General features: G+C 37.6%; 2 protein-coding genes and 1 long non-coding RNA gene across 3 annotated transcripts; 2 read left to right on the top strand and 1 right to left on the bottom strand.

The window, feature by feature from the left end:
• Window positions 1–11,069: 11,069 nt before the first annotated feature.
• LOC107805441 (prolycopene isomerase, chloroplastic-like) lies at window positions 11,070–17,250 on the top strand. Its single transcript, NM_001325775.1, is given in 10 exon segments — window positions 11,070–11,205; window positions 12,087–12,310; window positions 13,670–13,780; window positions 13,917–13,970; window positions 14,164–14,451; window positions 15,372–15,563; window positions 15,671–15,829; window positions 16,151–16,387; window positions 16,772–16,913; window positions 17,078–17,250. Coding segments are annotated over 10 exon segments (1,716 nt in total).
• Window positions 17,251–41,921: 24,671 nt separating this feature from the next.
• Window positions 41,922–43,080, top strand: LOC142174424 (uncharacterized). The gene is made up of 3 exons (XM_075240217.1): window positions 41,922–42,303; window positions 42,454–42,665; window positions 42,925–43,080. The coding sequence occupies exons 1-3, from the start codon at window positions 41,922–41,924 to the stop codon at window positions 43,078–43,080; spliced, it is 750 nt and encodes a 249-aa protein (XP_075096318.1).
• A 13,276-nt stretch (window positions 43,081–56,356) lies between these two features.
• LOC107763600 (uncharacterized) lies at window positions 56,357–57,190 on the bottom strand. Its single transcript, XR_001643069.2, has 2 exons — window positions 57,030–57,190; window positions 56,357–56,921 (listed from the first exon to the last, which is right to left on the bottom strand). It is a non-coding gene; the product is annotated as an uncharacterized LOC107763600 (long non-coding RNA).
• Between the last annotated feature and the right edge of the window lie 14,899 nt (window positions 57,191–72,089).

Raw genomic sequence — 72,089 nt, 5'->3', positions numbered from 1 at the left:
TTCAAGTAATTCCCTTACTAGCAACACGTGCATAAATCCTACCTTATGTTGCCACATGCACATCAACCCCTATCCTTATACCGCTGTATGCGTATCAATATCACAACACAATAACAACTCGCACTAAATGTGCCCATATGCCACAACTTGCCAAAATCAACAATACCAATGTTACCAAAATATATACCCCACGACTCAACAACAATGTGAATAAGAATATCAATGATAGCAAAATGAATGAGAAATACTCAACAAGGAATGTTATCTCAAAAATCAACAACTTCAACCTCAAAGGGGATAATAGCTTTCATAACTTCAACATCAATAACCCAACAAGAAGATATTCCCACGAAATAACACCTTCAAGTAAGAGTAATTCAACAATAAGAGAGGTAACAACTTCAATTAAAGCATGTAAGAGCAAATATAAAAATAAAAGATAGAGTAAGTGCTAATAACGACAAATAGAGCATGAGTAAATTAAACAATGAAAGATACAACATGTTATGAATAATTCAATTAAATGCATGAAAGCAGTCTAAAAGTCTAAATCGTTCAAAGTACCACACATAGCTCGTGTACACGATCTCTACATAATACAAATAATGCAAACAATACAAATCCTAATGGGTACTTCCCCCACAAAAAGTTAGACGAGATACTTACCTCAACAAGGCGAAATCAACCCTCGAAATATCTTTTCCCCCTAAAATTCCCCTCCACAAAGCTCAAATCTAATAAAAATGACTTAATATTATCAAATAATGCAAGAAAAATCAATTATGATAGATAAAACTATGATCTTTACACAATTCCCCAAAAGTCAACAAAAGTCAATCCTGGGCCCATCTGATCAAAACCCGGGTTCAAAGGTAGATTTCGACTATGCATAACTCCACGAGTCCATATATGTATTATATTTTCAAATCCGAGTCTAAATCGACTTTCAAAACCCAAAATTTCATTTTTCAAAAATTTGACAAAAATTCCCAATTTTTCTCTTGATTATCTTAAATTTGATTTTAAATCTAAGATATAATCATGAAATATAGCTGAAAATTGATTAGAATCACTTACCCAATGTTCGTAGATGAAAATTCCCTCTCCAAATTGCCTCCTACCGGGTCTAGGGTTCTAAAATGAGAGAAAATGAGATGAAATCTCGCCTTTCTAAACTTATGTTCAGTTGCATATGTCGCAATTGCAACACTGGGTTTGAAATTGTGAACCCTCACAATTGCGAAGAAAGTCTCGCAATTGCGACACATGCTTCGCAAATGCGACCAAATTATCGCAAATGCAAACTAACCCACCTAAGCCTAACCTTCGCAAATGCAAACCAGGTATCACAATTCCCCTGTGATGATCGCAATTGTGATGCTGGTGCTCGCAATTGCGATAACTGCAACACCATCACACCAACAGCCTGTATTTGAGTCCTAATCTTTTCGGAACACGTCTGAAACTCACTCAACCCCTCGGGGCTCCAAACCAAACATCCACACAATTCTTAAAAAAAATACGAACTCGCTTGCGTGATCAAATATAAAAATAAAATATAGAACTACGAATCGGACATCAAATGCATGAATTTTAAAGAAAAGTTCAAGAACCTTTAGAATTGCAACCAAGCGTCTGAATCCTATCAAATCAACTCCACCAATCAAGTTCCAAATAGCAAAATGGATCTATTTCAAATCCCAAAATCAAATTCCAAACTGCTATAGCCAAAAAGTCAACCTACGATCAAACTTGGGAAAACTTCTAACGTTCAAATTGCCTATTTTCGGCAAAATAAGCCGAATCAACCTAGGGACCTCCAAATTCAATTCCGGACATACGTCCAAGTCCAAAATTACGATACGAACTTATCAGATCCATCAAAATATTATTTCGGGGTCGTTTTTAAAAAAAGTCAAACTTTGGTCAACATTCTAAACTTAGGTTTCTAAAACAAGAACCAATGGGTCCAAATCAACTCAAAACCTTTCGAGAACGAAACTAACCAATCACGCAAGTTATTAAACCCCAAATACATATGTATGAAGCATCAAAAGGAAAAATAGGGCTCAAATACACAAAATGATCGGTCGAGCTGTTACAGTATTTAGCACTCTTTAGAAGCTCATGTACTCTATGACACCAGTCTTAGGAGGTGTGTATGATGGTTGTGGTGGTTTTGGACTTTTTATGTTATTTTCGTAGCTTTTATACTTTTATTTAGAATATTCTATTATTAGATGTTTAATTATGCTTATGTTATTGTTGTTAATGTTGGCTTGCCTAGTAAGAGATGTTAGATTCCATCACGATCCCTTGATTGGATTTTTGATCATTACATATCGGCCAATAATTTATTAGTTTATTTTCTAATTTTATTCATCTAGATAGAGAAAAAGTAGGGCATAATGGCTTGAGGGTGATAGTTATGATAAAATTGGTGAAAGAGGCGGAGATGGTGGAGATGAGGCAATTGACGGAGTTGTGGTGGAGGTAGAGATAGTGGAATAAGATGAAAGCACATAATTCAATTTAAAATTAGCAATTTGATAAAATTATTTTTTAAAGGTGGACTCACAATTAGATGTAAGGCTAAGTATTTGACTTATCATTTAAGTAAGTGCACCTGAGACACGCGCATGATCAAAAGTGTTTGTTAGTTGTTATACTCAACACATCAAGTGAAGGTGTAAAAATATGACAAACAAAAGTTCATCTACTAAATTTAAAAAGGAAAAATGACCAAATATATCCTTCTACTTTTGGATATTTTATATTTAACCTCTATTATACTATGTAAACAAATTTACCTCTATTGTTATACTATCCGGCCAAGTTAGCCATACCATCAGCAAACTTTTAAAAATTACTCCTTAATCTGTTAAGTAATCCAAGATCTCCCAATTTTCTTTTATTTAAATCACTTGTTATTCTTCTTGCTCCACTATTTTCAGAAATTGCTATTGTTATGAATGCTAAGGTAATAGGCTATACAAATTATTCATTGTATTTTTAATTATCAATGCACTCACTTCTCTTGTGATAATGGATTTAGAATTGGTTTAAAATTTAATTTACTTTTTAATCATATACATACCGTAGAATTCAGTGGGTCTACTTATTGTATATTATAGGCAGTTGATCATCATGTATATACATGTATATTCGAATATATTTTGTTATTGTCTGGTTAGTATTGAGTTCGATCGACTAACTTAAGAGTGCACAATGCGTAAGCATTTGATTAAAGTAAAGTTAAATTCGACAATGTAAAGTCTCCAAAGAACTTCAACTTCTATCACTAATACTTGCAAAGTCTTCATACCTTTAATGCAATAAATCTACGGAAAAGGGTCATATTTGTCCGTGTACTCTTTAAAAGGGGTTATATTTATCCTTCGTTATACGTTTTTGATATATTTATCCTTATCGTTATACTTTAGGATCATATTTGTCCTCGTACTCTTCAAAAAGGGTTACATTTTCCCTTCGTTATACTTTTTTGACATATTTATCCTTACAATGATACTTTAGGATCATATTTTTCCCTCATCAATTAAATCCCCATGTCCTACATTTGTTTTCCTACATGGCGCCTATGTGGATTTTTTCCCCTTCAATTTGAATATGGTCACCTATTTAAGATAATTTAACCTGACCACCCAATTAAACCAGACCCACTAACTAAAATAAACTGAAATCCTAATTCCCAACCCCCCCACTCATCCATCTCTCTTCTCCGGATCAACTCCATATTTTTTGGATAGCAGCGGCAACCTATCAAATCAAGTCCAAGCGAGAAAATTTTGGACAGTGAGTGAATGAAACTATAGTGTTACCTCTAATTCATCCGACAACGACAACTCGGTTCAGTCTCGCTTATAGAGGCTATTCAAAACTTCACTCATCTTGACATTTTCTTAAATAAACTTGAATGTTTTCTTCGAGTTTTAGGCTTCTGTCAGTGCTCTATTCTAAGCACTGACCTTTGTCATTAACTCCATTATTGTGCAACTTCTCGTAATTTACTTTGGCTACTGCAATAATAGTGAGTTGTATCATATTAGTGATTTTGAGTTCAAAGTTCTTGTTTGCCAATATGTTGCCGGTGTTATCCGAAAAACATGGAGCTGAAAAAGAATTTTATCTTAAATATGTGACCATATTTAAATTGGGTGGGTAGGTTAAATTATCTTAAATAGGTGACCATATTTAAATTGGAAGAAAAAGAAATCCACATAGGCGCCATGTAGGAAAACAAAGGTGGGACATGGAGATTTAATAGATGAGGGGCAAATATGATCCTAAAGTATAACTGTAAGGATAAATATATCAAAAAGTATAACGAAGGGCAAATGTAATCCTTTTTGAAGAGTACAAGGGCAAATATGATACTAAAGTATAACGGTAAGGATACATATATCAAAAAAGTATAACGAATGGCAAATATAAACCTTTTTTAAAGAGTACAGGGACAAATATGACCCTTTTCCGATGAATCTATTAAAGTTGGGATGTTGTAAATACTTTTAAAATTTAGATAAGCTACCTAATTTAGATTCTTCAATTTACTATACTTTGTTTACTAACCGTTGTATTATTTTAATATTTATTTCTCTTATTTTTTTCTAACTAAGAAAGTAGGTAAATGCAATTTATTTCGAAAATAGTGGATCAAGAAGAAGAATACGTGACTTAATTAAAATGGTTTGGGAGATTCTAGGTCACATGACGGGCTGAGGGGTAATTTTTAAAAGTTTACTGATGGTAGGGGTAAATTTGGCCGGATAATATAATGGTAGATGTAAATTTGGTCGGATAGTATAAACGAGGTTAAATGTAGACAATATCAGAAAATAAAGGGGTATATTTGGCCCTTTTTCCATTCAAAAATCGATGCAAGTTTAGGGGGCTATTAGGTCATTTTGCATAGTTATTTTTTCCTACGGTTGAAGGTAAATTTATTGTTCGAGGCTTTTTAAGTTGTGGATGTTATAAATATATTATATTATGGATGTTCATTTAGTACTCCGTTGTAAATAATCTTCCTGAAGAAGCTTATCCATATGGGACTCCACCGTAAATATGTTTATCCATTTCGTACTCTATTGGAAATAAGCTTCCTGAAGAAGCTTATCACTTCGGTACCCGGTTATGGATAAACATTACCCTCGGTAGAAGATTATCCATACCGGGTATAATAAGCTTATCCATTCAGTACTCCGTTATGGATAAACATTGCTCTCAGTAGAAGATTATCCATACCTGGTATAGTAGCAACTTACACAGCAGCTTACACAGCAGCTTGTAGTAGCAGCTTACACAACAACTTCCTTTCTTCTATAAATAGAAGAGATTTTAGTTCATTATGTACATCAGTTTGAATTCGAATAATATATCAGTTTCTCTCTATACTTGTCTTTACTTTATAGTCTTTATTTTATAACACGTTATCAGCACAAAACTCTGACATCTCGAGCAAATACTTTAAAAGTATTAGAGGTAAGAACTTTCTTTTCCTAAATAATGTTAAATCTTTCTAAACTTGAATTTGTAGCCCTGGATATATCAGGCAAAAGCTACATGTCTTGGGTGCTTGATGCTGAAATTCATCTTGATGCGATGGATCTGGCAGACACCATCAAGGATAAAAATCAGGCATCAAACCAAGACTGTGCCAAAGCAATGATATTCTTACGCCATCACCTTGATGAGGGCCTGAAAATGGAATATCTCACTATTAAAGATCCAGTCATACTATGGAATAATTTGAAAGATAGATATGACCACCTGAAGATGGTCGCTCTTCCACATGCACGTTATGATTGGACTCATCTAAGGCTACAAGATTTTAAATCTATCAGTGAGTATAATTCTGCTATATTCAGAATTATTTCCCAATTGAAATTATGTGGTGATAATATTACTGATCATGATATGTTGGAGAAAACTTTCACCACTTTTCATGCCTCGAATATGCTCCTGCAGCAGCAATATCGAGAGATGAGATTTAAAAAGTATTCTGAACTTATCTCACATCTTCTTATAGCAGAGCAACATAATGGGCTATTAATGAAAAATCATGAAAGCCGACCTATTGGTTCTTGTCCATTCCTTGAAGTGAATGAGACGAACTTCCACCAAGCTAAACGTGGAAGAGGTCGTGGCCCCAGTCGTGGTCATGGCCGTGGTCGGGGAAGAAACCCCAATCATGGTAATAATAATGCACCAAAGAAGCCTCCTCGCCACCAACAGTTGAAAAGGAAGGAACAAAAGTATGAAGCGGTGCAAGCGCCAAATGTAGAAAATGCATGCTATAGATGTGGAGGAAAAGGGCACTGGTCACGTACCTGCCGTACGCCAAAGCACCTGGTTGAGCTTTATCAAGCCTCCCTGAAGAAGACAGAGAAAAATGCTGAAGCAAATTTTATTTCTGAAGATAATTTAGACTTCATGCATTTGGATGTAGCTGATTACTTTGCACTCCCAGAAGGAGAAACAAGTCATGTAATCGGTAGTGAATCTGTAGAAATGTAAATATTTTAATTTTTGTTGTTTGTAATAGATAGTATGGTTATGTAATTGTTGTACATAAATAAAAGTTATGCTTTGATAATGATGTTTACTATAATATATTTTATTTATGTTATTTTGAAGAATATGGATAACCCTCAAATTATGTTTGGATCAAAGACAAATCATGAAGATATTTGTGTTATTGATAGTGGAACAACTCATGCCATATTCAACGATCAGAAATACTTTTCTTATTTGCATAAGGAAAAAGCAAATCTTTCAACAATTTCTGGTAATATAACTTTGATTGAAGGCTCCGAAAGAGCTATAATATTTCTGTCTAAGGGAACAAAACTTATTATAGATAATGCATTGTTCTCCTCCAAGTCCCGAAGAAACTTGTTGAGTTTTATAGATATCCGCCGAAATGGGTATCATGTTGAGACAATAAATGAAATGAATAGGGAATATCTTTGTATTACAAAGAATATTTCTGGCCAGAAATGCATTGTAGAAAAGTTACCAACTTTATCTTCTGGCTTATACTATTCAAAAATTAGTACAATTGAAGCACACTCTATCGTAACCCAGAAGTTTACGGATTCAAATACTTTTGTGCTTTGGCATGGCCTTTTGGGCCATCCCAGATCAATAATGATGAGATGAATTACTGAAAATTCGAGTGGGCATCCATTAAAGAACTTGAAGATTCTTACAAATGACGAATTTTCTTGTGATGCTTGTTATCAAGGAAAAATGATCACTAGACCATCACCAATGAAGGTTGGTATTGAATCCCCTGCCTTTTTAGAGCGTATACATGGGGATATATGTGGACCTATTCACCCACCAAGTGGGTTGTTTAGATATTTTATGGTCCTAATAGATGCATCTTCAAGATGGTCTCATGTGTGCCTACTATCATCTCGCAACCTGGCATTTGCAAAGCTATTAGCCCAAATAATTCGATTAAGGGCACAATTCCCAGATTATCCTATAAAGGCTATTCGCCTTGATAATGCTGGAGAATTCTCATCTCAAGCTTTTGATGATTATTGTCTATCCGTTGGGATAAAAGTTGAACATCCTGTAGCTTATGTTCATACTCAAAATGGCCTTGCAGAGTCATTTATTAAACGCCTGCAATTGATAGCAAGACCACTACTTATGAAAAACAAAATTGCCCACTACTGCTTAGGGCCATGCTATCTTGCATGCAGCATCACTTATCCATCTCAGACCGACACATTATAATAAATATTCTCCGTCACAATTAGTTTTTGGTCATGAACCAAACATTGCCCATCTACGAATTTTCGGATGTGCTGTATATGTGCTAGTAGCACCACCACAACGTAGTAAGATGGGACCACAAAGAAGGATAGGAATATATGTTGGGTTTGAATCACCCTCTATTATTCGCTATCTTGAATCATTAACAGGAGATTTATTTACTGCTCGATTTGCAGATTGTCGGTTTGATGAAATAAAGTTTCCACAATTAGGGGGAGAGAAAAAGGAAATCAAAAGAGAAATTGTGTGGAAAATTTTATCATTATCTCACTTTGATCCTCGTACCCCTATATGTAATCAGGAGGTCCAGAAGATCATCTATTTACAGAATATAGCAAATCAAATGCCAGCCGCATTTACTGATTTGAAAAGGATAACTAAGTCACATATCCCAGCAGAGAATGTGCCTATCTGAATTGATGTCCCAGTAGGACCATCTACTAGCATGAGAGATAGTGAACCTAAAGCACGCCTGAAGCATGGTAGGCCTTTGGGTTCTAAGGATCGAAATCCTCGAAAAAGAAAATCGACAAATGATCAAAACGATACTATGAAGGGATCTCCTGAAGAGACCCAAAATCTGATTAGTTCTGAGATTCCTGAAGAAATTAATGAACCCGAAGCTCATGTGAGTGAGGAAATTTTAATAAGTTCGATCAGTGATGGGATTAATTTAAATTGATCTGAAATAGTGGTAGATAATATTTTTGCATATAATGTTGCACTTAATATTATGCAAGATAGTGAGGATCTTGAACCTCGATCTGTCGAAGAATGTCGACAAGGATCTGATTGGCCAAAATGGCAAGAGGCAATTCAATCGGAATTGAAGCCACTTGCTAAAAGAGAGGTCTTTGGACCAGTAGTCCAAACACCTGCTGGTATAAAATCAGTTGGTCATAAATGGGTTTTTGTGCGAAAAAGGAATGATAAAAATGAAGTTGAAAGATACAAAGCTCGCCTTGTTGCACAAGGATTCTCACAACGACCTGGAATCGATTTTGATGAAACATATTCACCTGTTATGGATGCCATAACATTTCGATATCTCATCAGTTTAGCACTACATGAAAAACTTGAAATACATCTAATGGATGTAGTTACAGCTTATCTGTACGGTTCACTTGATAATGAAATTTATATGAAAATCCCTGAAGGATTTAAAATGCCTGAAGCAAAATCTCAGGAAATGTATTCAATCAGATTACAAAGATCTTTGTACGGTTTAAAGCAATCTGGGCGCATGTGGTATAATCGCCTTAGTGAATATTTGCTGAAAGAAGGTTACATAAATGATGTTATTTGTCCATGTATTTTTATAAAGAAAATGGCATCAGAATTTGTTATACTTGCTGTTTATGTTGATGACATAAATCTTGTTGGAACTCCAAAAGAGCTCCAAAAGGCAATTGAATATCTTAAGAAAGAATTTGAGATGAAAGATCTTGGAAAGACAAAACTTTGTCTTGGTCTGCAAATTGAACATTTAGCAGACGTGATCTTTATCCATCAATCAGCCTATACATAAAGGGTCTTAAAACGCTTTTACATGGACAAAGGCGCACCCATTGAGTACACCAATGGTTGTTCGATCACTTGAAGTGAATAAGGATTTGTTCCAACCTCCAGAAGAGGACGGGGAACTCCTTGGTCCCGAAGTACCCTATCTCAGTGCAATTGGTGCACTAATGTATCTTGCTAATGCTACAAGGCCTGACATAGCATTTTCTGTTAATTTACTAGCAAGATATAGTTCTTCTCCTACACGGAGACATTGGAACGGGATTAAGCATATATTGCGATATTTAAAGGGAACTCTTGATATGAGTTTGTTTTATGCTAACAAAGATAGTGCAGACCTTGTTGGTTATGCAGATGCAGGTTATTTATCTGATCCCCATAAAGCTCGATCTCAAACCGGCTACGTCTTTACATATGGAAGTACTATCATATCATGGCGCTCCACAAAGCAATCTATTGTTGCTACTTCTTCAAATCACGCTGGGATAATAGCTATTCATGAAGCAAGTAGGGAATGCGTATGGTTGAGATCAATAATTCATTTTATTCGAGAAAAATGTGGTTTGGAATGTGAGAAAAGACCCACAATTTTATACGAAGACAATGCTGCATGCATAGCCCAATTGAAGGGAGGATTTATAAAAGGAGATAGAACGAAGCACATTTCACCAAAATTATTCTACACACACGATCTTCAGAAAAGTGGTGACATTGATGTGCAACAAATCCGTTCAAGTGATAATCCAGCAGATTTATTCACTAAATCTTTGCCAACTTCAACTTTTGAGAAGATGGTATACAAGATTGGAATGCGGAGACTCAAATATTTGAAACAAGGTTTTCATCAGGGGGAGTAAAATAGGCGATGCACTCTTTTTCCCTTACTAAGGTTTTTTCCCATGGGGTTTTCCTTATAAGGTTTTTAATGAGGCACCTAGCAATGCGTATTACTAAATATGTGTACTCTTTTTCCTTCACTAGAATTTTTTCCCACGTGTTTTTTCTTAGTGAGGTTTTAATGAGACACATTATCTTTTAATGAACATCTAAGGGGGAGTGTTATAAATATATTATATTATGGATGTTCATTTAGTACTCCGTTGTAAATAATCTTCCTGAAGAAGCTTATCCATATGGGACTCCACCATAAATATGTTTATCCATTTAGTACTCTATTGGAAATATGCTTCCTGAAGAAGCTTATCACTTCGGTACCCGGTTATGGATAAACATTACCCTCGGTAGAAGATTATCCATACCGGGTATAATAAGCTTATCCATTCAGTACTCCGTTATGGATAAACATTGCTCTTAGTAGAAGATTATCCATATCTGGTATAGTAGTATCTTACGCAGCAGCTTGTAGTAGCAGTTTACACAACAACTTGTAGTAGCAGCTTACACAGCAGCTTGCATAACAGCTTACACAACAACTTACTTTCTTCTATAAATAGAAGAGATTTCAGTTCATTATGTACATCAGTTTGAATTCGAATAATATATCCGTTTTTTTCTATACTTGTTTTACTTTATAATCTTTATTTTATAACAGTGGACCTTTTATGATCTTTTCTTCTTTGGTTTCTCTGGTGCAGAAACTTAGAACGTGGCCACTTCCAAATGCAATATCAACGACTGCTATACAACAAAAATTAACACGTGTACATGGAGAAAAATATAGTGACACATTAATTTGTGCTAGCCTATTAGCTGCATTGAGATTTGAGAATCAAGAATCAATGGCGTTGAGGTTTCAACCTTTTTCTCCCCTTCTCAACTTCCGCTCCACTAAACGAAGTCGCACAGTTTTGGCGCGCAACGAAGTCTCTGCCACTTCTAACGGCTATCCTTCCTCCACTCTTACCTCAAAACAAGGTTGGGCACTTTCTCTGTGTGTGTGTTTTAAGTATTGTGTCATTGTTTTAGCTAACCGAGAGTCAAATTAACTACATATTGACTACGGTTTTTTAACATATGCTTGGTACTTTGGTGTAACAAAAACTTTTAGTAGTAATTTTAGTGTAGTTTCTGAATATGTAAACTTCAATTTAGGGAAAATGATAGCTCCGAAAATTGGTCAAAATAACACTATTCAACAAGCCAAAAGTGCCAAACAAATTGGGATGGGAGAGAATGTGCTTACATGCTTCTCAATTTTGGATATTCTAAAATGTATAATTCCTATCTCTTTGAAAAAGATTGACAATATTTTCTTAGTTTAAAAAAAATTGATACTTTTCAATATTTACTTAATAAAAAGTATTTATAGCCACACAAGTGACATGACAGGCTTCAGATCCCAAGCTTAGTAGTTTTATAAGCCACATAAATGTTATGGCTTAATTAAGACTACATATCTTAAAAGTTTTTCTTTTTGAAAAGGAGGGGGTCTCAGTTTCTTGTAGCTGTCTTTTACAAGTCACATTACCATTCTGTGTTCCATCAAATTACATGGGACAAATGGAGTACTTTTTCCTTATAAAAAAAAAGAACAAATCTATGCACGATATGTCTGCCTATTAAAAATTCCTGGTTTCTAATGTCTGTTAAAATTGTTCTCTTCATGATAACTGGTGATGTATCTCATTGTTAATCCATGAAATATGGACCTCAGCGTAAACTGACATTCCAGCGAAGGAAAAACATGTACTTCTGAAGTAATACTATGAGAGGATCAGCTTGTGTAGACTTCTAATGCAGATAAGTTGTCTCTCTCTACAGGAACATGTTTTTTTGACTGCAAGAATTATGTGCAGGCAAGCCAGAAGCAGATATCATTGTTATTGGAAGCGGTATAGGTGGGCTATGCTGTGGTGGACTTCTTGCTAGGTATGGCCAAGATGTTTTAGTACTCGAAAGCCATGATGTAGCTGGGGGTGCAGCTCACTCTTTTGATATTAAAGGGTACAAATTTGACTCTGGTCCATCATTGTTCTCCGGTTTTCAATCAAGAGGTCCTCAGGCAAATCCATTAGCACAGGTTACACTCTATCTGCTTACAATTTTGCTTTGTTTACTTAGAATGTAAATGAATTCAAAGATAAGGAAAAGAGGTTCAGCAGTTGGTGTATTTGAGACAAAGATACTAGCATTATTTCCCCTTTTCATTCCTAGACCTTCCTTCCAAATGTAGCATTCGTCTTATGTGGATAGAACTCCTCTTTAGGGCATCCGATATTAGCATTTTCTTTGTCGCATCGACATTCTTATGCTACCACTCATGAAATAAAATGTATCAGATGTTAACAAATTAAACATCCGCGGAGAAGCTGAAGACAGTTTACTGGCTTTTTCTCTACCTAGAAGTTCATCCTAACGTGTTGTTGAGCACCTAAGAAGCGACTGATCAATCATGAATAGCAATGACCACAAAAATTGCAGCAAATCAGTACTGTGAAACTTTGAAGAGCTAGCTATTGACGTTTTATGCATACGTTGAGGACGGAACATAATTATGGTCTTCCTCTTAATAGTTAAATATTTAGGATGTGCGTGAGTTACAAAATTCAACAGTACGTATAACACTGAACTTAATCTCCTGGAATGGCTGATTGTGAAATCCTGTCCATTCACTATCTAACTGTGAGAATGAAGAATAGTGCTGGAGCTGACAAACGTTTTAATGGGATCAGTTTCACTAATATATATAAGAAAACATGTATGTTAATGTGAAAGGTTATGGTGGATGTAAACCATGAGAGGCCAAGCTGCTACAATCAACGGGCCAGTTTTTTTAATTGCTTTCAAACACTTTTTATGCTGAATTCTGGTTTAATTGCCTTTGAATGAACTCTTTGAATTTATTTTTTATTTGTCAGTCAATGTGTTTCATCACCTTTAAGTTGGATGGTCTTAGAAACCGGCTTTGAGATACAATTTGAAGAACCTACTAGCTTCCTTTCCCTTGGATAGCCAGATATGCATTTATTAGTGCAACATGCTTTTATTGACAATATGTGCTACTCTTTATGTAAAACTACTCTATGCGTTGTATTCTGTAGATTTTGTTTCGGGGTGGGAGGGTAGCAAGCGGGATTTGAAGTTTTAGGACAATAGCTTCAATAAGTTCAGGTCACCAATTTTCATTTCATTCTTATTTCTAGAAAAGTTGACGTGTCCTGTTGCACTGCAAATCTGGTAGAACAGATGGCTTGACGACAATATGTTCTTGATCCTTCATGCCTTTGTTCAGTGAGAAATAAGTGACTTGCGGCTCCATTTTTTTAAAACCATTCTTTGCTTGGCCTAATTAACTAGTAATTCTTTACTGCAATTTATTGGACATTTAGTCTGTCTTCTTGTTAGAAAATGCAACTCAACTTATTGATATGTTTCTCAGGTTCTTGATGCATTAGGTGAATCAATTCCCTGTGCAAATTATGACTCATGGATGGTATATGTACCTGAAGGTGAATTCTTGTCACGCATTGGCCCAACGGAATTTTTCAAGGTCTGACCTGCTGGTTGCTTTTGGTAACATGTTTCATGGACATCAGTAAAAATTTATCCTGTGTGTTTTCATTGTTTGCAAGCTTCACATTGTATTTCCTTTAACATGCTTCATGATAATCTTTCTCACCATTCAGGATCTGGAGAAGTATGCAGGACCAGATTCAGCGAGAGAGTGGAGGAAACTTCTCGTGAGTATTGGATACTTTCCTTACATGTTTTCTTACATGATTTATTGCTCGAATACTCAGAGACTGAGAGACACATTTTTACAATTTAGCTGACATCTCTCGGCAGTCCCTTTCTCTCCAACTTTTGTAAGAGCTCTTTACTGTTCTCTGTTATCGAATCTTATCTCATTTGCATAGAGTGTTGTTTTTACAGGACGCAATACTTCCAATCTCAGCAGCTGCAATGGCTCTACCTCCTTTATCCATCCGAGGTGACTTGGGTGTTATTTCAACTGCTGCTGCTAGATATGCACCTTCTCTCTTAAAAACTTTTGCTCAAATGGGACCTCAAGGAGCCCTTGGTGCTACCAAGCTTCTCAGACCCTTTTCGGAAATCATTGATTCTTTGGGGATAAAAGAACCTTTTATACGAAATTGGCTGGATCTCCTAGCCTTCTTGCTTGCCGGGGTCAAAACTAACGGCATACTCTCAGCAGAAATGGTAATTATGGGACATGCATATTACCTTTAGAGATATTTCTTGGAAGTTAATGTTGTTTGCATCTATCAGAAAAAAAAATTGATTGATCTTTGCTCAATTGTCTCTAAATCATGCGTGTTGCTTCCTCCATGATGTTATTTGTAAAAATATGGTGACAAGCTAGCTGTTTTTTCTCTTAGGATTTTATAATTCATCAGTTGCACTATAGACATTAAATACTGCATTCTACTTCTACAGTAGGACCTCACACAGTAATATTGGAATCTGGAAATTACCTTCTAGATTAATATGCTAATTTTGGTTTTGCGCACACTGCAATTGTCTACTTTTCTCTTGCTTAAGATTTTGTTGGTTTTGCCGCAGAAATTAAGAGTTTCTTAAAGTTCACTTTTATAATAGGACCTCAGTTCCATCCTATGATTGAAATCCAAAAGGTGGTCTTGTAGATTACTGTCAAATTTGAGCATATTGCCTACTTATTTTCCAGTGAGTACCAGAAATTTTGAGCATATCCCAGTAAGTTTATCCCTTTTATGGATTTCAATACCGAGTTTGTATTTGTGGTTCACACTATGTGAGAGCTCAATTCGTACTAGAGGTGATTCAGTTTAAACTTAACTTGTTTGCTAAACATGAAATATGTTCATACCTAATGTCAAAGTCCAAAGCATGGGAATCTTTCCCCGTTTACACTTCTCATTTTGCATCACTATTGACAAATGTGATGGCTGCAACAACCTACTTTTGCTGAATGAATTTAATGGTTTTCACTTGGTTGGCATGCATTGGGATTAAGCCGATCTTGTATTAATCTCATCTTCATGTCTCACAAATTCTTTATTTGATTTTATGTTTAACCTTCTTCTATTTATTTTTCTTATTCATTAATGTAGATCAATGTCATCCTTTATGCTTCATAGGTGTACATGTTTTCAGAATGGTATAAGCCGGGTTGCACTCTAGAATATCCACTTCAAGGAAGTGGAGCAATTGTTGATGCTCTTGTTCGAGGATTACAAAAATTTGGTGGGAGGATTTCTCTCAAGAGTCACGTAGAAAACATAGTTGTTGAAAATGGCCGAGCTGCTGGAGTCAAATTAAGAGGTGGCCAAGTGAGTAAATAAAAACTATGATGCATAGTGAAATGATACACGACATTTTGATTAAGGTTGTGCTTTTTCCTTGTCAAAAACATAAACCAAAATATTTGATGCTGCAGTTTGTTCGTGCCAAGAAGGCTGTGGTTAGCAATGCATCTATGTGGGATACCTTGAGCTTATTGCCTCCAGAAGTTGTCCCAAAATCATACCGAGACAACATCAAATCGACCCCACAGTGTGAATCGTTCATGCATCTGCATTTGGGTTTTGATGCAGAGGTAAGCTATAGCATAACGATGCATTGTTGAGAATTCTATTAGTAGGCTGTGGCAATGCAATATGATCTTCATGGATTGACAGTAAAAGACCACATAAACTGGACTATCCAATCATATGATATAATGATTAGAAAGGTCATTTTCGAGGTAATTATGTTAGTACTATTCTGCTTGTTCCATTCTTTTATGCTCTTCCTCTTGTGGGTGGGTTGTGGAGATATTTCCTTTTTTTCTGATTGACATTGCTTCATAGCCATTAAAACATGTCTCTGGGTGTCGCGTTTCATGAATTCTTTTATGTCCATTGAAATGGATGTTTAGGGTATACCTGATGACCTGGGAATCCATCATATAGTAGTAAATGACTGGGACAGAGGGGTTGATGCTGATCAGAATGTTGTGCTGATATCCGTGCCTAGTGTGCTCAGTCCAAATCTTGCTCCACCTGGAAAGCATATTTTGCATGCCTATACCCCTGGAACTGAGCCATTTGAAATTTGGGAAGGTCTTGATCGCCGAAGCAATGAGTACAAAAACCTCAAGGCTGAAAGATCTGAGGTACTCCTTGTTCTCTTATTTATTGATGATAAACAGTGGTCCGGCTTCATTATCTACAAAATCTTGAGATGATAGTATTACTGATCAATTTGCATTATTTATGTCTCATTAGTATGATGTTAGCTATCACATTGTTAGATGCTGCGTCTTTTATCTTGATTCAGAAGTTAAGCCACAATGCTCAAGCGATTGTGCATAGCCTATTTATGCTATAGATATTTCCTGTTAAGTTTATTCTCATTGACTTTTCTTTTCCTTCTCTGTGTTTATCTTTGCAATTTGTGACCTTCAGTCAAGAACTTGTTGAACTTTTCACTTCAGGTAGCTGTAAATAGGTGTGCATATTGAGGTCCCTTTTAACCTGATTTTCTGTTTACATGGCAGGTATTGTGGAGGGCTGTGGAGAAAGCACTTGGTCCAGGGTTTAATTGCGAGAAGTGTGAGGTGAAATTAGTTGGAACTCCATTAACACATAAAAGATTTCTTAGAAGAAACAGAGGGACTTATGGGCCAGCTATATTAGCAGGTAAACATAGGTGGATCTAGGTCGGCTTCAGTGTGTTCATTTGAACTCATTGCTCTCGATTTTATTAACTATGTATATATATGCAAAAAGAATTAAAGTTAAATTGATAATAAAATCACACTCATTCTGAACCCACTGACCTTATCTTGGATTCTCCTCTGCAGGTAAAGGCACATTTCCTGGACATTCAACACCAATTCCACAACTCTTGTGCTGTGGAGACTCTACTTTTCCTGGCATTGGAGTGCCTGCAGTTGCTGCTAGTGGTGCCATTGTTGCGAATTCGCTGGTTTCTGTGGCAGAACATTCACAGCTTCTTGATGCTGTAGGGATATGAGGAGACTTTTAAGCTGGTTTAAAGGCCTGTTTTTTGATTCATCCTGTACATTGGTTATACTTTGTACAGTTCTTCCTTTGTTACAATATTGAATCTAGCATTTTGATTCTTCTGCTCGAAACTAGTCTGAACTGCAAGTTATACTCTCCACACTTTTGTACTAGTTTTTTCAGTTCTTATTGACTAACAAATGTGAAGATATTCTCCAATTTTGCCCTCTTCTCCTTGGTCCTTCATCACTACTGACTCCCATAGGGAAAAAAAAAACAAAGAATTTACTGAAGGCTATTATAGTATTTCCTGAGCCTTTGGCTTTTCAGTAACTGAGCTTTCACATGCATGTACTCGCTGATTATTTTATGTCTTTGTAGCAGTTAATGGCATTAAGAAGAACTCAATGAGAATAGAGAAACACTATGAACAAAACTTCAACAAGGTACGTAATGTGCTTACATTCTGTTAATCTCAGGGCAGTTTAATTTGTTCTAATCTTGACTGGATGATCAGTTGGAATAGCTCTTCTCTAGGTATGAACAGTGAGAATTTAGCCGTTGGATTCGGAGCCGAGAATTTTAGATGCGAACCAAAAAAGGAATTCTTGGAAGTTGGAGATCTCTCATTATCTGTTAGTACATTAGAATGGGTTTAGGAGGTCAATGGAAACCTCAAAGTAAAAACATTTTTCTTTGAGTTGAAATTATTTTTAGCGGCGACGTTGGCATCCACAATATTTAAGGCTTTAACAACACACGGGTGACCATAGAATAACGTAACGACTTATTCTGTGCATTTGAACTCCATTTTCCTATCTAATGCTTCATGTATGCTTGTTTGTTGTTTTGTAACTTGTGAGGATGGTTGTTTTGGTTTCGGGAAGGTTTGGGAGTGAATTGAAATACTTAGTTCTATTGTTGGAAGCTTAAGTAATAAGAATTGATCAAGGTTTGACTTTTGTGTAGACGACCTCAGATTAGTGATTTGATTGTTCCAGTAGGTTCGTATAATAATTTTGGGCTTAGTGTATGTTCAGATTTGGAGGTTCCTAACATGTTTTGGCTTTATTTGCCGAAAGTTGGCTACTTGAAGATTTGGAGAGTCATAAGTTTGACCGCGAGTCGACTTTGATGATATCGAATTCGAATTGTTGTTCCGAAACTTGAAATAGGTTCGTTTAGTGGTTTGGGACTTGTGTGTGAAGTTTGGTAGGAATTCAGAATGTTTAGGCTTGGTTCGGACATGTTTGCAGAAATTAGAAAGTTTGAAACTTAAGAGATTGATTTTGATCGTCGATTCTTGATTTTGATATTATTCATAGTGTTTTGAGCATTTGGATAGGTTTGGATAATGCTTTCAGACTTGTTGGTATGTTTGGATGGGGTCCCAGGGAGGGGGACTCAGGTGTATTTCAGATTGATTTCGGATAATGTTGTTGCATGTTGGCAGAATTGGTTCTGGTGCATCAACATGCGCAACTTTTGGCGCAAGTGCGAGGTCGTAGAGGCGGAGAGGAGGTCGCAGAAGTGGAGCTTGGCTTGAGCTTGGGAGTCCGCAAATGTGGACTTGTCTGCGCGGAAGCACATGCGCAGATGTGTGTTGGAAGCGCACCAAAGGCTCCACAGGAGCGGATGGAGTGCGCAGAAGCGACTGGTTGGCTAGTTAAGTGATTTGCATATCTGCGAGGATTGTGCCATGCAGAAGCGATTGTTTTGTCCGCAGATACGGAAGTCATTGGCGGGAGATTATATTTCGAGAGTTTGGCTTATTTTCATTATCTTGAGTTTTGGAGCTTGGCTAGAGGCGAATTTTTGAGAGAATTTCTTCACCACTTTGAGGATAAGTGATTTCTACTTTATTTTGATATTATATCTTGTTTTCCCATGGATTATTGCACATAGATTATTAGATTTGTTAATTTGTGTGAGTCCGCCAATCAGTAGAGTACCTAGTCCTCTACGAGATTCTGCTAAGAATACTAATAAAGCAATATGTAAATAAGGCAGAGTGGAAAAAAACCCACACAAGGGGATCAAAAAACCATGACCTACACGTGTAGGCTTTCAACTTCACTAACTTGTAAAAGCCTATTACAAGTCACTTTGCAATGACTCCATTACAAAGAATTTACTCAACTAACTTGTGGTACTCTTACCACAAGCCACTTTGTGACTTCCTTGTTACAAAGACTTTTACTAATTTGTGATGCTCTCACCACAAGCCACTTTGTGACTCTATAGTTACAAAGGCTTTTGCTTATGACTAAACCTAGTCACAACATAAACTCAAGGAGTTTATGGATTTACAAGAGGATTCCTAATCAAACTCTTCTAGCTAAGCAGTTTAGGAGATACAATAAGTACAATCACAAAGTTACAACTCAACTAGGACAACAACAAGCTATCTTTAAGAATTGGTCCGTAGTTGCGTTTAACTTTGTTCTTCAAGCTTGTGAGGATTGATTTCTCTGTTTTTGGCAAGAAGCTTGAATGAGAAACTGAAACATTCAGGTGATATTTTGTATAAAATCATTGTAGGTACACTTTGATCACATCACTTGAAATGATGTGAGCACTTTAGTTGGTCAAAGAATGAGTGAGCGCTGGAAATAGTGCAATGTGGCAGAAACAGTGCAGTGCAGTCAGTCACTTCATTTCCAGGTGTGTCCAATTGACTTTGTACTGTGATGCGGAAACCACAAGGGTATCAGATCCCTTGTTTGGATTCCTAGCTCCTGAAGCTGTAGCAGTTTCCATTTAGATGGAATTAGTTAAGCTTGCAGTATAGTCCGAGTAGGTCAGGTTCCCTATCTGGTTCTTAACAGTAAGTTTGTTAGATCATCAAAACATAAGGCAAGAACATTTAAAACCTATCAATTTCCCCCTTTTTGATGATGACAAATTTAACATTTATAGAGTGGATTTAGAGTAGTAAGAACCGGATTAAGTAACAGGGGAACACATGTCCCCCCTGACTCTATGCCTTTCGTAACACATGTGTTCCCCCTGAGTTGATGGCCATATTATTTTTCCCCTTTTGGCATCATTAAAAAAAAATACAGACAGAATAACAACACAAAGAAGTCCAGCTAAGCTAACTCATGCCACATATGTGCACACAATCATGATAGAGAATAGAAACACAGAAGGAGAGTACTGACATAATAAAACAAGGATTGATATTAATAAAACTTTAATATGCCTTTGCTTTGAAAAAGCGAAAGGCAACATTGGACTTGTTAAAACGGGAGCAGTAGTGTTTCATCCCAACCACGTAAAAAAAGGAAAACAAAAACATCTGCCAAAACATAAAAGAAAACTTAACAAACATTTCCAAAAACTGGTCACTGAAGGGGTACTTAGGGGACACTAGGAGTAAAGGGTATTTGGAAAACGAGGTCTATTCGGGCATTTTCCGACTTTTGCTCATTGAGCAGTTCTGCTTTCAGGTTCTCTACTTGCGCGCTGAGATCAACATTCTCCTTTGTCAAACAAGCTACTTCATTATTTGACACCGGAACCCCTTGGGCTTGCTGACCTTCCAGGATAGCATTCCTGGCCTTCAACCGACGAATTTTCTCAACTGTACTGTTCTAAGCATTACTAAGTTGTGAGACGGTTGATGTACTTTTTACCCTCCATTCTTTTCTATGTACTCACACTCTCCCAAAGTTGTCTGTGAGAAAGTCTGTTTCCTAGTCCCCACTTTGCCTATCCCCAATGGAATTCAAAGAATTTGAATATTTAAGTAAGCAGGAACCCATAGGGAAGTCCATGATTACCATCTTTGAAGGTGGCAAACTTTTGCATGTGTTCAATCATAATAGTAGGCAGACTCACAAGAGTAAAACTATCCAGTTGCACCATCAAGAATAGGTCAGACTTAGAAGTCACTGACCTCATCTCAGCTCGAGGCAATAGAACTTTGTTAACCAATTCAAACAGCAGCTGATAGATAGGGAGTAGCGCTTTCTTATGGATCTGGTCCCCCTTCTGGTTTGCATTATCTTTTAACATGGCATTTCTGAAGTTAAACTGACATACATCTTTTACACTGGACACACCAGCTGTAGGAACCTTAAGAATATCTCCAAGCAACTTTACATCGAACAAGATGTCCACCCCATTGACCAAGGCACAAATGCGTCCAGTCTCAACGGGAAAGAGGCTAGCAAAGAAGCTTTGTACCTCATCCTCATATACTTAGGTGCATCAATTTGAAATAGATGCCCCCAGCGTTGAAACTCGACCATTTCCAGAATTTGGTGCATTCCAGCCATCTCAGAGATTGCTGGGTCAAACATACGACCCATCAGAACTTTTTGATGCCTCAGGCATTCAGAGCTAAGGCTGACTTCACTTCTCATTCTCTACACAGAACCATGTTCGTCAAAAGTTTCAGACTTGCGTTTGCCGGACTTCTCTCTACTGAATTTTCCTTTTCCCTTGGATTTGACTAACACATCCTCATCAGACATAGAAAACTCACTCACCACCTCCTTCATCTTGGACCTAGATGTTGACCCCTTCTCTATTGAAGCAGGCTTCATCTTTTTCAAAGACCGTCTAACAAGTGAACTAGGTTCATCTGGGGTTTCCTCTTCCACCTCGACTACAGGGATCGCCTCATCGCTTACAGGTACACCGTCTTTCACCAACTTTCTCCTTTTCTTCTTACTACTCTTCTTGCTCTTTTGAAGGGCAGAATTGTAGGCCACCTTAACTTGAAGCCTGGTAGTAGGTCGTTTGATTTCAGACTCAGGGGTGGACACAACCCTTCGCTTACTTATGAATGCATCAAGAGCCACATTATCTAGGTCTTCTTCATCACTGGATCTCATTTCAGGTGCTTGAATTTCCAAGGGCACAACATCGAATGCAGGAACAACACTGTCCTGGGAACAAGGGACCTAACCTATCCTCCGGAGAGGGATCAGGTTCCTCATGTGATGCCCCAGTAGTATCTGCTAGTGCATCCCCTTCAACAATTACAATGGCCCCTTCTTCCCCTATACTTTGTGCCTCATTTTTATGAGAGGTGGTCTCATGCAGTACACCATTAGCAGACACCACAAACATGGTTACAACATTTTTCTCTTATTCAAATAGTTCTACTACCACCATGGAATCGGTAGCAATGATGGAAGAACTCTTTGTGACCTTGGGGTTTTGACCTTGTTCTTTACTTGGTCTTTGACTGGTGAGAGCCTCAGACGATGGGGAGAACGGAACAGCAGTTTTAAGGGTTTCTGAATTAGGAAGAGACTGGGAAATTGGGTGAGGTGTGACTATAGCGACCAGAGTAATAGTGGGTGAGGAAGGCTCAGTAGGATCAGAAGGCTCCATAGATTGATTAGTAGTAGTTACGACTGAGGTAGAGTGATCGGAAGTTGTCTCAGCCATTGAGAAAAGTGGTACGACGATGCTTTTGGGAAATTTTAATGTAAGACTTATGGTTAGGAAGAGCAGGAAAGAGGGTTTTTAAGAGGAGAGGATAATTATGAAGAGAGAGGAATAGGCACCGGATCTAAAACGGCGGTTAAGTGTGGAGAATTGCAATGTTTCAGAAGGAGATGGAACGATTTGAAATGAAGAGACGTGACTGAAGGATCTGAAAAGTTTAATGACATGGCAGTTATGTTTTGTACCCTTTTTAAGACGTGTATTAAAGGATGCACAGAACTACTAACCTTTGATACAAGAACTAGATTCTTTACCCTTTATTTGAAAGAATCAATCCTCTTTTATCATTCATGCACTGCATCTACAGCTTCTATACTCATCATGCATGTTTACCTGCAATGGTATTGAAGTGAGTTAGACATGGCCAGAAAACACTTTTAGCCAGTTATTTCTTGAAGGTGATTTTCATAGTTAGATAAAGATGAATCAGGTTCTCAATTGGGCTTTAAAAGCCCCAACTTCACTCTGTTTCTTTCAAATTGTTCCCTATTTAGCGCCTTGGTGAAAATGTCTGCAATTTGATCCTCTATGCTGTAGAACTTCATACATATCAACCCTTTCTCCACATTGTCCCTCAGAAAATGATCCCACACATCAATATGTTTTGTCGTTTTGTGTTGAACTAGATTCTTGGCCATGTTGAGTGCACTGGTGTTGTCACATAGAAGGGGCACACTCTCAGTGAGTACCCCAAAGTCCTCCAGTTGCTGCTTGATCCATAAAAGTTGAGCACAGCAGGATGCTGCGGCTACATATTCAGCTTCAGCTATTGAAAGAGCCACTGAATTTTGCTTCCTTGTGCCCAAAAGATAAGACATGAACCTAAGAAGTGAGCCATTCCAGAAGTGCTTTTCTTATCCACAAGATAACCTACATAATCTGCATCAGCATACCCAATCAAATTAAAATTGTCACATGACGGATAATACAGCACCAGGTCTTGTATTCTTTTGAGATATCTCAGTATTCTTTTGGCAGCCTTTAAGTGAGATTCATTGGGATTTGATTGAAACCTTGCACACAACCCCACAATAAAAGCAATATCAAGTCTGCTGGCAGTGAGATAGAGGAGAGACCCAATAATGCCTCTATACATGGTTTGATTCACAGGAGATCCAGTTTCATCCATGTCTAGTCGAGTGGCAGTAGCAATGGGAGTGTCTATCACCTTTGATTCTTCCATGTCAAACCTCTTCAAGAGCTCCCTGATGTATTTTTGCTAACAAATAAATATACCCTTTGAGGACTGTTTTACTTGAAGACCCAAGAAGAAGTTCAGTTCCCCCATCATGCTCATTTCAAATTCACTTCCCATGTGTTTTGCAAATTCTTCACACAGAGAATCAGCTGTTGCTCAAAAAATGATATCATCAACATAGACCTAAATAATGAGTAGGTTCCTTCCTTGTTTCTTTAAGAAAAGAGTGTTGTCAATTTTCCCTCTTTTAAAGCCATTTCCAGAAGGAACTTTGACAACCTTTCATACCAAGCTCGAGGAGCTTGCTTTAGCCCGTACAGAGCTTTGTCCAACACATATTCAGGGTGCTCATGACATTCAAACCCTGGAGGTTGCTTCACATAGACTTCTTCCTTAAGGAGTCCATTCAAAAATGCACTCTTGATTTCCATTTGGAACAAGGTGAATTCCATATGAGATGCAAAATCGATTAGAATTCTAATAGCTTCCATGCGAGCCACTGGAGCAAACGTTTCATCATAGTCAATCCCTTCCTCCTGATTGTAGCCTTGGACCACTAGCCTGGCCTTGTTCCTTATGGTAATTCTATGTTCATCGAGCTTGTTTCTGAATACCCACTTGGTTCTTATAATGGTTTGATTTGGGGGTCTAGGTACCAAGTGCCACACATTGTTTCTCTCAGACTAATGTAGCTCATCTTGCATGGCTTTAATCGAATCTGCATCTTTCAAGGCTTCCTTGATATTTTTGGGTTCTATCTGGGAGAGAAAGGTTGAGAAGGCAAGTGAATTTCTGGCTCTCGACTTGGTTTGTACTCCGGAATCTAGAGGAGTAATAATGTTATCTATTGGATGAGAGCTTTGGTGTCTCCAGTTAGACGCCTGAGGTTCATTCTGAGAGGAAGAGGGTATGTTTGGCTGATTTTCCTTTGTCCTTCTCTCAGGTGCTAGTGGAGTTCCCTGAGCTGCATCAACCACTCTTTCTTCAGCTTCAGTGATTGTGATTGAGGTGCTTGGTTCTATTGAAGATGAGGCATCGTTGTCTTCATTTAGCTCCTTTACTTGACTCATCATATCTGCCTTTCCGTTTGTCATGTTAATGACTTCTCCAGGGACTAGTAAGGGTTCTCCATCTTGATCTTCTTCAGCACTCTTCTCACATGATGGATAAGACTCATAAAAAATAACATGGACTCTTTCCTTAACACATTGAGTCCGCTTATTATATATCTTGTAAGCCTTGCTTTGAGAAGAGTAGCCTAAAAATATTCCTTCATCACTTTTGGCATCGAATTTACCAAGCTCATCATTTCCATTATTGAGAATATAACATTTGCACCCAAATGTTCTTAGGTGAGTCAGTTTGGGTTTCCTTCCATTCAACAATTCATACGGGGTTTTGTTCAGAAGTGATTTGATCATGCACCTGTTCACCAAGTAGCAGGCAGTGTTGACAGCTTCAACCCAGAAGTTCTTTGCAATTCCACTGTCGATCAACATTGTTCTTGCCGTTTCTTCCAGAGTTCTGTTCTTCTTTTCTACTACTCCATTTTGCTGGGGAGTTCTAGGAGCTGAGAAGTTGTGAGTGATGCCATTTTCATTGCAGAATTCATCAAATTTGACATTGTCAAATTCTTCCCATGATCTGATCTAATACATGCGACTCTAGACTCCATCTTCACCTGGATTTTCTTCAGAAAGGCCACAAACACCTCAATAGTTTCATCTTCGGTTCTGAGAAACAGAGTCCATATGAATCTGGAGTAGTCATCTACTGTCACAAAAATATATCTTTTTCCTCCTCTGCTTTGCACTCTCATAGGTCCACATAGATCCATATGCAGAAGCTCTAGTGGCTTTGGGGTGCTTACATTGCTTTTATACTTAAAAGAGGACTTCACATGTTTTCCTCTAGCACAAGCATCACAGACTTTTTGCATCTTGAATTGTGACATTGGCAGACTATGGACCAGGTCCTTTTGAATTAGTTTGTTCAGAAGGGAAAAACTTGCACGGCCCAGTCTTCTATGCCATAGTTCAGCATCATCATCAACAACTTTCAGACAACTCAGATTACAACTCTGTAAGGACTCGAAATAAGCAACATAGATGTTCTTGTATCTTTTGGCCACAAGTACTATTTCACCGGTCACAAGATCAGTGACTCTACATATTTTGGACAAGAATTCCACCTTGTTTCCTTTATCACAGATTTGAGAGACACTCAAGAGACTGTACTTAAGGCCATTGACATAGTACACATTTTCAATAGAATGAGTGAGTGACTTCCCGACTTTTCCAACTCTAAGAATGTACCCCTTTTTTCTATTGCCAAAGGATACACTCCCTCATTGTAGGGATTTTAGTGTAAGAAAGTCCGTGGTGTTCCCAGTCATGTGCTTTGAACACCCACTATCCATGAACTATTGTTGACAACTTTCTTTCATTGTTCCCTGCACAAGGGATTAAGAGTTAGTTTTAGGAACCCAAGAAAATTTGGGTCCCTTGTAGTAGACAAGAGGATGAATAAGAGTTCTCTTAGTCCATGCAGGTAATGTGCAATTTTTGTGAGTGGAACCTGGTTCCTCTTTTGTAGTCACCTTTTCAGCAAACACTTTGTTTTTCTGAATCGATTGATTCTTGGCCTGGACATCTTCCTTGAAGTGCCCAGTGTTCCCACATTGGGTACAAGGCCAGTTATTAGAGGCAGTGATGTACTTGCTGTGAGGGTTATGAGGAGTTTTCTCCCTTTGGAACCCTATTCCCTACCTGTTTTCACAATCATTAGTATGCAAGGCAGTGGTAGCTTCTGAGGATCAGGTCCACTTTAGGGACTTTTCAAGATCATTCTTTACTCTTTCCAGATTAGTTTGGAGTTGCTCGTTTTTCTCAATTTCAGCATACATCCTAGATCTCATAGCTTTTACCACATTTTCAAGCCTAATGTGTTCCTCACTGGCTATCTCCTTTCCCTTTCCAGAATTTTTAGGTTTTGACTTAGTCCATGGTTTCACTATTGTTTCCCTTAGGTTTGTAATTTCTGGCAACAGATCATCCTTTTCTTTTTTGAGAATTTCAATGGTTTTCTTATGGTCAATAACTACAGCCACTAAGTTGTCTCTACTTTGTTTAGATTCTCCTAATTCTAAGGTCAAAGAATCCCTATTCTCCACAAGACTATGAAAAGCAATGATTAATACATCAGCTAAAGACATGAGTTTTATTGGAGAATAGGATTTTAGATTTCTATGAACATCCCTAAAGTTTACTTCTTTGTTGCCATTGTCTTCATCATAATCTGATTGAGCCATCAAAGCAAAAGTTGAGTCATATCCAAGCTCCTCGCCTTCAACTGCCATCATGGAACTATCACCAGTATCAGGTTCATCGCCTTCAGACTCACTAGAGGAATCCCCCCATGTTGCAAGAGTCTGTCTCATCATATTGTCCGTGGATCTTTTTCTCTTGAAGTCCTTGAAGGGAACCAGGTTCGTCTTAGCTATTTTCTCATGGTAGTTCTTAGAGAATTCTTATTTCAAGAGAGGACAGTCTTTCATGAAGTGTCCAGGTTTTCCACACTTGTAACAAAGATCACATTTTTTGGTTTGTTAGAGCTGTCCCTTTTTAGCATTTCTCCATTTCTTCTGACTATCTTCTGAAATCTTTTGGTTAAGTAAGCCATGTCATTGTCTTCCTCACTTGAATCATTGTTATCAACTTTAAGTACCAGGTTCTTTTCCCTTTTTGGTTCTCTTCATTCACTGTCTATCTTTCTCTTCAACTCATAGATCTTCAAGTTTCCGATCAGCTCTTCTATGGTCAGCTCCTGTAAGTCCTTTGATTTAGTAATAGCATTCACTTTGCTTTCCCAAGAGCTAGGCAGAAAGCTGAGGATTTTCCTCACTAGCTTGTTTCTGGGAATAGTTTCACCAAGTGAGTGTAACTCATTTATGATGGAAGTGAATCTTTTGTGCATATCTTGAATGGATTTATCGTCCCTCATTTTAAAGAGTTCATACTCGGTAGTGAGCATATCAATCTTAGACTGTTTTACTTGTGTAGTTCCCTCATGAGCTGTTTGTAAGGCTTCCCATATCTCCTTGGCAGTGTCGCAGGTGGAGATTTTATTGTACTCTTCAGGTCCTATTCCACACTCTAGAATTTTCTTGGCACAAAAATTCTTCTCCATAGCTTTCTTGTCTGCTTTAGTGTACTCTTTGCTGGTTTTTGCCATTGAAAATGGAAGTTCCTCTAGTACCTTGGTTGGAACATAAGAACCATCGCATATGATATCCCATAATTCACAGTCCTTAGCCATGATGAAATTGTGCATTCTTGTTTTCCACCAACCATAGTATTGTCCATTGAACTTGGGTGGTCGGTATGTAGATTGACCTTCTTCAAAATTTGGTGGAGCAGCCATGAAGATCCTTCCTAGGTGTTAGCCTTAAAGGAGGAACCTGCTTTGATACCAATTGTTAATTTGTGTAAGTCCATCAATCAGTAGAGTACCTTGTCCTCTACGAGATTTTGCTGAGAATGTTTATAAAACAGTACGTAAATAAGGCAGAGTATTTTTACGTGGAAAAATCCCACACAAGGGGATAAAAAAATCCCGACCTACACCTATAGGCTTTCAACTTCACTAACTTGTAAAAACATATTACAAGCCACTTTGCAATGACTTCATTACAAAGAATTTACTCAACTAACTTGTGGTACTCTTACCACAAGCCACTTTGTGACTTCCTAGTTACAAAGACTTTTACTAACTTGTGATGCTCTCACCACAAGCCACTTTGTAACTCTACGATTACAAAGACTTTTGCTTATGACTAAACCTAGTCACAGCATAAACTCAAGGAGTTTACGAATTTACAAGAGGATTCCTAATCAAACGCTTCTAGCTAAGCAGTTTAGGAGATACAATAAGTACAATCACAAAGTTACAACTCAACTAGGACACCAATAAGCTATCTTTAGGAATTGTTCCGTAGTTGCGTTCAACTTTGTTCTTCAAGCTTGTGAGGATTGATTTCTCTGTTTTTTGCAAGAAGCTTGAATGAGAAACTGAAACATTCAAGTGATGTTTTGTATAAACTCATTGTAGGTACACTTTGATCACATCACTTGAAATGATGTGAGCACTTTAGTTGGCCAGAGAATGAGTGGGCACTGGAAATAGTGCAGTGCTGCAAAAAGAGTGCAGTCAGTCACTTTGTTTCCAGCTGTGTCCAATTGACTTTGTACTGTGATTCGGAAACCACAAGGGTATCAGATTCTTATTTTTGTTCCTAGCTCCTGAAGCTGTAGTAGTTCACCTTTACCTGGAATTCGTTAAGCTTGCAGTATAGTCCGAGTTGGTCAGATTCCCTATCTGGTTCTTAACAGTAAGTTTGTTAGATCATCAAAACATAAGACAAGAAATTTTAAAACCTATTAGGATTTAAAAGTGAAATTTAGGGGGGAGGGTGTATGGTAGATTTTGGAAAGTGAAAACTTAAAATTTGAACCTAAATTTGCAGTCAAATTTGGATGAAACTAATATATTTTGAATCATATTCAAATGGATAGTCGGCATTTGTGAGTTTTGTCGGGTCCTGAGAAGCGGGCTCGGATTGAGATTAATTAAAGACTGGAGTTTTATTGCTTGGAATTGATTCCTATGGCATTATTTGATGTTATTGAGTTGTATTGACTAGATTTGACCCATTCGGAGGTCGATTCGAGCGGCAAAAGATTTTTGGAGTATTGATTCTCGCACATACGAGGTAAATATCTTGTCTAAGCTTGCTTGAGGGTGTAACCCGGTAGGCATATTGAGGGTGACGCAAATGCGAGGTGATGAACACATATGCGTGCGCCATGATTATTTATGATCTGGATAGACTATAAGATATTATATTCCTTATTTTTTGTTATTGTGCTTTGTTGATACCATATTTTCTCCATTTTATTGACTATGTTAGCTATTGTTCATGCTAGAAATCATGTCTAGGTTATTTGTTATCTGTTTGAGACATAAAGGGCTATCTTTCCATGTTAAGTTATTTGCCATAGCCATAAACATACTTTTCTATCATAATATTATATCTATGTCTCTGTGCGTTTTTTATATGTTATTTGTTAGTGTCTTTGTGTGTGTGACATGTGTTTGAGCTGTGTTGTAGCATATTGGTATATTCCATACGATATTTTGATCATGGTACTGTAAGATGTGAGCATATTGAGACTTGAGGAAATTGATGACTGATCTTAAAACTTAGAGCTATGTTGATATAGGTTGTGACGTGATGCTTGCGTCAATGTCCCATAGTGGGTTGAGTGATATTGATCGTTGACTCACCACTTGAGCTAGGATCCGCCCCTCTGAAGGCAGGTATAAACCCGTGAGTGAAAATACTTGATATGTGCTTAGTGAGGGGATTATTCCATGCACCCGTATAATGCAGAGTGTGTAAGTGTGTGTGTATGGATAATGATTCAGAGGCTTTTGCAGGCATCGTGAGTGTGCTGAGAGTATGGGAGGGGTACTTGTGCCAGACATTATGAATGTGCTGAGATTGTGTATATGTGATGATTAAAATGTGATGTTAATTTTGGCATGTATACTTATCATGCATGCATAGAGTTGTATTTGTCTCATGCTAATTACAATTTGATGTCTCTATTTGATGTGTAGAGTTTGAAATTGCAGTTTACTTTGATAAGCATGTGTTTAGGTGATTTCTATGTGAACGTTGATGCTTTGAGTGATATACTTGAAAAGCATGCTTATTCTCCTCTTATTGCGACATAATTGAACATGATATTATTTGAGCTGGTTTTTCATTTCGCCATTATTATGCTACTATTGTTCTTATTGGCTGTTGAAAATGAGTATTGGACCTTTCTAACATCGTCACTACTTTCAGACCAAGGTTAAGCTTGCTACTTACTAAGTACATGGGGTCGGTTATACTCATACAACACTCTGCACTTTATGTGCACAATTGGACCTAGTTGATCATTGTGAGAAGATCTATGTTGCACTGTTGAGACCAAGGTAGAGCTACTTCCCGATCGCAGTCCCCAGCGTCTCTTCCTATCTTTTATTAATGTTTAGTATTTCAGACATTATTGTATTTTGTTCAAACTATATATTTTGTACTCTATAGAGCTCAGCACTCGATGACACCAGATTTTGGATGGCTTTTAGTTGTATTATTATTTTGACTCCAGTTATTTATGTTATTCTGCTATTGTAACTATATCTTACTATTGTTGAAGCTTATTTCTGCATATTTTTTATTGTCTTGCCTAGTAAGCGGTGTTAAGGGACATCACAGCCCCAGTGGAATTTTAGGTCTTGACAATTTAGTATTAGAGCGCTAGGTTGCTTAGGTCTCACGATTCATGAGTAGGCCTAGTAGAGACTTATTGATCAATACAAAGACGTTTATACTTATCTTCGAGAGGCTACAAGGATGTTAGAAAAATTTCTCTTTCTTTCATTCTCTATTGTGCAGTTTTGTTCCCCTCATCTTATTAGGCTCAGTTCTCCAAGGTCTTTTGGAAAGTTTGTGCCCCGCACCATGAGAGAAGAGTTGAGGAGGCAGTTCGAGCATCTTCAGCAGGGTCAGATGGTAGTTACTGATTATGAGATAAGATTTACAAGGTTGTCCTATTATGCTACTATTTTGATTCCCTCTGAGAAAGAGAGAGCGATGAGATTTATTGATGGTCATCACGAAAGTATTCACCTTGCTATACTTCTGGTGGATATTCCGGTTCACAGTCTGTTCCTGTCAGGGGTTTCTATGAATGTGGAGACATGGGGTATGTTATAGGAAATACTTCCCCTATTTTCACAAAGGTTCAGGGCAGTAGGGAGGTTTGACTATGATTCCTCCTCTAGTTGCTATACTACCTGCTCAACTAGCTCGGTAGAGGTCATTCAGGACGTGGTCATCCAAGAGGTGGAGCTCAAACTAGTAGAGGTCAGACTAGATGTTATGTGTTCTCAGGGAGGACTGAGGCCGTCTCTTCTGACGTAGTTATTACATGTATTGTTTCTGTATTCCATAGAGATGCTTTAGTATTATTTGATCTTGGCTCTACTTATTCATATGTGTCATCATACTTTGCTCCTTGTTTGAATATGCCACGTGATTAGCTTGTTACTCTTGTTCATGTATCTATATCGGTTGGAGATTCCATTATGGTGGATCGAGTTTATCGGTCATGTGTGATCACTATATGTGGATTTTAGACAAGAGCAGACTTTCTATTGTTAGATATGATGGGCTTTGACATGATCTTAGGTATAGATTAGAGTCAGTGTACCATACTATATTGATTGTCATGCTAAGACGTGACGTTGGATATGCCAGGTTTGCCGAGGATGGAATGGAGAGGTTCTCTTGGAATACTCCTAGTAGAGTGATCTCATTTTTAAAGGCTCAACAGATGGTTGAGAAAGGGTGTTTGGCGTATCTAGCTTTTGTCAGAGATGTTAGTACTGATACTCCTATTGTTGAGTCAGTTCTAGTAGTGAGGGAGTTTTTGGATGTGTTTCCCGCAGACCTACCGGGCATGCCATCCGATAGGGATATTAATTTCGGTATTATTTTGGCATCGGTCACTCATCCCATATCTATTCCACCATATTGCATGGCTCCTGTTGAGTTGAAGAAATTGAAGAAGCAGTTACAAGAGTTGGTGGATAAGGGTTTGTCACGTCTAGAGTTTCACCTTGGGGAGTGCCGATGTTGTTTATTAAGAAAAAATATAATTACAGGCAGTTGAACAAGGTTACAATCAAGAATAAGTATCCACTGCCACACATTGATGATTTATTCGATCAACTTAAGAGTGCTAGGTGTTCTCAAAGATTGACTTGAGGTTGGGGTATCGCAAGTTGAAGATTAAAGCTTCAGACATCCCTAAGATGGCTTTCAAGACTCATTATGGGCATTATGAGTTTTTGATGATGTCTTTTGGGTTGACTAACGCCCCAACAACTTTCATAAATTTGATGAATATTGTGTTCCGGCCTTATTTGGATTCTTTCGTTATTATGTTCATTGATGATATCTTTGTATATTTTCGTAGTAAGGAGGGAAATGAGCAATATTTGAGGATTGTGCTTTAGACTTCGAGGGGGAAGAAGTTGTATGCTATGTACTCCAAGTGTGAGTTTTGGTTAGACTCGGTGGCATTTTTGTGCCACATGGTGTCTAGTGTTAGGATCAAGGTGGATCCGAAGAAGATTGAGGTAGATCAGAGTTGGCCCAGACCTTTTACTGCTACATAGATTAAGTGTTTCTTAGGTTTGGCTGGATACTATCGCTGCCTTGTCAAAGGATTTTCATCTATAGCAGCTCCATTGACCAAGTTGACTTAGAAATGTGCTTTATTCAAATGGTCTGATGAGTGTGAAGAGAGCTTTCAAAAACTCAAGATTTCTTTGACTACAACTCCAGTTTTAGTGTTACCCTCGGGATTGGGATGTATACTGTCTATTATGATGTTTTGTGCGTGGGCCTTGGGTGTGTGTTGATGCAGGACAATAGGGTAATTTCTTATGCGTATCCAGTTAAAGTCCCATGAGAAGAACTATCCAATACATGATTTAGACTTAGCAGCTATTGTGCACGTGCTCAAGATTCGAAGGCATTACTTATATGGCATGTCTTGTGAGGTGGATATGGATCATCAAAGTCTTCAGCATCTATTCAAGTAAAAAGATATGAACTTGAGGTAGAAGAGGTGGCTGGAGTTATTGAAGGATTATGATATCACTATTTTATATCACCCAGGGAATATGAATGTGGTAGCAGATGCCTTGATTATAAAGGCGAAGAGTATGAGGAGTTTGGCATTTATTCTAGCTATAGAGTTACCGTTGACTGTGGAGATTCAGGCTTTGGAAAACAAATTTGTAAGATTGGATATTTCTGATCCTAGTAGAGTTTTCGCTTGTGTTGTTGAGTAATCATACTTGTTTGAGCGCATCGAGGCTCGTCAATATAATGATCCTTATTTGATTATCCTTAAGTACACGGTGTCTCGAGGTGGAGCTAAGGAGGTAGCTATTGGTGATGATGGCATGTAGCAACTTCAGGGTCAGATTTGTGTCCCTAATGTGGATGGTTTGCAGGATTTAATTCTTGAGCAGGATCATAGTTCTTGGTATTCTATCCATCCAGGTGCTACTACAATGTACCGTGATTTGAAGCAATATTATTGGTGGCGGAGGATGAAAAAAGACATCGCTGGATATGTTGCACGGTGTTTAAATTGTTAACAGGTCAGGTATGAGCAATAGAGATCGGATGATTTGCTTAAAAGGTTAGATATACCAGAATGGAAGTGGGAGCGCATTACTATGGACTTTGTGATAGGATTACCATGGACTTGAGGAGATTTGGCATTATTTGGGTAATTATGGACAAACTAACCAAGTATGCACATTTCATTCGAGTTATGACTTCCTACACTTCAGAGAAGTTAGTTAAGATCTACATCAGAGAGATTATTTACTTGCATGGTGTACCTATTTCTATCATCTCGGATCGCGACACTCAATTTACATCACACTTCTAGAGATTTGTTCAGCATGAGTTCAGCATGCAACTTAAGTTGAGCATTGCATTTTACCCTCAGACGGATGTGCAGTCAAAGCGGAGTGTTCATATTTTAGAGGATATATTGAGTGCATGTGTTATTGATTTCGGAGGCGAATGAGATTGGTTTCTACTATTAGAGGAGTTTGTATACAATAACAACTATCACTCTAGTATCTAGATGGCTCCGTATGAGGCTTTATAAGGGAGGAGATGTCGTTCTCCAATTGGTTGGTTTGAGCTTGGTGAGGCTAGGCTGTTAGGCATAGATTTTGTTCGTGATGCTCTGGAGAAGGTGAAATTGATTCAAGAGCGGCTTCATAAAACACAGTCCAATCAAAAGAGTTATGTCAATAGGAAGGTTCATGATGTGACTTTCAGGGAGGGTGAGAAATTTCTTTTTCGAGTTTCGCCTATAAAGGGCATGATGAGATTTGGAAAAAAAGGCAAGTTAAGCCCTTGATATATTGGTCCATTCGAGGTGTTAGTGAGAGTTGGCAAGATAGCTTACAGAATTGCTTTGCCACCCAGCTTGTTAGAAGTTCATCTGATATTTCAAGTTTTCATGCTTCGGAAGTATTATGAGGATCGATCACATGTATTGGATTTCAGTTCTGTGTAGTTGGATGAGAATTTGGCTAATGAATAAGAGCCTGTGGCCATTTTGGATAGGCAAGTTCGGAACCAACTTGTCACGACCCAAATCTCCCTCCGTAAGAGGTTGTGATGGCAACTAGTCTTAGGGAGTAGGTAAGCCTAACATTCATTGAAATAATGACAGTATTTAACTAACATCTGACAATAAGGAATAAGAATATCTATACAATTTACAATCCCAAAACCAATAGTACAAGTCATAAGCTCTACTGAGTCACTAGGAGGTATACAAATACAAGTGTTTTGAAATAAGGACAAACAGTGTAAACATAATATCAGAAGATGACTCTGAAGCCTACGAACGCAATAGCAGGTTTACCTTGAGCCTCCACATCAAAAATCCGTACAGCTAGCTAACGATCGACTGACTCCGAAATATCTGGATCTGCATAAAAATTATGCAAAAGCGTAGTATGAGTATACCATAATGGTACCTAGTAAGTATCAAGACGAACCTTGGTGGAGTAGTGACGAGGGATAGTCAAGACACCCTCTAGACTCGATAACCTGGACGAGTATAAGTAGAGAACTAACAGAGTACAACAAAACTACGCATAATGAGAATAATAATACAATGCTTACCATAGGAAATAGAAACTACCATTAGCAGCGGAACCCCACAAGTAATAACACAGTAAAGTAAGTTGAACACAGTTAAAATCCAATGAACACAGATGAAGGAAAGGCAAGTAGTAACTCAATAAAAACAACCGCTTTCACACCAGGTTTTAGCAAATAATTTCCACGAGATATCGAACCTCAAAATATTCATGATTTACAGGTCCCAATTCGCGAACACTAAACATTTTTCATCTTGTATACTCGTTACAACTAGTAACCGCACGGACGAAGCACGTGCCAAATGAACCCTTCTCACATAGAGGCAAATTGACAAGGGTGTATAGAAATGATCAATAACATCAGGATCCGTCTTCTTGAATCGTTAGGGGTGATATACTACGTGTATGCTGGTGCCAGTGTTCTATCATAGTTCCAGTCAACAAGTAAGAGTAGAGATAGTCAATGACACATAAGAAACGATCACCACAAAATGTATACGATATAAATCACACAGGGTAGTGATGTGCCGTAGAATTTTGACACTTTTGATACTAATTACGTAGGCTTTAGCTCGTCTTTTAAAGAATTTTTAGTTATTCCTTATGTTTTTTGGTGTTTTGTAGTGTACGAGACTTGAAGAACCAAAAACACGAAAAAAAAGTCAAAAACCCATAAAGGGCAGAAATGCGGCAAGTTTGCGACCGCGAAAGTGATATTCAGACCGCAAACCTACCACAGACTGAAGCAGGTTTTTCATCTATTGAAGGGAAGAATATGCGGTCCATTATGCGGTCAGATAACGCTTCTTCGGACCGCATAATGACCGGACAATTGCAATTGGGGATATTGCTTGAGCACTTTGCGATGAAGTCTGTGGTCACATAATCACTATGCAGACCGCATAATGGAAACGTGATAGAGAACTGGGCAACTGAGCGTGCGATCATGCAGTGAACCTTGTAAATATACGTACTACAAACTTGGTCTGCGACCATTCTGCGGTCGCATATGGGTTCTACAAGGGTATTTTTGTCCAACTTTGACCCCGACTTTTGGTCCACCATAAATAGATTTACTAGGGTTTTTGTGGGACATCTTGTCTGAAAAAGAGGCTACGTTAAAGGCATTGATTACACTATTATTTTGGAAGCTTTTTAAGAGAGAATCTTGTATCTTTGTAAGCTTTATGATTTTATTTATTGCTTTGTTTTTGGATTCTAGTATGAGTAGCTAGTTTTAAATACTAAGGTTGTGGACCCTAAATGGGTGTAATGTTAATGGATGTTTAACATTAAATATATATATAATGGTTGGTTGATATTTATTCATTTCTTATGCTTCATTTATTGTTGGTGGTTGCAAACATTAACTAATTCCATTTGACTCTTTCTTTACTTGGAAAAGTGGGTTAGGTTTTGGTAGAATTGAATATCAAGAACTCAAGGCTTTAAACCTTGTTTAATAGAATCGCTTAGAAATAAGTGGGTTCTACTTAGCATAAATTGGTTATTCTTAATTGCAACTCTTTTATATTTGGGAAAATCATAAAGAGAAAATACTACCCAACTATTGGAAAGTATTTGGTTGTCATTTCGAAACTATTTGCATATCAAATGACCTTCCAATAGAAATATATCATATTAACACCGATCTCATTACATTTTATTAATAGGGACACAACCTTGGTTTCGTCAATCAAATTACTTACATTCTCACAACAAAATATTTATATTGTTAATTCACAATTACAGTATTCTCTTTTTAAGCTAAAGGAGCAGAATTACGACTTAAGTGAAGTTTCACACTATTCAAGTAACCTTTTCACACCTATTCCCTATGGGATTCAACCCCAACCTTGTTGGGTTATTATATTTAACATCGACCACCTTACACTATTTGTTTAAGTGTAATTTAAGCGTATCAAATTTTGGCGTCGTTGCTGGGGAGGTAAGGAAATGGATCCAAAATCTACAACCTAATTCCATTCATTCTTGGCCTGAACTCGTTCGAGCTTTCCTAGCTAAATGGTTCCCCCAAAGCAAGAAGTCTGAGCTCCGGGATAAAAAAAATTCAAGCAATTACTGGGAGAACGCCTACATGAGGCATGGGATCGATTCAAGCTATATTTAGTGATGTCGCCGAATTATGGTTTTTCGGATACTATCTTGTTGGAGAAATTTTACATGATCTTGGATCCTATGAATCAATATATAGCCAAAAATGCAGTTGATGGATCTTTTATGGATAAAACATTTGCGAGGATCATACAAATCCTTGACAAAATGGCAAAACATAACCAAGCTTGGCACTCAGAGAACACCACGGGTGGAATTGCATATGGTACTCCTTCCTTGATCAACATGATTAAGGAGAACCATGAAAGAGAACAAGTAATTGTCGGGCTTTCCACCAACGTCAATGTGTTGACGAAGGTGTTCACTGAAAGCCAAACAAAAAAGGTGAACGTAGTGGAAGATGTTCAACCCACATCAAATGAGGATTATGCGGAAGCAAATTATGTCAACAACTCTCAATGAGGTTATCAAAGGCAACCCTACCAAGGTTCAGGACAACAAAACCAATGGAGGCCTAACCCGCAAGGGCAAGGCAACAAACAGTGGCGAAATGACCAAAGTAGTTCAAATCAAGGGAATTGGAGTAACAACAACTTTTCAAATCGAGGGGTTCAAACCCCTATGTTTCACCAAAGGGGCAATATTCCAACTCTCCGCATTGGAAGGAAAGTTCTTCAAGTGATTCCATGTTGGAAAATATGCTTGAACAAGTATTGCAAAATCAAGAAAGATCCAACACTTCAATGAAGAATATGACAGAGCTTGTAGGTTCTCATACCGCATCTATTCAAAAGTTGGAAATGCAAATGAGGGATCTCTCAAGAGAGAAAAATCCGAAGCAAAAAGGCACACCCCCAAGTGAAACAATTTTAAACCCAAAAGGTAGTGGGAGCGGTCCAACTTCTCATTGTATGTCAATCATAACTCGGAGTGGGAAAATACTTCAAGGAGAGAATGAACAAGCAGTCGAAGTGGAAGATTTTGAACAAGAAGTTGAGGTATGAGTTGAGGTTCCAATTGTTGTTGAAGCTGAAAAATTCCCATAGGAGGTGAAAATTCAAGAAGTGAATCGGGAAGAGGTTAAGGAAAAGGTGGAAGAGATACCAAAAACTCTAGCACCAATTCCTAGACCTCCTCTTCCTTTTCCTCAAATACTTGCTAGGAAGGTTGATGATAGCAAACTCGAGAAGTTCTATGACATTCTCAAGCAATTATTGGTGAATAGTCCATTTGTGGAAGCATTTCAAGAGATGTCGGGTTTTGCTAAGTATTTGAAAGACTTGATCATCAAGAAGAAAACCACCAAGAATGAAGTGGTGAATGTGACTCGCCAGTTTAGTTACATCATTGCAACGACCACCGTGCAAAAGAAAGAAGGCCCGGGAGCTTTCACCATTCCATGCACTATTGGGTTGTGTAATTTTACAAGAGCTCTTTGTGATAATGGGGCTAGAATAAACTTAATGCCTCTTGCTATTTACAAGCAACAGGGTTAGGTATGCCGAGGCCTATAAGTATGAGGTTGCAAATGACCGATCATTCAATAGAGAGACCGGTGGGTATTGTTGATGATGTTTTTGTGAAAGTGGGGAAGTTCCTCCTTTCCACCGATTTTGTGATCCTCGATTGTGCTGTTGATAAAGAAATCCCTATCATCTTAGGAAGACCATTCCTTGCTACCGGAAGAGAACTTATGGATTCGAAATGAAACGAGATCAAGTTCCGAGTCAATGACGAAGAGGTTACCTTTCAAGCGAGTAAGGGTATGAAGTTGCCACATGCATATGAAAGCATCTTGTTCATTAATGTTGTCGATGAGGTAGAAGATGCAATCGAGATGAAGATGGAAGAAAAATGCCTTGGTGAGGCGTTGGCGGCTATTTTGGTGAACTTTGATGGTGAAGAGATGGAGGGGTACATGGAATCGGTGAATGCATTAGAAGGACTTAGGTCCTACACTTATGCACCAAAGAAACTTTCTCTTGACTTAGAGAATAGAGACATTCCTCCCCCAAGCCTTCAATTATTGAGAGGCCACAACTTGAGCTCAAGCCACTTCCACCGCACTTAAGGTATAAATTCCTTTGCTCTAATGAAACTCTACCAGTAATTGTTTCGTCTTTGTTGAATGATGTGTAGGTAGAACACTTGTTGAATGTCCTGAGGAAGCACATACAAGCCATTTGGTGGACAATTGCGGACATCCGAGGTATTCCCACTGGAATTTGTGAGCACAAGACACAATTATAGCAAGAGAGCAAACCAAGCATGGAGCATCAAAGAAGGTTAAACCCTTCCATGCAAGAGGTGGTAAAGAAAGAAATCATCAAATGGTTAGATGCCAGAGTAGTCTACCCCATTGCCGATAGTTCTTAGGTGAGTCTGATGCAATGTGTGCCAAAGAAAGAAGGCATGACCATGATTCAAAACGACAAAAATGAGCTCATCCCAATGAGAACAGTGACCGGGTGGATAGTTTGCATGGACTACCGAAAGCTAAATAGTGCTACTTGCAAGGACCATTTCCCTATGCCTTTTATTGATCAAATGCTTGATCGGCTAGCGGGAAGGTCATTCTATTGCTTCTTGGATGGGTATTCCGGCTATAACCAAATCAACATCGCCTTAGAAGATCAAGATAAAACAACATTCATATGCCCGTATGGGACCATTGCCTTTAGTCGTATGCCATTTGGGCTATGCAATGCCCCGACTACCTTTCAACGGTGCATGATGTCAATATTCTCAAACATGGTGGAAGATTTCCTAGAGGTGTTTATGGGTGACTTCTCTATAGTGGGTGACTCCTTTGAGCATTGCCTTGACAACCTGAGACAAGTGCTCAAAAGATGTGAAAAAACCAACCTTTTGCTAAACTAGGAAAAGTGCCACTTCATGGTGGACGAGGGCATTGTTTTGGGCCACAAAATTTCCAAACAAGGCATAGAGGTTGATCGGGCAAAGATTGAAATCATTTCCAAGCTTCCTCCACCCACTTCAATAAAAGGTGTTCGAAGCTTTTTGGGGCATGACAATTTCTATAGGCATTTTATCAAGGACTTCTCCAAAATTGCAAATCCCATATGCAAGATCCATGAAAAAGATGCAAAGTTTGTGTTTGATGAGAAGTGTCTCAAAGCTTTTGAGGAATTGAAAGAAAATCTCACCACGGAACCTATTATTGTCACACCTGATTGGTCCCTTCCATTTGAACTCATGTGTGACGCCAGTGGTGTAGCTATTGGGGTGGTATTTGGTCAACGGTATAACAAGATCCTTCATCCTGTCTACTATTCAAGTAAGACACTCAAATGGATCACAAATGAATTACGCTATGACTGAGCAAGAGTTGTTTGCCATTGTCTATGCTTTTGAAAAATTCTGGGCCTATTTGTTGGGATCCAAAGTGATAGTTTACACCGATCATGCTTCTCTCCGCTATCTTATGGCAAAGAAAGATGCTAAACCAAGATTGATTAGGCGGGTCCATTTGTTGCAAGAGTTTGACTTTGAAGTCAAGGATCAGAAAGGGACAGAAAATCAAGTTGCGGATCACCTATCTAGGCTTGAAGAGGCAGGGAGACCAAAAAAAGACCTTGAAATCAATGATGTATTTCCAAATGAACACATATTGGCATTGTCTAACACATTTGCTCCTTGGTATGCCGACATCGCTAACTTCTTGGTTAGTGACCTTGTTCCCAATGGATTGAAATCTTATCAAAAGAAAAAGTTCTTGTGGGAGTGTAGGAAATACTATTGGGAGGAACCCTTTCTGTTCACTATTTGTGCCGACAACATCATTCGGCGATGTGTTCCGGAAGATGAGGTAATGTCAATTCTTAAGGCATGCCATGACTCCCCGATTGGGGGCCATCATGGAGGAAATCGTACTACGACAAAAGTGCTTGAATGTGGCTATTATTGGCCATTGATCTACCAAGACTCAAATCAAATGGTCAAGGCATGTGATTAATGTCAAAGATAACGGTCAATTTCTAAAAGACATGAGATGCCTATGAACTTTGTAATGGGGGTCAAGATCTTTGATGTGTGGGGGGGTAGATTTCATGGGTTCCTTCGTGAGATCTTATGGCATAACATATATCTTGGTGGCTATGGACTATGTCTCCAAATGGGTCAAGGCAATCTCCTTGCCCAACAATGAGGCAAGGAGTGTGACCACTTTCTTGAAAAAGAACATATTCACGCGATTTGGTACCCCCAGGGCCATCCTTAGCGATGGTGGTTCTCACTTTTGCAACAAGTCCTTCACCGGGCTGCTTGAAAAGTACGAAGTCAAGCACAAAGTGGTCACACCTTATCATCCTCAGTCGAGTGGCCAAGTTGAAGTTTCCAACAGGAAGATCAAAAATATCCTAGCAAAAACAGTTAATGCAAACAGGACTTCCTGGTCAAGGAAGCTAGATGATGTGTTATGGGCATATCGCACACCATTTAAGACTCCTATTGGCACCTCACCGTACTGGTTGGTTTTTGGTAAGGCGTGTCACTTGCCAGTGGAGCTTGAACACAAAGCCATGTGGGCATTGAAAAAGTTAAATCTTGATTGGGCCGAAGCTACTAACCTAAGAATGACACAACTCAATTAGATGGAAGAATTCCATCTTCATGCCTATGATAGTGCAGCCATGTATAAGGAGAGAATGAAATTTGTTCGTGACAAGAAGATTTTGAAGCAGGAATTCAAATCCGGAGACTTGGTCTTACTCTTCAACCCAAAACTCAAGTTATTTTCGGACAAGCTCAATTCCACATGGTCTAGCCCGTTCAAAGTTGTGAATGTGTCCCCCTATGGTGCTATTGAATTGGAGTCAGAGGATGGAACTCGAACTTTCAAAGTAAAGGGCCAACGGGTCAAGCATTACCTCGGTACCACTGGAGAAAGTCATTTGACAGAACAATTACTCTCAAGGATAGTCCTACACCAGCACCCACCACTGAGTAGCCCAAAATAGGGTCAACATCGTCATGTCGCGATGTTAAATCAAGCGCTTTTTGGGAGGCAACCCATGTGTTGTAACAATCTTTTGTTAGATTTTTAATTTCTGTAGGTTTAGTTGTTAGTGTTGAGAGTTTGACTTGTGTGTTAGAATGCAGGTAGTTCAAAATACAATGAAACAGGGTGCAAGGACCGAGGAGAATAAAGAAAAGAAGGACTCGTGGTCTACGGAAACTATGCGGTTGCATAATGGCTATGCAGACTGCATAGTGGTCGCAGACACAGTCAGAAAAAAATGCAAATTTGCTATTTAAAAATGTGGTGGGATTTATATTTCTACGGCCTGCATAATAGTTATGTGACCGCAGAATGCATTGCGAAATGAAGTTGAGCGACCCAGCCACTAACTCATCGCATAACACATATGTGACTACATAATGTATTATGCGGTCCACCTGTCCGCCGCAAAACCTAAACCCTAATCCTTTCGCATGTCATTCACACATCCTCACTCTCACTCACACACAAGCACCGCACAATACTAACAAAATCCAAAAACACAAAAAAATAGAGAAGAACAAGAAAAGTTTAAACACACAAAATCAGAAGGGGGGGGGGGATCGGAGTTGCAGAAGCACTCACCTAGTTCACATCTCAGAACAATTTCTTCACTTTCTTAGACATCTGGTATGTAATTTTCCTCCCTCTCTTTCTAAATGCGTTGAATAAGGTCATGTGTTTGCACCCCTTTCTTTCCCCTTCTTCTCAATGATTTGCCGTGGGGATCGATGTGTGCCCAAATGACTCAAAATTTTTTTGTTTGGGGGCACACTAATGCTAGGGGTAAACTAGGTTGAGAGACCTAATATTCATGGTAGGAGTGCAGACCAGGGGGTTGGGTAATTTTTCCATGGCATGACCTGTGCAAGATCTGAGATTGAGTGTAGAGAATCTGTATGTAAAGGGTCTATCTTTTGATTGAGGGAGACTATATCTGTGGTCCACATAACGGGTTCGCAGTCCGCAGAATCGTCATATATTGGTGCCCTAGGTGGCCTGTTGAGAAGGACTTTTGCAGACGAGTTTGCGATCGCAAACTTATTTTGTGGACCGCAGAATTGTCGCGTACTGAGGCAGAAATAGTCCCCATCTGGTGAGCAAAAATGTGACCACTCTGCGGTTGCATAGCCTGTGTTGCGGTCCTTTTCACAATCGCATACTTGCTTTGGCTTCTAAACGATTTTATTGTACGATGGGTTTGTGGTTCACATACCTATTATGCGATCGCATAACTCATCGCAAAAGGCTCTTGGTTTTTTCAAACTCTCTCAATATGTTTCCCATGCTGTATCAACCACTCGCCCACTATTTCATTGACCTAAATGGCACCAAAGAAGTCTCTCTCATTGAGATCACCTCCCGCTCGGGGAAACAAACGAGCTGCTGCTCTAAGCCAACAAACACAGCAATCCAAATGCTCCCGACCCGACACAGCCATAAGGACAACGGAGTATTCCTCCCAGTCAGAAGAGGAGGAAGCACAAACCGATCTTGTGCCACCTGTTGATCTCCATACTGAAGCACGCCGGAAAAATATGGAAGTTCTCAGGTTTGGGGTTTCTAGCTCTCGGACCCTGTACAGGGAGAGCTTAGAAAAGAGAAAAATCCTGGAAGAAAAGCAGCTCAACTTGAACGGTTTAAAAGAACATTACCCTCATGTACTAGAAAATATCAAAAAGAGGGTGGGAGTCATTTAGTTAGGTCCCGGGAGAGTACAATGAGACACTCATGCGGGAATTCTAAGCTGCCTATGCTGCATCCAGGAACGCTAAACAAAAGAGAAACCATAGGTTCCTGGACTCTATTTTAGTCCATGGAGTTGAAGTCCTTTGTGATGCAGGATCAATCAATGATGTATACTTTGAGGAGTGGGAGCCATGCACTGCAGAATATGACAAAAAGATTAAAAACAAGGAATCTGAGCGTGCTTGGGTAGCTTCTATCATAGCCAAGGGAATTCCGCCCTGGATTGCACCTAAACAAAAGATCTACAAGAGGGATTTTACCTAATAATGTCGGTACTGGCTGAGTTTTGTCTGTTTCTGACTAATGACCTCAATAAATGAAACAGATATAAGCATCGAGAAGGCAATACTCATTTAATGCATCATGACGGGCATCAAGGTTGATGTGGGAGAGATTATATACCGTGAGATTGGGATCCGGGCGAACCAGACAGCAACTTCACTCCCTTTTCTATGTCTTATGTAATGTTGTAACGGTTCCTCCTATCCCCAAAAATGATCTCATAGGAAAAGCTCTTCAGGATATCAACATCACCCGGATAAAGACTACTGCAGATACAGTGATCGATGGTCCAACAGAGCCATCACTCACTCCTCCTCCAGACTTAGCAGCACCTGCTACTCCCTCATTACCTGACACTCCCTCCGCACGAGTTACCTCCACATCCACTCCTAAGCAAACCATTACACAACCATCTGCTGCTTTACCAGCTCTATCAAAGCTGGGTTTACTAGACCAACATGCCAATTCCAAGGTAGAAAGACTGACAAAGGAACTCCCAGCCATCATCAGGCAAGCACTGGCCCCTATCCAAGCCTTAGTAAGCGTTCTTCAACAAAAACATCAATCCTATGAAGATCGACTCAAGAACTTTGAAGTGCGACTTGAGAGGGTCGAAAGAGGCGAAGTTGGATATATGACTCAACTCCATAAAGATGTTGTTGAGATGAAATCAGAGCTGCATAAGATGCAGAATTTGGAGCTTGACTTGACCTCCTTTCTCTTGCAAGAAGGTGAGCAGGGCACTGGCACTTCCCACATTTCGAGCGTGAACCTGGATTTCATAACCCTTATGATAGCTCCGAAAGACCAGGGTACTAAGGCTTCAAAGGCTCCGGATTGCGTTGTACACATTGACACTCCTTCAGAGGAGGGATCCGAAGAGTCTGAGGGGGAGACTGATGAGAACGACAATAATGAGGAGAATACTGATGAGGAGGCATTGGTTGAAGAGACTGAGGATCAACGCGACAATAGAGGCAAACAAGTTGTTGTCTCTATAGATACAGAGGATGAAGAGGAAGCAGATGTGCAGACATCAATTTCACACTCTATTGTGGACATGGTTGCAAAGGCCAATCCATCAACCATGTAGCCATCAATGAGAGGGGCTAGCAGCTCACAAGTCCCAGACCTAGCTCCACAGCTAGTGGATCTTTCCATTCTAGCCTCAGATACCACCACATAGTTCGAGGTTCCACCTGTTGCTTCCACAGTGCTAGCATCTGACCCTACAGCTTCCATAGTGCCAGCATCTGACCCCACAGCTGCCCCGAATGTTTTAACTAAGTTATGGCATATTGGTATATTTTGTGCAATATTTTGATCATGGTACTATGAGATGTGAGAATATTAAGACTTAAGGTGATTGATGACTGATCTTGGGCCATAAAGTCGTGTTGATACTAGTTGTGAAGTGACGCTTGCACCAAAACCCCATAATAGGCTGAGTGGTATTGATCGTTGAATTTTGATCTGATCAGCGGTTGGACTAGGATCCACCCCTCTAGAGTCAGGTAATAACTTTGTGAGTACAGACACTTGACATGTGTTTAATGAGGGGCTTATGCCAAATACCCGTACATTGGTAAGTGTATGTGTGATGATTCAGGGGCATTTTACCAGGCACCGTAAATGTGCTGAGAGTATGATTGAGGGGTACTTGTTCCAGGCACTATGAATATGCTTAGAGTTGTGAGTATGTGTAGTTTGGTTCTCGAAAGATTTAGGAGTGCTTTGGAACACTTGAACTTGAAGCCTTAAGTTAAGAGAGTTGACCAAGTCAATATTTTGAGTAAATGGACTTAGAATCATGATTTAAAAGTTCCTACAGGTTCGTATGATGATTTTAGACTTGGGTGAATGTTTGGATTAGGATCCGATGGGGTCGAGTGTGATTCAGCACTATTGTATGAAAGTTGGATACTTAAGCGTTTATAAGTTTAATTTGAACATTCATTTTTAATTGTGATATTTTTATATGTGTTTGAGACCTTGGACATGTTCATATAGGATATTTGGACTTTCCAAAATGGAATGGAAGGGTGTCGGGGGACTCGGGTTAGTCTTGTGGTGCCTGGAAGGGTTTTCAAGAGAAAAAAACTAGCAAAATCGGCAATAATTGCACTGGTAACCACTTCGGCAACTTTTGTAATTTCACCCATTATTCGACACTAATAAATAGCCATATATCATACGTAGAGTTTATTTTATTATTTTGGGAGCTTGAGAGCATAGAATGAGGTGACTTTTATGGGAATTTTTTATCTACTTCATTGGGCTATGTAATTCTAACTCGAATCTATAATTATAGCATAAATCTATCACTAGATCTAATATCGAAATATGAATTTGAGCAAGAGAAAGTAGGTTTTCAATTAGATTTAAGATAGTGGATTTTATGATTTTAAACATTGATTTGGACTCGAATTTAGAAGAAAATAATATATTTGGACTTGGTATCGGGTTTTGATAATGTGGGCCTCGGTTGACTTTTGAAATTTTGATAAAGATTGAATCTTTTTATATGAGATTGATTCCTATAGAATTATTGACCTCGTTGAGTATTCTTTGGCAAAGTTTTAGACGTTTAGAGGCCGAGGATAGAGGAAAGATATTTCGGGAGGTTGAAGCCTACTTCGAAAAAAGTACGTATCCTGGCTAACCTTGACTTAAGGAATTTTATTCAAAAATAGACTTATGTGTTGTATCATACGTATTTGGGGGTAACATATATGCGAGGTCACGAGTGTATATATGGTTATAGACGTTGTCTCATGCTTGAGGCAGATTTTAGGTTTCTTTATGCCTTGTTTTGATACATATTCTACTTGTAGCAAGTTTTATTAGTTTGTATGACTTATCCATGCTAGAGATCATGTCTAGGCGTTTGATACCTTATTTGGACATGATGGGCTAATTTTATGTTGAATTATATCATATGCATATTTATACATTATACACATGCATACACCTCTACATGTTTATCTCTCTTGTCCATATGCAACACACACACACATATACATACATACATACATACATACATACATATATATATATATACACACACACACTCTTATCTCTTGTATAGATGCATACATTCGTGCATGATTCTCTTATATAAATTGCGGTTAATTATAGCACGTGAGTTATCCATGCATATTGAGATGATTATAGCACGTGAGTTGTCCGTACGGATTGAAATGCTTATTGATGATTAATTATTGAGATATTATTCTTGGATATAGTGTGAGGATATGGATCTATCCCTCATGAGTTGCCCTTCTATGTTTCTCTCTTGGTGGCATACAAGCAGTTCGACACAAGGAGTGTCGGGGCATGAAGAGTGCGGTTGTTGTAAAGTTTGAGTCTTTATCATGCATAGACATTTTAGACTCATGTAGTGATATTCATACAAATGCTAACTGTTGCATATCATCTTTATATACAGATTTAGTGTCTTGATTTATGTTTTTGATCATTTTATCTAAAAGGTATTCTTATTATCTTCTGCTTTAACTATGAACTGTACAGGTTATGAAAAATGAGTATCTTTTATTAAATATTACTACTACTTCGTTTGGATTATACTTGATACTTACCATTACATATTTTTTTTACTCATAATATACTTCTGTATATTTTTGTGCAGATCCTAGTATTGATCCTTGTTATGCTCAGGAGCGAGCTTAGGAGTATGTCGGAGACTTCCTGGTGTGATGTTGTTCTTTTTTCATATAGTATTTTTGTACTTTAAGACTATGTTGTATTTTATTTAGTGGATCACTACTTGCACTACCGATTCTTGAGGGTTGATGTAGTACTTTCATACTTTAATGTTGATTTCAGACTTATTCTTGTACTTATCTATATTATGACAGTTGAACATCCTTTATATCATTCATTATAGGTATTTATGTGTGTTGGTTCACCTAGTGGATTGGATTAGGTGTAAACATAGCCATAGTGGAATTTTAGATCTTGATAGTATTAGAGGAAGCTCAATGATATCAAAACCGGTATAGTGCAATGGTATCTGAATGGAAAGCATTTACTGACTTCTAAGAGTACATATTCCGTTAGTAGAAGCTATGATGCTATGCTGGGTAGCCTAACTAGACTAAAGACAGCAGAGTTGATTTGGAACTCAGTGATGCAACTAAAACATAGAGTTATTGTGTGGTTAGCAGCTCAGGGTAAACTTCCTATGAAAGAGAGGCTAGTAAAGATGCAAATTCTAGTGGAGGATAACATATATTGTCTCTGTGATGACGTAGTATCTGAAACACATAAACACTTATTTTCTAATCTATTCAACGACAAGGGGTGTTGCAGACTCTCAAATAGATCAAAAGAACATTGGAGGCAGTTTAAGAATGAAATCATAGTTGCAGTGTGGCGTGTGATGATATAAGAATTTTGGCCTAAATTATCCCTTATCTTTAAGAGTAAGTGTTACACCCCAAGTTTTCATACGTGAGAGTACGTCGTAAGTCATTGATGTAAGCTCGGAAATGAGATTCTATTTGGAAGAAAATAAAGTAAGTTAATCATGTTACCTTGTAGGTTACAAATATTTAAGATCATGAATAACGAGTACCAAGAGGGTTGGAAATCTTAGAAGCTAAACCAATTGAAGAAAATAAGTTTCGTCGAAAGTCGACAAGTTTCGAATGTTATAACATGTACTTTGGGGTGAGACTAGGGTTATTAACATGATAAGGAGGTTATTCTATGAGTTATTTTAGTCGTATGATATTCATTTTCTACATTTTGAAGGCAAGCAAGTTGTGGAACAAGAGTTGGCAAAGGTCATCACAAGTTACATTCATAAATTTGCTGAAATTTAGGTAAAATGTATCTGAGAATTTCTCCAAATATACTTGGAATCATGGGGTGTTCTACCTACCAAATTTAAGGTCTACAAGTCTAGTTTCTAATGCATTAAACCGTTCATCAATACGACATCGGAGTAGAGAGATATTTGCGTTTTCGCGAGACCGCGCAAGCAGCTCCCAATGGGACCCACTTAGGCGGTGGTTGACCTACTTCAATTTATAAACGATTTGGACGCCTATTTTTGCTCATTTTTCAACTAAAATTCGTCTCCAAACTTCTCCTAACCCTCCTAAACATATACCACAAGGGTTTGAAGTGATTCCAAAGTGATTACACCATATTTCAACATCAAAACTTAGTTCTAGTGAAGAACAACACCTCTTTGAGGTTGTGTTGTCATTGAGGATTGTTGTGGGTTGTATTTGGATGAAATTCCAAGTTGTTGCTGCTGTCTAAGGTGAGTATAACAGCCTACTAATTGTGCTTAATCTTGCTTGTATGTTGGTTAAGTTGTTAGGATGATAAAATACAAGATAATACTTGGATTAGCTTAAGTCACTTCTATGGTGTTGTATTGCTATTAAGGGTTGTTGTAAACTGAATATAACTTGGATTTTGACTTGAAGCTACTGTATAAGGTATGTATATTATGATCTTGCTTGTGCCTAAGGTTATCTTGATGTTGATTAAGTTAAATGGATGGGCTAGACATGAACTAGTGAATAAAGTTGCTAATTGAGGATAGTTGAAGTTGTGGATTATTTTCGTTGTTATAAATATATGGTATAAGGCTGGAACTTCATTATCATGTTAATGATACTTTTATGTTGAAGTAAGAAGTCTATAAGGATTGATAAGGGGTATACGAATTCTAATCGGAGTTTTCCGCTCGTCGTAATGTAGTTGTGACTTGTTGTTGTTATATGGTGTCTTGATATTGATAATTATGTATTGATGGATTGCTCTGGTAATTGTTGTTGGTATATGGTATTAGAGGAGGCCCTTGTTACAAGGGAGATGCTGCAAAAATTTACGTAAACGAGCTACTAGCTTAAGTTATAGACTTAGCCTTTGCTCAGCACTGATTTTGAATCTCCTTATACTATGATAGATTGAGTTGACTTGTTTGAAGAGTTGCTTGGAAGGGATTAGGGACTCAACGGGTTTAAGGTATGTTAAAGCACTTTCTTCTTTCTTTTGGCATGATCTAAAATGAAATGAACATAAACGATACACTATTTCATAATGACTCTGCTCCTAGCAACTAAGGTTGTCCATGTTGTTCTTTCCTTATAAAATTATTCTAAACAAGTGTGTAAGATCCTTAAATCCTACTAAGGTTTATATTGATGGTAGGGATGTCCATAATGTTCTTAAGTCACTCCAAAATGTTTAGAATGTGATTCCATGAGTCGAGCATGCATTATGTATATGTATCTATTTTACTCTACCGAGCCGTGCTATAGTCGGCCGGGTTTGACACCTATTGTGCAACCACTGATCAGTTGGTTTACCGAGCTCCATGTGGCCGGGTACGATTCTACCGAACCTTATGATGGTCGGGTACGCTTTTACCGAGTCCTCTTTGAGGCCGGGTACAATATGATGATGATGATGCCCATAGAGGCGAATGTTTTAAAAAGTTTATGTATATATATGTATTATGCATTTCATATCAGTAACCCCCAGAGGCACTCAGATGTTACAGGTTGTATCTCCTCTATCTCTCTCTTTACATTACTGTTCTTGTTTATGCTTTCCTGCCTAATATACTCGGTACTTTATTCGTACTGACGTCCCTTTTGCCTGGGGACGCTGCGTTTCATGCCCGCAGATCCCGATTGATAGGTTGACAGTCCTCCTAGTAGGCTATCAGCTCAGCGAAGGTGTTGGTGCACTCCACTTGCTCCGGAGTTGCCTATTTGGTCAGTATGCTTTGGATATATATTGATTAGTATGGCGGGGCCCTGTCCCGACCTTTATGATTTTATGTACTCTTAGAGGCTTGTAGATAGATAGATGTCAGGTGTATGGATACTTGTATGGCCTTGTCGGCCTATGTTTCGAGTTTACTAATGGTCATATCGGCCTTATAGGCCCGTATGTCACATATATAAGTTTGTATATCATATTGGGTATTCATATGTTGAGTATTCCCTTATGTTTTATTCTTGTTATCTCATGACGGGTTTTCTGGATCATTTACTCATGATAATATGATAAGAAAGATATGTTACGTTGGTACTGGGTTGAGTAAAGCACCGGGTGCCCGTCGTGGCCCTTCGGTTTGGGTCGTGACAGTAAGTTTAACTTTATCCTTTAAATATAACCTTGAGTGCCAATTATCCTCTAAATTTGCAAAAGTTGAGCCCATTTAGTCCAAGTAAAAGATAACACAACATCCATTAGAAAACTAACCGAGCTATAACTTAACTGGATGTGAAACTTTTATTAATTTTAAACCTAGCTCTCTTTTACCCCAAATCAGTCGATTGCCAACTTTCTCTCGGAGAAAATTATTACTTCCACCAGATTCAAACAACCTAGATAGCCGGTGAACTTAGAGTGTCACTATGGCCGATTTAAGCTTGAAAGTTGTTGATTACACTGGGTGGAGTGGTGGTTTATTGGTTGAGCGTAGAATAGGAAGGAATGGTTAAGAACGACATTGTTGTAACTCTCAGATTCAAAAGTGATTTTAATCCTGTCGTCGGAGCTATTCACAACAAGGTCCCCTGCCTCCGGCATCGATATTTTCTTTATTGCATGGGCAAAATTTTTCGATTATTTTTTCTAATAATTGTTGTTTTCTTTTTCAAGTGAATATAGTAGCGCTTTTCAAAATGCAAGCAGGTGAGAGAAAATCAAAATATAGGAAGTTTATATACTAACACTTAAATGTAGCAATCGAAGATATAAAGCTTTTTTGATGCGTTGACTACCATTATACATACTCGTTGTTGACCTTCCCAAGTAGGGGTATAGATGGGTGCGAGCATCATGTTGTTTTGAGTTTGAACTTTAAAGAATTGTTCTATTGAAGCTATTACGCTATCTAGGTCTTGCCCGCAATCTGGGGCTTGTTTGAATCCAGCGAAACTGTGGAAGTTGTAATTTTCAGCCGAACAATTCTTGAAAGAAAGGGACTATGAACTGATTTGGATGTGAAAAGCATTACGTGCAGATCACATGTTGCTGTTAGTTTTCTAACGGATGTTGTGCTTTTATTACTTGGACTAAAGGCACTCAACTTTTTAACTTTTGTAAACTTAGAGGACAATTGGTGTTCAAGGTTATATTTGGAGGACAAAGTTAAACTTACCTTTAAAGATAAGGGATAACTTTAGCCAAAAACATAATTGGAAAGCTAGAAACTAAAAGTTGTTTAGAGGGGTTAATGTAAATAGCAGTGATACAAATTAAGGCCTCGTTTGGCCATGAGTTTTGCCAAAATAAATTTGGGATTTATTTTCAAAACTCATGTTTGGCTATAAATTTTGGTCACATTTTGGCAAAATTTCAAATCCCAAAATCACCCCAGTTGCTGATTTTGGGTCAAAATCTCAAAACTTGGGAATTATATACATGTTTTTCCAAAATAAAGTTGGGAAATATGTTTTGAAAATGTATATTCAAATATATTTTTATCTTCAAATCAAACTTCACCCAAATCAGCTTTTTCAAAACAAATTTAAAATCTATGGCCAAACGCTAGCTAAGAAAGTGGTCACAGAGAGGATAAAATTAACGAAGGACTCCAAAAGAAACTCGAAGTTGCAATTTTTTGATTCAAAGATTATGTAATTAGATTTTGTGTTTGTCCGAAGCTTAAGAAGTCATATTATCCTTCCTGGAAGGTGGTTATCGATTTAGGTACTATTTAGGTGTATCAATTTATATGTGCAATGGTACTCCCAACGTTCCCATTTATATGAATCTATTTTTTTTTTGGTCTGTTTCAAAATGAATGACTCTTTTTTAAATTTGATAATAATTTAGCTTAAACTTACAATTCTACCATTAATGAGAAGCTTTTATAACCACACAAATACTGTGCCCCCCTCCCCCCATTTGACTTGTTTAGGACCACAAATCCCAAAAAACTTCGTGTCCACTCAAACATGTTCACATAAATTGGAACGGAGGGAGTACTCCCTCCGATCGACAATAAGTGACCAATTTATTTTTGGCACGCCCATTAAGAAAATACTAAATTCTATACAAAAATATCTAGTATTACTAAACTATCCTTAATTAAATATTTAATATGAGAAGTAAGAAAACTTTTTAGGGATATGTATATAAGGGTAATTTTGTAAAAACAAATTGAATTTTTTCTTGATTATATAAATGTACACTTATTTTGAACCAAAATAAAAATTAAAATGATTACTTATTGTGGATCGGGGAGAGTAATATTTAAGAGATAATATAAGTTTCGCGGGACCATCCAAGCAAAGCCACTAGTGGCAAAGGAGTGTATGGTTACCAACTCAAAGTACCACTTCACCGTTTAAAAAAAAAAGTGTTGTTGTGCCAAGTTGCTCACAGATATTTAGAAGATGTTTAATTAGCTAATTTAGCGTGCATATTTAATATCATTAACTTTCTGGTTGTAAAGATAACTTTACATTGTCACGACATTCTTGGAAGTCCACAAAAGGGTGACATTAAGTGTGTGTTTGGTATGAATTTCATAAAAATGAGTGGTTTTATTACTTTTTTTCCTTTATGTTAGCTGTTGAGTGCAAAAAATTTTTTGGAAATTTCTTTTTAATATTTTATAGAGTAAAAAATATTTTTTGTGCTACTCTCTTCACCTCTCCACTCCCTCAAGTCCCCATATTTCCTTGCTCCCCCTCCCCCTTCTCTCTCCCTCCAATACCCAACGTTTTCAGGATTCTATTTTCTTGAAGCATTTAATTATTCTTCTAAAAATTCATTAAAGAAACTAAAAGAATAACGTTGAACTTCGTGTTCCATAACTAAAAAGAAAATATTTTTTTTGGGTTGAAAAAGAAAGTATTCTTTCTACAACATGAAAATAAAGTATTCATTTTATTGAAATAAAAGAAAATGTTTTTTACATCATGAAAAGAAAAGACTTATTTTGTTAAAAAGGAAAAAAATATTTTTTTTACATCATAAAAAGAAAACACTTTTTTTTGTTGAAATGAATGAAAATATTTTTTCTATATCATAAAAAGAAAGTATTTTTTTTTTGTTAAAATAAAAAAAACCTTTTTGTATCATGAAAAAAAACACTCATTTGTTTGAATTGAATTTTTTTTTAATCTATAACATAAAAAGAAAGTGCTATTAATAATATTTTTATTTAGAGTGGGGGCAGGGGCGTGGTAGGTTAATAGGTGGGCGCGGGTTAGGGTGGGGGTGGGGAACAGGGTGGGAAGGTTGAGAAGAATTTTGGAAAATGTTTTCTCTTCTATTGATAGGGAAAATATTTTCCTCCGATTATGAGGAAAAAAAATCCAAAATATTCAAACCAACCAAATATGAAAAAATTAGAAAACATTTTTCTTCATATCAAACACAGCCTAAGATGGGAAAGTTTTAAAAAAAAAATCCACTCACTTCATTTGTAAATGTGCACAAAGTTACTATTTTAATCCAATTTAAAATGAATAACTTTCTCGTTTCTAAGTGTACATAGTTATTACTCTCTTCGTCTCATATTAACAGTCGTGGTTATTAAAAAATAATTATCTCAAATTATGTGTCATTTTAGAAGTTCAAGAAAAAATTGATTTTTCTTTTCCTTTTTTACCCTTAGTAATAATTGTTCTTGAAAATGGAGATACTACATAAATAGAATAAATAAATAAATTTTTCTTTTTCTTTTTCGTTTTTACCTTTAGTAATAATTGTTCTTGAAGATGAAAATACTACAAATAGAGAATAAATATTCAATGAAGAGAGATTTTTTCTTAAGACATAAATAAGGGTATAATAATGTAATCTTTTTTCTAATTAATATTTCTTAAGAGGCATGTAAAAGAAAAACACGACCCATAATATAAAACAGAGGGAGTATATAAATGACGTCTTTGGAGGTAAGCATTAAATTAATTAATTATTATTATATATGCTGAAACTTGTGAAAATGAAATATAGCGACTAAATGAATATTGTACCAAATATTTTTACGTTCTAAATACAAAGATTTAGTGTAATAGCATTATATGTTCACTTCAATTTCTGAAGTTTGTGGAATGCCAAGATTAACTTCAGAGATGACAACCCCAAACTTGTGATATATGTGTCCAAAATTTAATGAAGTCTGAAGTAGATTTTGAAGTAGGTAAACGTAAAAAAAAAAAATTATGAATGAAATACATGACTGTGGCTAATCTATTTACCCCCCCCCCCCCCGCAATATATATATATATATATATATATATATATATATATATATATATGTGTGTGTGTGTGTGTCGGGTTGAAACTAAGATCCAAATTAAAATTTTCATCTCAACCCTATTTAACTATGGAAATTTTTAAAACTTTCTCATTAATTTCCATATTCTTACTATTCTTCCCTTTTCCTAATGTAGCCATAAGGAGAGCTGAAGCAAAGTTTGTTTCTGATGGGCATGTCAAAGCAATGTTAAACACAGAAGGAAAAGTTAAATGTTGGGAGACAAAAACTAGAGAAAAGAACTTCAATCTTTTAATTAGAAAGTCAGTTCATCAAAGGGATAACAATTTTAAACTGTACATATGATGACCACAACTCTCATTTCATCACATCATTAACATCCAAAGAAAGCTTATGATCAAACGTACGTAGTTAATCCTCAATAATTCTCAGATATCCCTCTCTCCTCTTCTAACATAAAATTACTAGTACTACTACGTATATAACAAAAGAGATAAACCCTCTTATTAGCTTTTCGATCATAACTAGGATTAAACGAGAACTTTAGTGACTTTACCTAACACAATAGTACTACTAAACATTTGGAGCATATATATATCTATTACTAGCTAGCAGCCAACACAACCTTTCTCTGAGGATCATTTCTCGATTTGTGCATGTCATCCTTTTTCTAAGGGTGGCCGGGAGTGTGGTGATTATTCGCACCGGCACCTGGATAATCATTGAGCTCAGCGTCCATTCTTCTTATGATGGCATGATCAGCTATTTCCATACTCTCCTTCATATTCTTTAAAACCTTGTGTTCTTGAGATTTGTATACCAGACTTGCGCTTCCTACAAATAAAAATCAGAATGTACACACAATCAATCATCAAAGAATCATTTAATGAGACCAGAAGAAGAGAAATTAATGTTAAGTAAGAAAACCAAAAGATTACTTACTTGTAATTGGGACGGCATTCAAGTAGACAACTTGAGAGAAACAAAGGAAAGCTAGAAATAAAGTAAGAGAAGTGGCAGCCATGGCTAGAACATATAAATCTTTTCCTAATCTTTTGTTCTGATCAGTATTGATGAGCTAGCCTTTTAATGCAACAAGGACTAGCCAGTGCCCCATTTTATACATTCATATTATGGACATATCCGCACTAGCTAGCACAATATGAAAAGAAAGCACTTTGTGTGTACCTATTGGTTGCGGCAATCAAATCACAAAGTCAAAAAGGTTACTTATATCCGCGTTATGAAAGACGTGCAGCATTAGGTACATATAATTGAGGATTTACGAAGACAGTGCCAAAATTTGAAGTTTATGAGTTTCGAATTTAATTATCACAGAGTTCATTTCTTATTTTAGTAATTATTGAGTTCACAATTAAATATTTATACATATGCAATCGATTTTCTAATACAAATACAAGATATAATTAAAAGATACTGGATATGTCCAAGCCGAGGATTCAAAAAAACAAAAAAAGTAAACATGCAAAGAAGCTAAGGGGGAATTTAACATGTAATTTATAACATGTATATGTATATGGGGAAAAATTGACCTTATATACGTACTGTAATTTTGGAACGAAGGAGGTCCGGCTGAACCCCATTTCACCCACCTAGCTTCGCCCCTGCGTCCAAATCTATAGATAATACACTTGTTCCACCTTGTTTGCACATATCAACAATGTGAAAAATTATTTACGTTTTCAGTGCATTTTAACCTATTATAGCATGTTGTTATCACTTTTGTTAGATTATCAATTATTTTTTTATCAAAAAAAGTTACATGTAATAAGATATAATTTTTATAAAATAATTTTTACATTATCACTTTATATATAAATTTAATGTGGGTGTGAACCATTGACATGAAACGTAAAGCTAGGGGAGAGGGGGGACAATGGACTTTAGGTTTAAGTGGTAGGTATGATGAGGAAATTTATTAAGTCAAAATGGGGAACAAGGATGAGCACACTGTGCAAGTGGAAGATGACCAGATAATGATGTGTCTCAATAGTACTAGTAGTACTAAATAGAAGTCAAGCCTTAGTGGAACATATCATGAATGATTTCATCGATGTATTCAATAGAGTTTTCTTGAGACAGAATCACAGATAAAGATCCGCATCATTAATATAACTTGTTATAATTACATGGAACTTCCATTTTAATACTGATGCATGAACTTTGACATGAATGGTGGAAACTACATCAATTATATATGAAAATGATGTACATTATCTAATTACAAGTGGAACTTTCCAAATAGTCACTTCTGATCAGGGGTGTTCATGGTTCGGTTTGGATCGGTTGTTTCCTAAAAAGAAATCAAACCAAGTAAGTCAATTTTTCAAATATTAGAACCAAACCAAACCAATTAACTCAGTTTTTTCTCGATTCGATTTATATCGGTTTTTTGGTTTTTTCGGTTTTTTCGGTTATTTGTCGGTTTTTTTCTTAAACATAAGATATACACTACCAAACACATATTTCGGCGACCACATTTTTAACGTAACACGATCAAATCAGTTGTCCTTTGAGAAATCTATTATTTACCAAGATATATTGATGATAATTGAATCAAAATAGTGATGAATAATTTAAGGACTCAATTAAAAATATATTATTTTTAACATGAAATTGATTCTTACACTTAACAAAAGAAAACTACCAATCAAACTAGAATGTAAAGGTAAAGAGTTGTACTAAAAGTGCAAACGATTAACATTTACTATAAAACTTTTGAAACTTTGTATAAAAGTATATATATGTGTGTGTGTAATTCTAAATTTAAAATAGCTATTCCTATATTCGGTTTGGTTCGATTTTTCTTTTAAACCAAAACCAAACCAAATTTGATTGGTTTTTAAATTTCAAAACCAAAACCAAACCAAACCAAACAAAAAAGTATTGGTGTTTTTTCGGATTTTTATGAACACCTCTATTTCTAATTATTCTTTCCATATCAGAAGTTTTGTGACTAGCTAGATGCTAGGGTTATCACTTCTAATATTTGTCATTTTGCTTTTGGAGATGATATATCTTTTTTCGGGCAAGAATCTACTAGGTACTTACTTAATCCCTTTCCGTTCATTGTTTATCACCAAAAATTTTGAGGATCATTATTATTTCATTCTCAATCAATTACGATCATCAACGGTAAGTGATGGAATAAATAGAACCCCTTCACCTTTAATCAAAGGTTTCAGATTTGAGTCCTATGAAAAATAAATTGACAAGGAACATTTCTCCTTTAATAGACCTTATACGATACGAATCCGAATTAAATAGATGCATATGCCAAACACCGAGTCAGAAAAAAAATCAGTTACTATAATTTTACTTCTACAGACGCTACACCTTTATGGTGATGAATGGAATGAATCTCACATCGGACCGAGATAAGGTCACTTGTCTCCTTATAAAGCTTGGACAATCCTCCTCCCTTCGAGCTAGTGTTTTGGGGAGAAATTCAAAAATAGCTAGATTTACAACTGGTCATTCAAAAACAACCCAGTTTCAAAAGTAATCAAAATTTAGCCACTTTTTATGTAAAAATAAATCTGAACGAAAACACTGTTCAAAACCCGGAAAATACACCAGTATATTATGCTGGAGTTCCAGCATAAGTATACTTGAACTCCAGCATATTATACTGGAGTTTTAGGATAAGTATGCTGGAGTTCCAGCACAAGTACACTAGAACTCCAGCATAATATACTGGAGTTTGGAGCACAGGTGCTCCAGTCTCCAGTATACTATACTAGAGCCAGCAAAGTATACCGGTCCAGCATAATATGCTAGAGTTCATACACAAGTGCACCGAACTCCAGTATATTATGTTGGATCGGTCTCTGTTGCAGCAAAATAGTGGCTATTTTTTATTGACTTGGTAAACGCTGGCTATTTTTGAATGACCAGTCCGAAAACTGGCTATATCGTGCTATTTTTACAGTTTTTTGGGGTGTGAGTTAGGCCCAAGGCTTATTTTGATATAGTATTGTCACGACCCAAGTTTGCCCTCCGTGAACTGTCGTGACGGTACCTAGTCTCTACGACTAGGTAAGCCTAACAATTTGAGAAAAAAGAAAATAAAAGATAAAACTAGCCAAAATCTGCGGATAAAACATAAATAAAACGTTTAAGATGCCGCTCGGCATATACAAATATAAACTCTCAAACTGAATCAACTCCCAAAACCCAGAATCTCATAAAATCACAAGCTGTGGAATAACTACAAAGTGTTCTAACTCCAGAATGTCTAAACAAAAGTAAATACATGAGAGCTAAAGCTAGAAGAGAGAACGGAGAGGGACTCCTCGGTCTGCGGACGCGACAGATATACCTCAAAGTCTCTGAAGATCCACCACACAGATGGACTCGAGGCTGATAGCTAGTACCTGCATCTGCACACGAAAAACATGTGCAGGAAAGGGCATGAGTATACCACAGCGGTACTCAGTAAGTGCCAAGCCTAATATCGATCAAATAGTGATGAGAAAGGTCAGGGCCCTACTGATTATAAATGAAAAGCAAGGTAAAGCAGTACAGAATACGACAATATAATTAAAATGCTAACAGTCAATATCGAACAAAATCACAGAAAGAATCTAACTTAGTACACAGAAATAGCAACAAGGGATCTCCCGGGATATCGTCCCGTAGTCCCAAACGTAAATGTCCAGAGGATCTCCCGGGATATCGTCACGTAGTCTGAATCATAAATGTGCAGGAGAAACTCCCAGAATACCAATCCGTAGTCCCAAAGTAAATATCCAGTACGAGGAATCTACCGGGTGTTGTCATGTAGTCCCAATCATAAATGTGCAGGGGGATCTACCGGAATACCGATCCGTAGCCCAAAGTAAACAAGCAGGGGGATCTCCCGGGATATCATCTTGTAGTCCCAAAGTAAACACACAACCAACTCAGAAGAATGTACAGTTCTATTCAAGAATTAAACAGGAATTTCTACTCTAAAATGTTGCACAGAGTACAAGTAGACAATTTAAACAAGTAAGACAATTAAGTCACACAAGCATGCTTTTCCTAATTTAAACAAGAGGCTTCAAGTACAAGTATTTGACAAATTACAAGAAAACATAGGTATTAGCTTAATGAAAATGGGATGTTCAACAATTAGCACGTGTACGCACTCGTCACCTCACGTACACGACACTCATGTAACAACAATACCAAATCCTAAGGGGAGTTCCCCCACACAAGGTTAGACAAGCCACTTACCTCGAACCAGCTTAATCAACTCGAAATCACGTTCTTGCCACGAGTACCCGACTCCAAATGTCCCAAATCTATTCAAAGTAATTGCATAATGTAAATATAACTTCAAGTAGCTAATTCAACTAATAAATTCGAAGCTAACACGCGAAATTAGGAAAATTGCCCAAAAAGTCCCTCGGGCCCACATCTCGAAATCAGATAAAATTTGTAAAACTAGAATCCTTATACTCTCACGAGTTCATACATACCGAATACATCAAAATCGGACCACAAAAAATCCCTCAAATCCCTAAATCGAAGTCTCCAATTTCAAACCCTAAATCCTCAATTTAACCCTCATTTTCCATAAATTTCTTGCCAAATCAGTAAAATAATACCATATAAACAAGTTTTGGTTCCAAAAATTTTACCTCCTCGAAGCTCCCTTGAATTCTCTCTCAAAAACCTCCCAAACAGCTTCAATCCCGGGTGAAAATGGTGAAAGATAGAGCTGAAATCGCAAAGGGACCTTTATATAGGTTATGGCCGAGGGTTTCCGCACCTACGGCCTTTTCCTCGTACCTGCGGTCCCAGGTGCGTGTGAGCACGTAATTTTTGCCTTACGAAAAACTACTCCAAAATAAATCAAAAAATAAAATAAATTTCTTTTACTGTGTAATTTTTGAATTTGGCGTGGTGTTAAATGTTTGTGTTATGTCCGTAAATGTTTATTTTTGTCAAAATAAATCAAAAAATAAAGTAAAATACATATTGCATGCATATAGGATTTAATTATGCATTTAAGAGATAATTTAAATAAAATCGCAAAAAATACGCATTGGTTCTATTTTAAATGTTTCACTGTGTGATTGATGTTTTTGTCTATGTGTTAAATAATGGTTATAGAGTAATTAATATATTTTTGTGAAGTTAAAATGGTTTTATAATTTTTTTTAAATTAGAAAATGAATTAATTGAAAAAAAAAATAAAAAAAAACATATTAGTAAAAGATTGGACCTGGATTAAAATCCAGGCCCAAATCAATTAATTCCCTTCACAAGCCCAATCCCAACAGCCCTGTCCGGTCCAATTCAAAGCCAGAACCAAACGACGTCGTTTGGTCATCTCTCATCAAGGGCCGTTGGATTAAATCCAACCTACGGCCAAGATCTCATCACCCGAACCCAAGACCCTTACCCGATCTATTGACCCGGTTCAACCAGTCCCCCAACTTAAACCAAATGACATCGTTTGGTTAAGTGAATAGATCCTAGCCCTCCATTCTAATGGATCCAACGGACGATACCAATCCACCCTACCCCTATATAAATCCCAAACCTTACCCAGCCCCTAACTGAACACCCCCCCCCCCTCTCCGCTCCTGTTCATCATCGTTCTAAACAGACCCCTAACCCTAGCCGCCCCTATTCCCCTTCGCCTGAAACCCGGCGGCATCAACGCCGCCGATCACCAACTTAACACCCTAGGACCTCCTGAACCTCCCCTACACAAATCCAACCTTAGTTTCCTTCGAATCAGGCCACAACTCTTCGAATCTTAAATCGAAGGTTGGCCTGAAAACTTGATCTAAACCAATCAGCCCCAAATTAACACCATGGCTTCCCCTAGTCATCCTGAGTATGGATCTGTTGGTTGTTAGGTTCGAATCCGTTCGGAACTTCTCGAATCTTCTTTTGAAGATTCGGACCAAACAAAAATTTACCCAGATCTGTTTCAAACTCACACCAGTTACCCTCCTGGCCTCCCTCGTGCCTAGAATATCTTTGGTTCTTCTCGAATCTGAGCAGAAATGGTTAAATCCCAAATCGAGTTTTTAAGAACCTTAAAAAATACCGAACTTCCGGATTCGGTTCAGATTATGATGAAGATTGAGGTTTAATCGACCTTAGTCGAAGTATTTTCATTGGAAAATACTTCGACTAAGGTCAGTTTGATTTCAAACAAAAATCCGAAATCCAAGTTGAGTTCGAGTCAGAATAAAATTAAAGTTCAGAGGTATTTTTCTATTTATTTTTTTTGTGTATTCTACATGTATTGTTGTCCGTATTAATAGCTTGTTAATTTTTCATATTTGTTTTGATCAATTCTGTCACTTCTGTCTATTTAATCCGAATGTGAATTGTTTCTGTTGGTTGTGGTTATTTACATTGTGTGTAATCGACTCGATTAAGTTCGTCGATTAGTTATATTACGAATTTTTTTTATTTCTGAAAATGTTGACTAAAACAGTCTGCTTCTATTTTAGACTAATTATTGACAAATGTTGTAAATAGTCAATTGATTAATGCTCGTCAATTAAATCATGATTGTCTGTGAATCAGTGAATTCAAATGTATGTTGTATATGTTATTGCCTGAACATTAAAGTTTCAGGGCATTGTCAGTATTGACAATGATCCTGTGTGTGTTTGATTTTGGTTTAATGTTAAGTCCAGTCTGAATTGTTTTGATAATTTCAGAAATATGCTGTTATGATGTTAGTTCTGAATTCAGTGTTGTAATGTCCAGTTTGAATTCCAGTTTACAAAAGTTGGTCAAATACAATTGTGTTTAGGAGGTTAATAGGATTGATTTAGCTGTAAATCAGAAAGATAACTGAGTCTGTACAGATTTTAGAATATGTTTTGCTGAAGGTTCTGATTTTTCAGTAATAACATCAAGATTTCAGGGGCATTTCTGGGAATGAGCAGTAAAAAACAGGGTGTTAGTACTAGTATATTATAATGTAATGTTAGTGGCTATTAGTTAATGATACTAATGGGGAACAAGGAATAATGGGCTGCTGAAAATCAGGGAAAAGGTTTTACATAATGGGATTTTCTGTTTTTTAAAAAGAAGAAGGGGGTCCAAGAAACACTTAAAATTGCCTAAGACCAGCCCTGTATAAATACAGGAGCTGGACAGACAGAGAGAAAAGAGAAAAAGAGAATTTTTGAGTGAGAAAGAGAGAATTTTAAGAGAGAAAAAAAACAGAATTCTGAAGAAAAAACAGAATTTTCAGAAGAGAATTTCTAAGGGCAGAAATTTTCAGAGTGAAGATTTTAATAAAGAAAAAGAAAGGCAGAGAGAATTTTTAAGAGAGAATCTTTAAGAGATTTTGAGGGCTGAGATTTTAAAGAAAGAAAACAGAAAATAGCACACTCACATATACACTCACACACAGATACAGCAGCAGAAACAGAAAATTAGAAACAAACTGAATTTGTAACTGAAGAAAGGCTGAAATCTGAAATATTGTTCTTGTGTTGAATATGTTCAATTTTGTGTGATTCCACTGTTCAGTTAAAATCTGAAGCTTTTCAAAGTATCTTACTGTGCATCTGGGCTCTTCGAATCCTATTCTTGATAAGATTTACTGTGTTATCAGTATATTCTACTGAATTTGTTACTGCTGAAACTGCTGAAACTTACTTCTTCTACCTCCATTTTCAGGTATATGTCTTTTAAATTTTAAGTTGAAAAGAGATTCAACATGACTTGTCGATAAAGCTTGAACTGAAAGTCTATTTTTATTTGTCCAAGTTCATCAATTTAAATTTCATTTTTTGTTTCATGTTAGTTAATTAGTAGTACATTCAATTTGATAGCTATGGGCTATTTGTCTTATTTTAAAAGTTTGTATAAAGGTTTGTAATAATATTAGTTCATTATCTCATTAGTTTAATAAATTGTCAAGACAAGGAATAAGGCATAAAAATGGACCATTGATTGCATCCCTTAATACTATTAGCTAAATGCAAAGATAAAGAAGTTACATTAGTAGAATATTTTGTAATGAGTATGATTTTGTTTAGATTGGTATAATTATTATATGGTATGATGACAGGTATAATCATATGAGTAAAGTAAGTTGGTATAGCTCGTCATGATGACAGAACGTTATGAATGCTTACGCCAAATAGTCGGGTTGCATGTAATGTAACTTTGTTAAATTAACTTGCATAATAATTCTCTTTCTACAAATTCGATGCTTATCTACTTTCATAAAACAAAGTGAACAAGTAATTAGGCCTATTAGATTAAAAGTGAGTGTATGAGAATGAAAAGAGATGTACAAGCATAGATTGCCACATTTTACATCATTGATAATTAGAAATAGAATTTGTATTAAGTAAACAATGAAAATTCTCGAAAATATTTCCTTCCCTTTATGAATTATTTATTTTTAGTTCCATATGCCATTTATTCTTCGGCATGTATATATATATATATGTCATATATTTTTTTTAAAAAGATAGTATTAATCATATTTTTATTATGTCCTTTGAATTTGAACAGTTGGAATAAATTATTTATATTCGGAAAATATAATCAACGGTCAACATTTAATATTGTAAGTTCTTTGAAACCTTAAATGGGAATTTGTCATGAGTTTCATATAAAAATGTATGAATAATTTGTGGAAAAATCCTTAATATCATTGCAAATATTTTTGCGCAATTAGGGATACGTTCGCGTACCTTGATTATATTTTAGAAGCAAAAATTCGGATTATGCGTAAGCGCAATTTCGAACAAATATTTAATAAAAGGATTTTTCCAAAGATGTTAAATCAATTTCATAAAAACCCGAGATGTACGGTTCACTATTCAATAAAAATAAATATTCTTGATTCAACACAATCTCGGAAAAATGATTGCTTAAAATATTATCAAAAAATTATTGTGTACACGTACGCGTGACACAATTCCGCATTTTTAAATTTGTAACACGAATATACGTACGCGTAATTCGATTCGGAGAAGGGTCCTTAATCACGATAAGTATAAGCGGTAGTAAAATCAGATAACATCAATATATTTAATAAAATCAAGATGATTAAGCCAATAATAAAAACAGTTAAGCGACCGTGCTAGAACCACGGAATTCGGAAATGCCTAACACCTTCTTCCGGATTAACAGAATTCCTTACTCAGGATTTTTGGTTCGCAGAAAAATAAACAGAGTCATATTCTCCTCGATTCAGGGATTATAATTGGTGACTTGGGACGCCTCAAAATTCCCAGGTGGCGACTCTGAAACAAATAAACAAATCCCGTTTCGACTGTCCTTTAATTGGAGAAAACTCCCGACGCGCCCCGCGGGCGCGGGAAAAAGGAGGTGCGACAGCTCTGGCGACTCTGCTGGGGATCTTTACCACTGTGTTATTGTAACCCAGAACCATTGGTTCAGGGTTTAAAGAATTCGAGCTTAAAGTATCTGTTTTTATTGGCTTTACTTACTATATAATTTTCAACTGTTTATATGCTAATATGCTAAATATTTTTTTTACCGCTTTAATATTATTTGAATTGTGCATATATACAACTGCTACGAAACCCCCTTCTTTCTGAGTCTTCTGAATTTATGGTGTACACGTGCGCGTGACCCACCTTTCTATTAAAGTCATACCAAATAAGACGGAGTTGGGACAAGTAACTAGGCCGGGCAGACTTTCGTGCTCCCGGTACGTTGCCCCCGCTTCGGCTCAAACTGTCCGTTTGGGTAAGCCAAGTTTAGAACAATTAACCTAAGGTTTTACACTTAGAATAACTCAGCCATGTACCGGATCCCTAGTAGGAACGAATATTTGCATCATATGCATTTGCCCTTGGAGACTCAACACAGGGGTTGGGTCTGTCTAGGACAGGTGAACCCAAAATTAAAAGACCATCATGATGCATCCTACTTGCTACTTGTGCATTCATTTGCCTCGAACATGCTTGTTGACCAGCTTAAATAAAATCATGGTAAGAAGCAAGGAATAAAATGGTTTGTTTTAAAAATTTCGAAAAAAAAAAAAAAAATTCGAAAATAATTTTTAGTATAAATTTTCCCAAAATAAATTTTGACTTTATTAAAATTAAATTTCAGATACAAAATGAGCACCACACAAAGCCCCTCATCCACAAGTACGGAGGAATTTCTATGTCAGCTTCAAATGTGGTGGTATGATTTGGGCGAAGACGGTCAAAAATGGGTCGTCAAGCATTTGGTAAATCTCACGGACATTATGAAAGTTGAGCCTCGGGATGATCTGATTACGACATTAGTAACTTTCTGGGACCCTGTACACAATGTTTTTCGTTTCTCTGACTTTGAGCTTACTCCTACATTAGAGGAGGTAGCTGGCTATGTTGGTTTTGACGGAAGTTTAAGAAATCAAAGCTTGATATTCACAAAGGCTCCTTCAATACATCGATTCTTCGGTCTTCTGAACATCAGCAGTCAAATCAGGAAAAGCAATGTCATCAATAGATGTTGTTCCTTCAACTTTTTGTATTCCAGATTTGGAAAGTCAGATGGGTTCGAAATTCATGAGAAAGGCCTTACTAATAAGCAAAACAAAGACACTTGGCAGATACACCGACGATTTGCTTTCATGGTGGCTTTTCTAGGAGTCATGGTCTTCCCAAATAAAGAGCGAACAATTGATATTCGCACCGCAAAAATTGTGCAAATCCTCACCACTAAAGAAAATCACACCCTTGTCCCCATCATTCTGTCAGATATTTATCGGGCTTTGACTTTATGCAAATCAGGGGCGAAGGTTTTCGAAGGATGCAAAATTTTGTTGCTAATGTGGGTGATTGAACATCTCCAACAACAACCCAAGATCATACAGTATGGGTCGAACAGAGCTAATTGCATCGAGAGCTATGAGGAAAGAACAAAAAATTACCAAGCTCCAGAAGGGATAGAAGCATGGGTATCTCATCTAAAGGCTTTAACGGCAAATCAAATTGAATGGACTCTGGGATGGCTCCCGATGAGAGAAGTAATACATATGTCAACCTCAAATAGTTATCTACTACTATTGGGATTAAGAAGCATTCAGCCATATGCACCACTAAGAGTCCTAAGGCAACTAGGGAGATATCAAATAGTTCCTGATGAGGAAGATTTGAGTATGCAAGTAATCGAATTACACCCAGAAGCCACTATTCCCGAAGCTCTACTTCAGCAGATGTGGAATGGGTGCCGATACTTGAAAAGTCATACTCAAGTCCTAGACGCTACCAAGGGTGAGATAAATCCTGGATATGCAAGGTGGTTCGAAAAGCGGTCCCGCGTGGATGATGCACCGGAACCTGAGCTAAAAAGGCCAACAAAAAGACCCCATGTTCAAAATTTCAATGATAAAATCCAAGAGCGGTTAATCTGGGGAGAAAAAGAAAAAGGGTACAAAGCCACTATCCATGCCCTAAAAGAAAATCTAAGAAGCCTCAGTTTGGAGAAAGATTTGTAAGAACAAGAAGCCAAAGGCGAGAAAAAGAGTCTAGCTTGTGAGAATGAAAATCTTCATGCTCGATTCCAAAAAATGAAAAGAGTCTCTGAAACGCCAAAGAGAAGCTGGAAAGACCAAAAAACCATCGCCAATCTCTTCGAAAAAATGCAAGATTTTGACTCCATTCTTGCAGAAAACGAAAGGGCATTGAGCAAAGCAAAAGAAAGGATCCAACAATTAAATGAAGAAGCCAGATCTAACAAGGAACGCCAGGATAGGCAATCCGAAAAAGACAAGGCTCAATTCAAGAAGGAAAAAGACTATTGGATGCGATCAGAAGACCAGCTTCGTGCACAACTAGAAGAGGCAAGAAGATGCAACAGAGAATACCAACAAGCAGACCTCGACAGGGAAAGATCACAAGCAAGATTAGAGCAGGCCAGACTCCGAGCTCTATTAGAATCAGCTTTAGATCGTGAAAACCGTGTCAGAGACATAGCCACCACTCGTCAGCAGCAATTGCAAGACCAAGACCAACGTCTCCAAGGTTTCAGGGCACAAGTCCACGACTTGGCAGTCTTCACATCTCAAAGTTATGTAAACTGCCAAGGAATGGATTATGAAAGGTTTACAGAGCATGCGCCCACTTTTGCTCGTCATCTAGCAATAGAGTTGGAAAGGATGTATCGTACGCTGGGAGGCCATCCAGGTCAAGCCCCACATTGAGCAGATAATCCAATATTAGAGAACAAAAGTAGAAAGTGGGGCATTTTGTGAGATGTTATGAATTGTATCTTTTATTTTGATTTAAGTGTGTGTATTTCAAGCTATTTTCTTAAAGTTTTCGAATATAATTCCATCTTTGTGTAATAAATAAACATGATTGACTTTGGTCCAAACTACACAAGGTCTTATTCATGTAAGAGCATGATACGTAGGCAATCTCTCAGATTCGACCACCACGATAAAAGATATATATAATAAATAAAAATGAATAACAATAAAAAATTTCAAAAGGCTGGGACGACACAAGCAGCCGAGCAAATGCATAATAGAAAGGGATTATTTGTCTAGGAGCATTGCATCTCAACGTGTGATTATATATGTGTTAAACTCTCAAAACTAACAAATTTGTCCATTTTCAGAATTCAACCAGTTAGTTTCTCTAAAGAGTATACTGGCATATTATCACTATCACACAAGATCAAAAGGACCAATACCCGAAAGTATGTCTATCCCAGATGTTGACACAAGTATGGAGATAGAAGAGATGGGTGTCGGGAAAATGAAAGAAGAAATGCTTAAGCTCAAGCAGCAAATGGCAGAAATGTACCAAGCTTGGTCTACAGGACAGTTGCCCCCATCTTACCCAAATAACCCTGCTCCATCAATAATCCAAACTCAGGATAATATCACCACTGAATTATCCCCGAGTTTCCCCATTTATCAGCAGTACCGAGGCACCACCTCTCAGACACCACAGTCTCCACCTCCAAAACCAGTTCTGTACCTTCCTCCACCTATGACTCCTGTTTTTGTAGCACCTCCCCCTGCTACATTTCACAAATCTCCTAGTGAGCCTACATTTCAGGCCCAAGACAACCAATATTACCCCCGGAGCCCACCTTCAAAGCCTCCGAAATCAATTCACCTGCTCCTCGGTTTGATCTCCCAACCGAAATTGACAAGCCAGCCAAAAATGCTGAACAAGAAGAGATGTTCAGGAAGGTCAAAAGTCTAGAACAGTCGTTCCGAGACATGCGAGGATTAGGTGGGCAAGTCAGTGTAGCCTACAAAGATTTATGCTTATTCCCTAATGTACAATTGCCATTTGGCTTCAAGATGCCCAAATTTGACCTATACAGCGGGCACGGCGACCCAGTAGCCCACTTAAGGGGTTTCTGTAGCAAGATGCGAGGAGCTGGGGGAAAGGATGAATTATTGATGGCTTACTTCAGTCAAAGTCTAAGCGGATCAGCTTTGGAGTGGTATACACGCCAAGACCATGGAAGATGGTACACCTGGGATGACCTGGCACAGGCATTCGCATACCATTTCCAATACAATCTGGAAATCATCCCAGATCGATTATCTTTGAACAAATTTGAGAAGAAACACAATGAAAGTTTCAGAGAGTATGGTTTTCGGTGGAGAGAACAGGCGGCAAGAGTGGATCCTCCTATGAAGGAGAGCGAAATGGTAGACTACTTCCTCCAAGGCTTGGAACCAACTTACTACGCCCACTTGGTTTCAGCGGTTGGAAAATCATTCAACGAGGTAGTGAAGATGGGAGGTATGGTGGAAGAAGGCCTCAAGACAAACAAAATCATGAGCTATTCAGCAATTAAGGCAACTACTCAAGCTATTCAAGGCGGGGTAGGAGGAATCGGAAGAAAGAAGAGGGAGGAAGCAACCGTAGTTGATTCAGGAATTTGGCCAGGACCCAGGGGTTCACCGCTTTACTATAATCAGCAACGACCTCGCCAATCAGCTTACCACCATGATTCATCCCAACATTACTATCACCCTTCAGAGCCTCATTTCGCCATTAACCATGCTCAAGCATACAATCAGCCACATGTTCACACCAATTGGCGTGCTCCTGTCACACCAAATACCTACCCCCGAGCTTATCCCGGACCAGGTTTCAGGCCTAGACCAGCATTCAGGGGAGAAAGGGAACAGAAAAAGAAAACTTACACTCCATTGGGAGAGTCTTACACTAGTCTGTTCCACAGGCTGAGACAGTTAGACATGTTGAGACCAATACAATCCAAGCTACCCAATCCTCCACCAAAGAATCTGGATTACACCATTAGCTGTGAATATTGCTCCGGTACACCAGGCCATGATACGGAGAAATGTTGGCATTTGAAAAATGCAATAGAAGAGCTGATTGATACTAATAAAATCGAGGTTCAAACCCCCGAAGCTCCAAATATCAATAGAAATCCAATGCCAGCCCATCAAGAGGCTAATATGATAGAAATCATACAATCTGATGGGGAGACAAAGAAGCCGTCACAAACTGTCATGATGATCAAGTCTCATGAAACCAAGCCAGATAAGCAGTTAATGGAGGAGAAGCCGGTGTCTAAGCATAACAAGAATGGTGGTGAACCGTCTATGATAGTCGATGAGGGATCATCGAACAAAGTTGCCGCAAAACAAGAGAGGACAAAGGTGATAGTACCAGGGGTTGCTAACAAACCCGTCGTAATTGTGGAAGGAGCACGTACAGATCGGGTTATTATTGCACCTGTAATTCAGCTACCAATCATCAACAACAAAGCCATCCCATGGAACTATGAACGGGTGACCGTAATGTACAAAGGCAAAGAAATCAAGGAAGAAGTGTGTGAGGTACAAGGCTTGACTCGTTCGGGAAGATGTTTTACTCCCGAAGAGCTGAGAAAAACTAAAAACAATCCAATGCCCACGAAGAAAGCTGTGACGGAAGAAGAGGCGGAGGAGTTTTTAAGAAAAATGAAGCTCCATGATTATTCTGTTGTGGATCAATTAAAGAAGACCCCCGCTCAAATTTCATTGTTGTCATT

This window comes from Nicotiana tabacum, chromosome 20, assembly GCF_000715075.1.
Source record: "Nicotiana tabacum cultivar K326 chromosome 20, ASM71507v2, whole genome shotgun sequence".
Taxonomy (NCBI): domain Eukaryota; kingdom Viridiplantae; phylum Streptophyta; class Magnoliopsida; order Solanales; family Solanaceae; genus Nicotiana; species Nicotiana tabacum.
This window is presented reverse-complemented; position numbering and strand designations above follow the sequence as displayed.

Excerpts from the sequence above, each read along its gene's own strand:
- LOC142174424 (XM_075240217.1), top strand. The coding sequence starts at position 41,922 with ATGGACTATGTCTCCAAATGGGTCAAGGCAATCTCCTTGCCCAACAAT. Across the intron at positions 42,304-42,453 it reads ACCGTACTGGTTGGTTTTTG|CCATGTATAAGGAGAGAATG; the intron begins GTAAGGCGTGTC and ends ATGATAGTGCAG. Across the intron at positions 42,666-42,924 it reads ATGGAACTCGAACTTTCAAA|GTAGTTCAAAATACAATGAA; the intron begins GTAAAGGGCCAA and ends GTTAGAATGCAG.